The sequence below is a fragment of the Carcharodon carcharias genome, chromosome 3, assembly GCF_017639515.1.
Source record: "Carcharodon carcharias isolate sCarCar2 chromosome 3, sCarCar2.pri, whole genome shotgun sequence".
NCBI lineage: Eukaryota > Metazoa > Chordata > Chondrichthyes > Lamniformes > Lamnidae > Carcharodon > Carcharodon carcharias.
The window spans coordinates 66,826,585-66,895,629 of record NC_054469.1 but is presented as its reverse complement, the minus strand read 5'-3'; the positions used below and the strand labels follow the sequence as shown (position 1 = coordinate 66,895,629).

The following is a 69,045-nucleotide window of genomic DNA, read 5'->3' as shown; positions in this document are numbered from 1 at the left end:
CCCACCCCCTTTCTGTTTCCCCCTTCCTTTTTTTTCCAATAAATTATAAAGATTTTCCTTTTCCCACCTATTTCCATTATATATAAAAAAAAACCCACTAGAGCTATACCTTGAGTGCCCTACCATCCATTCTTAATTAGCACATTCGTTTAGATAATATCACCAACTTTAACTTTAACACCTATGTGTTCTATTGTACTATTGTCGTTGACATCTTTTGATGATCTGCTTCTATCACAGCTTGTTTGTCCCTACAACCACACCCCCCCCCCCACCTCTCTGTCTCTCTATCTCTCCGCCCCCCCACACACACACCTTAAACCAGCTTATATTTCAGCTCTTTCTTGGACTCGAACTCAAGTTCTGTCGAAGGGTCATGAGGACTCGAAACGTCAACTCTTTTCTTCTCCGCCGATGCTGCCAGACCTGCTGAGTTTTTCCAGGTAATTCTGTTTTTCTTTCTAGGAGCCATGCTGGAAGCAGAAGCCATAATAGCTTTTAAGAGGGGAAAATAAAAAAATGATATTGGAGAAAGGAAGTAGAATTGTACTAAGTAACTATCTTATCCAGACAGCTGGAGCAGATGCTGTAAAATTTTACAATCATATCGCTCAGAAATTGAAACTGCCTCACAGCTATTATAAACTTCTGAAAATATTCATAAGCATAATCCTGACGCAAAATCTATTACAGCAAAAGAGAAACATTGCAGTTGCTGGAAATCTGAAATAAAAGTAGCATCTGTGAGGAAAGAAAAACCTTTCACCATAACCAATCAACAACTAAAAATACGACATTGACCATGATACTTATCTCATAATTTGACTATTAAACTCCAGCTGCAGAGGGCCTTGGGACCAAAGGGTTCAGAGTTGCCTTTTCTTCCCTAAGCATGCTACATTTATCAGGAGCCCAATTTTCCCTTAGAAGGTGAGAATCAGGAGCTGGGACTGAACCCAAGTCAGGTTCCCACCTCCATCTCCAGGCTGCTAGGAAGGGTGATTTTTGCAGTCCCCCGGGCCATCATTCGCCTTAAAATGGGTTTGGCAATGTTTGTACAACTGCTTTCAAGTATTTATAAACAAATTTAGAAAGCTGGATTGCATCCAAGAGCCCATAAATCCCTTAAATAAACAATTTGACCATAGAAAATCTCAGCAGATGTCTAACCTGAAAACATAAAAGTAATCAGAAGTGCTTAAAATGACTTACCTTTTAAAACCCTTAACTATTTAGGCCTCCATGCAGCTAATGTAAAACCTGACAGCTGCTGAACCCCGGTTGCCTCGCACAAAATCTGAAAAATTACCAGAGTCAGGCTCCTAATAAATAGCCCCTTAATAGCAGCGGGACTGTTCAGGACCCGGGCCCTTTCCTGCTCTCTGGAAAATGGCAGAGGGCAGAAATGACTGCACTGCTCAAGGCCATTTTTTTGCCATCCCACCTCCATTCCATCCTATTTGGGACAGGAAAATTCTGGCCCACATGTCACCTCTCAATATATTCTAATACCGTATGCTAAAATGTTACTTTCTGAATGAAATCTATCTGATTTGTATTCAAATGAATCAATACTAGCTGCTTTCACCATCTTCTTAGGTAGTCTGTGCCATAGATTAACCATGCACTCACTGAAATATTGTTTCTGCAGATTAGTTTTGAATTTACTCCCCATTCAGCTGAATGCTATATCCTCTGATTCTACTGTCTGGATAAGCTGAAATAACTTCTCATGGTCTAAAATATCTAGTCCCAGTAGAATCCTAAAAATTGAAATCACCTCTAAACCTTGCTTCCAGTGAGAACATGCCCAAATTTACATAATTACTCTTCATATAATCCAATCCCTCCATCCCCGCAATCATCATTTGCTTTCTTCCATATCATTTCAATAGCAGCAATAACTTTGTTGTTCAGTACTTGACACCACTGTACATGGTATTGTAAGTGCAGTCCACCAATGATTTGATGTGAGTCTTGCTGGCAAGACCAGCATTTATTGCCCAACCCTAACTGCCCTTGAGAAGGTGGTGGTGAGCTGCCTTCTTGAATCACTGCAGTCAATGTGGTGTAGGTACTGTTGTGTATCACACTGAGTTAGACTAATACGTGCTCAGCTGCACACAGCTATTATTGAACTAATTTCATTTATATCTCCCCAACAGAGAGGGCAGCAGAGAGGGCAATATAACAAAATGCTCAGATTTTGAGCTACAGGTACACCACAATGCTGTTAGGAAGGGAGTTCCAGGTTTTTGATCCAGCGACAGTGAAGGAACGGCAATATAGTTCCAAATCAGGTGATGGTGTCCCAGTGCGTCTGCTGGCCTTGCCCTTCTAATATCCAATTTGCTTTTCTTGTTGCCAGAGAGCAATTTTATGACAGCTTCAATTTGTTGTCCATCAGGACAGATTTTTCTCATTTTCCATGCACATTATTTTCTTTCCATTTAATAACACCATTTTGGATTTTATGTCCCAATGCAAAGCACTTTGCATTTTTCGACATTGAATTTAATTCATTACTCGTCTGCTCAACTCCTAAGTATGTTCAAATTTCCTTTGTAGCTTATTCAATTCAGCTGTAGAGCCACCTTTAGTTAAGTTAAATGTGGCGGAATGTGCTTCTGGTGGACACATCAGGGTCACAGCAGTGTTATAGGAAAGAGATTGTAACAACAATTTGTTAATGGTGCAGTTTCACCCCATTTTACTTGCCGTATGACCCCTGCTAAACCAAAACATATTTTCTTAAGGTAAACATGGGTCTGTGTTAACAATAACAACTTACATTTATATAGCACTTTTAATGCAATAAAATGTGCCAAGAAATTCAACAGAGGTATTATAAAACAAATTATGACATAGAGCCACTTAAGGAAATAGTAGGGAGATGACCAAAAGCTTGGCCTAAGAGTATGTTTTAAGGAGTGTCTTAAAAGGAGGAAAGCAGAGAGGTTTAGAGAGGGAATTTGAGATCTTAGGGCCTTGGCATCAATTGTTAATTTAACATCTAAGATTCATTGATTTTTTTTTATATCATAGGTATTAAGTAAACCACTGCCATAACTTGGTGGGCATAACCATGAACCAACACATGGAAGTCCATCGTTGCCAAGCTTGGTGCTTGAAGAGAGAAAGATATGGGGCAAAGGTGGATATATGGAGTTAGCTCATGAATCAACCATGATCTCAGTGAATGGTGGAATAGGCTCAAGGGGCTAAATGACCTACTCCTGTTCCTATGTTTCCATGTTCTATGTCCTTTAGAACGGAGTATGAAAAATGAAAACAAAAATAGTGGCAACAGGAAGCAAGTACAACTGAAAGTCTTTGAATATACTGTCCTCCCAGTAATTCAATCACTTTTGGACTAAAAGAAAAGTTATTTATCATTTGAATTAAGCCATCTAAATAATAGAGGAAATTTAATACTGAAAATTTAATTAGATAGTTTGAATTATCTAACATTACATTGCGCGCATATTACGGAGGCATTTACAGATTATATCTGACCATGGCTTTCTTTTGTTCAGCCTGATGCCTATTTTTTCTAACCACTTTTTTTCAGCTTTGGCTCAGTGCTACACTCTCATCAAAGTCAGATTCCCACAGGTTCAGGCTCCACTTCAGATATTCAAGCATATTTCTCAGTTTGACACTTCATTGCCGTACTGAGAATAGTTCGTTGTTGGAAGTGCCATCTTTTGGAAGTTAAATTGAGATCTAATCTGTCTGTTCTTTCCATGGCACCATTTGAAGGAGACCAAGTGAGTTTATCTACATTACAGGTATGACCTCACTTTGACGTACTTCATTGATTGTTGAGCCATTTGGGACGTTGCAAGGAAATTATGTGGCAGTTCTTTACCTTTCCATAACGTATTGGCTCCGTCAATTCTGTTAAATTTCACCTGTCCCTTTCACCAGTCTTACTTCCTTCTGAAGTTTGTTACTAGTTTCCTCACTGTTCACTATATTTATGAGTTTTGTCATCTGCAATCTTTGAAATTATACCCTCTAAACCAAGTCCAGGTCATCAATATATATTATTCATCTAGTTAAATAGTAGGGCATGCTCGAGGAGCTAAATGGCCTTCTGCTTTTCCTAATGTTCATATGTTCCTTAGCAGTACTCCCACGTGATGGCTGAAAGGGGGAAAAATTTGCTCACACAGTGTCAGGAAGAAATAATGATTTTCATAATGTTATTGGAATTTATTGATTTGAAATGTTAAGTAGGTAAACATTGGTGTAAAGGGAACATTTGCATTTTTCAATAAACCAGATCAGTTTGAATTCAAAAGAATGGGTGAAATGTTTCACCCAGCCAGGACAAGTTAAGAAACAGTGTAATTATTTTTCCCAAAGATTACTAGTAAAATTGGTGCTATGAGAGATTTTTATTGTTGGAAAGGTAAAGTCCAAAGACATAGTGAAACAATGAGAATGTGCATTCAAGGGGAAAAGATGGATAAAGGAGAGAAGGCAGGGTGCAAGGGAAGGCATTCTAAGATCTAAAACATGTGTGAAAAGCCTCCAGCATCAATGCCTCAAGCTGCTGTCTGCAAAAAACTGAAGTTAAGAAAACTCATTTTGAATTGGATTGTTCAGGGTACCATGTTTCTTTGCCTGGGGCTTTTAAAATGTGTGTGTCCTACTGTTGCCTTAACAAAAGTGTAACTGGATGTTAGATTAACTAGGGGGTTTAGAAGTTAGTATAGTAGTAATTGGTAGATCTGTGTACTTAAAATCATTTCTTCCATTAATAAAGGCTTAATTTAGTTTTGTAAGAAACCTATAAGACTTGGTGGTCTTATTACTACTGAATTCAAGGCATGCATCTCGAAATTTATACAAATTGCAAAATTTGTGGCAGTTGTTTCAAGTTTCCTTTTGGGATTTGAGCAGCTCAGCATTTACCATTGGCTGTGCCATTACAATAGCTCAAGCAATGCTGCACAGACTCTGTCCGATTTCCCCAGGGACAGACAGTGCCACAGGTCACTCACTATCTGTGTGGTTTGCACAGCATTTCACTTTGATATTACTGATGAAATCCACGTGGGCTGTACACGTAATGGCCAGAGGCGCTGCCTACCCCATGGAAATTCAGTCTGCATTTTGCCACTTGGAGTTGCACTATTCAAACAGATTATTCTGCCTAAGTACTTGAACATGCCTTGACTTTCAGCATAAGCAACTGTACACAGGATATATGACGAGGTTGGGGTGGTCATGTGGTGCAGTGGGTACCATCCCTGCCTCTGAACCAGTGGCTCTGGATTCAAGTCCCACATTAGGACTTGATGGCTATTCATAACATGGCTAAACAGGTTGATTATCAACCTGCAAATCCTTCCAACACACCTATGGTAGGCGGTAAGAGCAGGAGGCTCCTGGTGAACAATGCTTGATGTTGAATGGTATCCCTTAAGCTATAGCCTCTGGCTTCAGGCTAGTGATCTGTTCCTGCTACAGCAAACAGACAAAACATTTGCTTAATTGTCTGCCTCATGGGTCTCTAGATGTGGATGGTCTTCTAAGTCTAGTGCAATGAAGTTTAATCACAAATTCTATTGTTCAGTCTGTTTACTTTTAAACATTCTTTTAGCTTTGCTTATTTCTGTGCTGCATTAGTTGCACAAGGTGAATGTCAAGTATATTGAGATTGCTGAGTCTCGCTTGACTTCATTGATGAAGATCAGCTAGTGAGTTTTCAAAACTCCCTGGCCTCTAAATCTCAACTAATCTCTGTGTAAACTTGATCCAAAAGGCCTGATCCAACCAGTCACTGTCAGAAATACCTGATTACATTTTTGATTAGGAGTGCTTTTGCTTTATGAAATTTAAAAGCTCTGCACCCCTCAATTTTCTTCCGATTGATTAGGACATTCAACATGCTTTAAATTGTTTTTCTCCTAATATCACTGAGTCAACTTGGAAAACCATAAGAATACCAAGAGCAAAGATATTCAATATGAAAGGTGCCATTTAGAGTAAGTACCATATTGGAAATGTTTCAAAAATTAATTCATGGGATTTGGACATCACCAGCAATGCCAGCATTTATTACCTATCCCTAATTGCTCTTGAGAAATTGGTGGTGAGCCACATTCCTGGTTGCTGCAGTCTGTATGATGAATGTACACCCACAATACTGTTATGAACAGTGTTCCAGAATTTTGACCCAGCAACAGCGACGGAACAGTCATATTTTTCAAAGGTAAGATGATTTGTAGCTTGACAGGGAACTTGTAGATGGAGGTGCTTAGAGGTTCTGAGTTTTGGAGATGCTGTTGAAGAAGTCTTGGTGAGTTGCTGCAGTGCATCTTGCAGACGGTACACACTGCAGCCACAATGTGCTATGTTGAAGGGAGTGAATTTTAAGAACATAAAAATTAGTAGCAAGAGTAGGCCAGTCACAGAGTCACACAGTGCACAAGAGGCCCTTCGGCCCATCAAGTCTGCACTGACATGTGAGAAACACCTGACCTACCTACCTAATCCCATTTACTAACACTTGGCCCATAACCTTGAATGTTATTATGTGCCAAGTGCTCATCCAGGTACTTTTTAAAGGATGTGAGGCAACCCGCCTCCTCCACCCTCCCAGGCAGCGCATTCCAAACTGTCACCACTCTCTGGGTAAAAAGGTTTTCCCTCACATCCCCCCTAAACCTCCTGCCCCTCACCTTGAACTTGTTTCCCCGCATAACTGACCCTTCAACTAAGGGGAACAATGGCTCCCTATCCATGCCCCGCATAATCTTGTACACCTTGATGAGGTCGCCCCTCAGTCCTCTCTGCCCCAATAAAAACAACCCAAGTCTATCCAACCTCTCTTCATAACTTAAATGTTTCATCCCAGGCAACATCCTGGTGAATCTCCTCTGCACCTCCTCCAGTGCAATCACATCCTTCCTATAATGTGCGACCAGAACTGCACACAGTACTCCAGCTATGGCCTCACCAAGGTTCTATAGAACTCCACCATGATCTCCCTACTTTTGTAATCTATGCCTCGATTGATAAAGGCAAGTGTCCCATATGCGTTTTTCACCCCACTAACATGCCCCTCCGCCTTCAGAGAGCTATGGACACACACGCCAAGGTCCCTTTGTTCCTCGGAACTTCCTAGTGTCATGCCGTTCATTGAATACTTCCTTGTCAAATTACTCCTTCCAAAGTGTATCACCTCTCACTTTTCAGAGTCAAATTCCATCTGCCACTTATCTGCCCATTTGACCATCTCGTCTATATCTTCCTGTCACCCAAGACACTCAGTCTCATTAGTAAACACCCGGCCAATCTTTATGTCATCCGCAAATTTACTAATCCTAATCCCCCACATAGTTATCTATGTCGTTTACATAAATGACGAATAACTGGGGACCCAGCACAGATCCCTGTGGTACGCCACTGGACACTGGCTTCCAGTCACTAAAGCAGCCTCTGTCATCACCCTCTGTCCCCTACAACTAAACCAATTTTATCAAATTTCCCTGTATCCCACATGCATTTGTCTTCTTTGTAAATCTCCCATGTGGGACCCAGTCGGCTCCTCGGGTCTGCAACACCATTCAATCAAATCATAGGTGATCTTATTGTAGCCTTAGCTCCACTTTCCTGCCACCACCGCCGCCGCCCCTGCCCCCCCGCCCCCTCCCAACCCTTGACTCTCTTGGGGAGTCATATAATGGTCGCTGCTACCTAGGAGCGCCTTCACTGTGAGATCATTAATTACTCCCATCTCATTGCACGATACCAGATCTAATTTCGCCTGCTCTCTGCATGGCTCCATGACATGCTATTCTAAGAAAATGTCCTGAAAACATTCAATGCACTCCTCATTTAGGCTATCTTTGCCCATCTGACTTTTCCAGTCTACGGCCAGAATTTTTCGTTCAGCATGTGGGTGTGCGCCCGATACGCTCAAGTGTAAAATGATGTGCGATATTTCGATCAGCGGGCACGGAGTCAGCAGCACACCCGCCAACAATTAAGCGGCCTATCAAGGGCCTTAATCAACTAATTGATTGGAATTTTTCACTGCCCATCCAACCATTTGGTTGCATGTCCCTGAGGGACATTTTTTAGTTATTTTGAAAATCTTCATTTTTATTGATAAAATATCTTCAGCTGCCTGAGGCAACACTATGCCTGAGGGAGATTTTACTGTGTGCATGCGCGAACTTCAGTGCTTGCGCTCGTCCCGCCCCCACCCCGACGGCGCTGAGTGTGTTTTTCACGCTAACTGGTCATTATTTAGCCAGCTAGCGTGAAATCACAGTCAGGGCCTGATCGCAGATGGCTGTCGGTTTCCCGGCTGCTCCCAGGCCCACCCACCAAGGTAAAAATCCTGGCCTATATGTAAATTAAAATCTCCCAGGATTATCATCGTGCCTTTCTGACAAGCTCCAATTATTTCTTCCTTACCCTACCGCATGGTTACTGTTAGGGGGCCTGTACATGACTCCTACAAGTGACTACTTGCCTTTACCATTTCTCATCTCTACCCAAACCGTTTCCACATCCTGGCTCCCCGAACTTAGGTCATCCTTCTTGTGTTAATACCATCATTAGCTAACAGAGCCACCCCTCCACCTTTGCCTCACTGCCCGTCCTGCCTAGATATCTTGTACCCTTCAATATTCAGGTCCCAATCCATGTCTTCCTGCAGCCATGTTTCCATAATGGCTATCAAGTTGAAATTATTTATTTCTATGTGCATTCTCAGTTCACCTGTTTTGTTTAGAATGCTACGTGCATTCAGGTACAGAGCTTTTGGTTTTATTTCTTTTTATAACCTCTAGTTTCATCTGTTGATTTACTGTTAGATTCGTACTTTCTACCCCTTCCTATCACAGACTGTTTTTCATTTCCCGTAATAATATTTTAATCTTTTGTCTTGTCTCTGCTCCTTGATTTACCATATTATCCCAAATTTGATCCCTTCTCTCTACCGCCCCCCCCCACCCCACCCCCATTTAGTTTAAAATGCTAATTCCCTAGTTATGTGACTCGCAAGAACATTGGTCCCATCATGGTTCGGGTGCAGACCGTCCTAACAATATAGATCCCACTTTCATCAGTACTGGTGCCAGTGCCCCACAAACTGGAACCCACTTTTCTCAAACCAGTCTTTGGGTCACACATTCATCTCCCTAATCTGATTTGTCCTATGCCAATTTGCACATGGCTCCAGAGATTATAACCTTTGAGGGTCTGCTTCTTAATTTGGTGCCTAGGTCCTCATACTGATTATGCAGAACCTCCTTCTTTGTCCTGCCTTTGTCATTGGTATCTACTTGGACCACGATGACTTGTTCTCCCCCTCAAGTTCCTCTCCAGCCCCAAGCAGATGTCCTGCACCCTGCAACTGGGCAGGTAATGCAGCCGCCTGGACTCATGCTCTTTGCTGCAAAGAACCATGTCAATCTCTCTTGACTATACTATCCCCTACTACCATTACATTCTTTTTTGCTCCCTACTTGAATGGCTTCCTGTACCACGGTGCCATAGCCAGTTAGCTCATCTGCTCTGCAGCCCCCACTCTCATTCAAAAAAGATGAAAAAAACCTCAAACCTGTTGGTCAATTTTAAAGGCCGAGGCTTCTGCCCTGAGTCCCCTTACCTGCCTCGCTCACATGCACACTGTCCAGTCCCTGACCAAATCAGAAGGCTCTGTCCTAAAAGGCGTGACTGAATCCAGGTAACTTTCCTCCTCCCTGATGCATCGCAGTGGCTATAGTTCAGCCTCCAGCTCATAAACTCTGAGCTGGAGCTGCTCCAACTTAAAACACTTACTGCAGACATGTTTGCCCTGGCTCAGACTGGCATCCAGGAAAGCCCCACATGCTGCAGCTGTGACACATCACCTGTCCTGACATTCTTCATGTGTTCTAATTAACTGTTTAATTATTTGATTCCATTATATATTTTACTTTTTTTTTTAACCTTATCACCTGTTGTTAAACTATTTTGAACCTTAGGAATAGAATAAACCTTAGTCATTTATCAGATACTCACCGAATAACTAGCTTCTTCTCCCGTAGTAGAGTACAGCCACTTCCTGAAGGCTGAGAAAGTTAGAAGGCAAAAGAGCACCTCTTTCCCTTCCTTCCTTAACTCCTTTAATTACCCAACACTCTATTCTAAGTTGCACTTCTTGCAGTAAACCTTATCTAAAGCACCTCGTTCCCACTATGCACCAAATTTCTACTTTGAACCAAATATACCCACTTGGTCTCTGTCTCACTCAGGCTGAAGTCTCCCCTCACCGATTGTGTGTCTCTTACTGATCATGAGCTTAAAAAGTCCTCCTTATGTAGAACAGTGATGAGTCATTCTCTAGCCCAGCTTCCTGCTGCAGTTATCAATACCTAATTTAGGCCCTATTCAAGCAAAGGGTTTTCAGATGATTGACAGTTAACTGCCACTAAGATCTGTTTAACTAGGCTACTTAATTTAAAGGCTGTTAATTCTGGGTTGAGTGTTCTAGGTCAGAATCTGACTCTTATTCCAAAATTGAACTTGAAAAAGATTTACCAGTTGAATTCTCACTTTGAACCAATTTCCCAAATATACTCACATGGTTTCCCCTCTCTGATCGTGCGTGCTTAAAAAGTCCCTTAAATAGATTTGTGATGAGTCACTCTTTAGCCAATCATCAACACCTAATTTAAGCCCTATTCCAGGTAATTGACTGGATTGAATTTGCTTTTTTTTTTCCCCATACACAGGACATATCTGGATAACTTTCCACTCTATCATCTAGGTGCCAATGTTGGAGCTACACTGGAACTGCTTGTCTAGAAGTGTGGCTAATTCTAGAGCACAAGGCTTCAGCACTAGAGCTGCAATGTTGTTGGGCCTATAACCTTTGCTGCATCCAATGCATTCAGCCACTTCTTGATATCAGGTGAAATGAATTGAATTGGTCGGGCATCTGTGATGGGGAACCTCAGGAGGAGGCCTTCTACTTGACACTTCTGGCTGAAGTTGGTTGTGAACATTTCACCTTTATCTTTTGGACTTATGTACTGGGTTTCCCCCTTATTGAAGATGGGGATTTTCATGGAGCCTCCTCCTCGCATTTGTTGTTCAAACATCCATCACCGTTCATTACTGGATGCGGCAGCAATGCCTATTTGATTTTACTTGATCTGTTGATTGTGGGATCACTTAGTTCTATCTTTAGCATCCTGCTTTTGCTGTTTAGTATGCATGTGTCCTGTTTTGTAACTTCACTAGATTGCACCCACATTTTTAGGTATTCCTGACATGCTCTGTTGCTGTCCTCATTGAAATATGAGTGGTTGTCTGACTTGCCAATAATGATAGAATGAGGGACATGAGGTTACAGATTGTGGCAAAATATATTTCTGCTGCTCCTGATAGACCATAGGACCTCATGGATAACCAGCTTTGAGCTGATAAGTCTGTTCTGAATCTATCCAACTTAGCACCATGGTAGTGCCACACAATACAATTGAGGTGATTTCAGTGTGAAGACAGGACTTCATCCCTACCAGGGCTGTATATGATCACTCCTACTGTCAGGAAGTATAAATCTGTGAAAGGTTGATTAGGTTAGGTATGCTATTTTCTCATGTTGGCTTTCTCAGCAGCTGCCACAATCCTAGTCTGTCAATGTTCTTCAGAACTTGGCTAGCTCAGTCAGTGGTGGTGCTGCAAAACCTCTTGGTAATGTGGACTGAACTTTCCCACCTGAAATACATAGAGTAACCCTTGCTACTCTATGCTTCTTTCAAGTAGCATTCAACATGTATCCGTCAGGTGAGGGAGGGTAACCATCCATAGGAGGTTCCCTTGTCCATGTTTGGCCTGATACCATGAAACTTCGGAGCCAATGTCGTGGAATCCCAGGGCCATTCTCTTCCAAATATATCATTGTGCTGTTCTGTCCTTGAGATAAGACATATTGAAGGGTGATGAAAGAATCTTGGACATTAGCTGACAGGTATGATTCTGAGAGTATGACTTTATCTGTGGAACAAAGCCCCAGGATCTTAGTGAAGACACTCTAAGGTTGACTGGGTTGAGTGCATCTCTTCCATCTAAATCAAAAGACACAATTAAAGCCAAATGCACTACCAATCTAATTTATTTACAGCCGTTTAATACAGTTGTGTGGCTTACTAGGGGATTTCAGAAAACAATTAAGAGTCAAACACATTGCTTTGGTCTAAAGTCAGATGTGGGCCAAATCGGGTAAATATGGCAGGTTTCTTTTCTTAAATTGGAGCTAATTCGGATAGTCCTATTAGCTTCAAAGTCACCATTACAGAAATATTTAATGAACTGAATTTATGGTGGGTTTTGAACTTGTCTCTAGATTATTAGTCCAAGAACAACCACTCATCATTTTGCATTCAATACGCTATACACCCTCATCTATTTTATATCACAAGGTAAGTAAATGCTTTACAATGCATGTAATGTACATTTATAATGCATGCAAGCAGACAGTACATTATACAAACATTTTATGTATGCAAACTAATGCTCATTTTGAAGTGAATACAAAACATGGTCAGGAGCATTTAGCAAAGAAAAAAAAAGTACAGCACAGGAATAGGCCCTTCAGCCCTCCAAGCCTACGCCGATCATATTGCCCGTCAACTAAAACACTTTGCACTTCCGGAGTCCGTATCCCTCTATTCCCATCCTATTCATGTACTTGACAAGCTGCCTCTTAAACACCACTATTGTACCTGCTTCCACCACCTCCTCTGGCAGCGAATTCCAGACACTCACTACCCTCTGTGTAAAAACCTTGCCCTGCACATCTCCTCTATAGTTTTCTCCTCTCACCTTAAATCTTTGTCTCCTAGTAATTGACTGCTCCACCCTGGGAAAAAGCTTCTGACTAACTACTCTGTTCATGCCACTCATAATTTTGTAAACTTCTATCAAGTCGCCCCTCAATCTCCGTCGCTCTAGTGAGAACAATGAGTTTCTCCAACCTCTCCTCATAGCTAATAACCTCCAGACCAGGCAGCATCCTGGTAAACCTTTTCTGCACCCTCTCCAACACGTCCATATCCTTCTGGTAATGTGGCGACCAGAATTGCACACAATATTCCAAGTGTGGCCTAACCAAGGTTCTATACAGCTGCAGCATGACTTCCCAGCTTTTATACTCAAAACCCCTGCCAATGAAGGCAAGCATGCCATATGCCTTCCTGACTACATTATCCACCTGCGTTGCCACTTTCAGTGACCTGTGGACCTGTACACCCAGATCCTTCTGCTCGTCGATGCACTTAAGGGTTCTGCCGTTTACTGTATAATTCCTGCCTGTATTAGACCTTCCAAAATGCATTACCTCGCATTTGTCCGGATTAAACTCCATCTGCCATTTCTCCACCCAAGTCTCCAACTGATCTATATCCTGTTGTATCCTTTGACAATCCTCTTCACTATCTGCAACTCTTCCAAACTTAGTGTCATCTGCAAACTTACTAATTAGCCCAGTTACATTTTCCTCCAAATCATTATGTATAGCACAAACAGCAAAGGTCCCAGCACTGATCCTTGCAGAACTCGACTTTCAGAAGCTCTCCATTCAGAAAAGCACCCTTCCACTGCTACCCTCTGTCTTCTATGACCAAGCCAATTCTGTATCCATTCTGTCAGCTCACCTCTGATCCTGTGCGACTTTATCTTCTGTACCAGTCTGCCATGAGGGACCTTGTCAAAGGCCTTACTGAAATCCATGTATATAATATCCACTGCCCTTCCATCGCCAATTATCTTTGTCACTTCCTCAAAAAACTCAATCAAGTAAGAGACACTACCTCCCCTTCACAAAACCATGCTGCCTCTCACTAATACACCCATTTGCTTCCAAATTTAATATAGAATACGCAGAGTCAGTAGAAAGATTTAAATACTAAAACCTTTTTTTTGCTTGTTACAGCCTGAAAAACACATGTTGAAATGTTTTCATGTCTTATCTAAGATTGTTTTATTTGGGGGTGAGGTTACTTCCTTTGATTTTAATTGTTAAGTCAATAAATGCAGGTATAAGTAGTGCAGGTAAAAGTAATTAAATCTAACAAAAAGGTTTATATCTTATTATTGAACTAATTTGTATTATACTTGCCCTATATTAAATCACATTTTACATGTTCAATATGACAGTGAAAATACTCCAATACAAAATACACAAAAGTGATTTGTAAAATATTGCAAGTTTATAGCTGCAGTACCTGCCATTTAAAAAGTTGCAGTGCAGCTTTACCACATTAAAAAGGCACTGTATAAATGCAAGTTATTTTCACAGTACAGCAGCGTCTTAGATAAACTGGTTCATAAAACCATTTCTATATTGGCACAGCAATTCACTTCATTTAAATCCATTTTACATTGTTCAGACACTATCCACCTATAAATGCTTAATCTATGAAAAAATTTAAGCAACATTATGAAAAAATACAAGACACTATGGAAAAACTTTTTAAAGAGTGGAAAATAGAATTATATACGTAAATATTAACTTTCTTTCAGTGGTAGTTTAAAGTTCTATTATATTAATAACTACCACTAAGTTGGGATTCCGCACCAAGGTACAGATATCAGCACAAGAGAATTTAAGGCTGTGTACTACTGCAGAATGTCATTCATTGGTCTGGTTAAACTTCTGCTGCAAAATTTAAAAAAAAATATATTCTATTGATTGACAAAATGTCTTTTGAATAGTCACTTAAAATCCAATTGCAGAATTTTCCCTTTAATGTTGCAAAAAGTATAAAAGACAATGGGAATCCCATATATTGATTGATAATGTCAGAAAAAAGTACAGAGATTAAAGTTCAAGATAAAAATCTTTTTCCCTAAAGATAGTATAAGACATGAGAAAATTAAAATATCAATATTTCACAACACAACCACTGAAAGAAAGAGCAGAACTGCCCCAATTCCCCAAAATAGCTAATTCTGGTAATGGGGAGCATAAGTGGAATGACTAAAATCTCTTAAGAAATAATTTATTTTCTGATCTTCCCACTCAGGTTATTACATTATTTTATGATCAAACATGTGTTAAACTTCAACACTGACTAGTAAAAAAACATTTACTTATTATTTGAATATACAGAGGATGATGCAGTCTGCTAAAATTTGCAACATTTCAATGACCAGCATGTATGCTGACCAAGAAATATTTTAAAAACAAACATTTGGTTACCTCAATGGTTGTGTGGAAAGGAAGGCAAGTTTTCTTTTGTAGTACTGTTCTCTCACAATACTAGTATCAAGTTTTCTATATTTAACAAATCCAATAAGAAATATTTAACAAAAAAAACAGGACAGAAATTGGGGCTTTTTTAAAAAAAGTGCACCAAAGGCATCACAATATGCAATTGCAAGATTTGCTCATTTGCACCATGGGGTCATTAGTGATCTTCTGCGGCACAGTCTAATCTTTTAGCAGTAGCCTCATCTTCCACTGTATCAGTATTAAGAGTGGAATCGGTTTTATATTTTGACTTCCATTCCCATCCACGTCGAATTCTACCCAATCTTTTTGCAAGACATGGGAACAGAAATACTACTTTGCATAGCAAAACTATAATGGGCAGAAGAACTGCGATTATAAATGTTGGAGGTGTGTACCAGATGAAGTATTTGAGCTCCACCCACTTTCTCCAGGCATACACCAGAGCATGAAGAGTGCAGAGGAATAATGCACAATATCCCATCTTTGACTGTAACAGAGGATACAAGAGCATTAATGTGCTACTTAAAAGAAAAGCCTTTTGACACGAGTATCAAATATGTCACACTAGGGTATATAGAAAGTAAGAACTGCTCCAAAGAGAATCATGGTAGGAGAAAAAAGCTCCAAAAATCCAATTAGATTTTATTTATTACATCAATTTGCATCATTAAACCCATGAAAGTGCCCAAACAATTTAGAAACCAAAAATGTGTGCATAATACTTTATGAGTAAGCAACTTTAGCAGTTTTAAGGATGGTTATCTAAAAAAAACAGTCCATGTGATATAATCCAACACGGCTTTTGATTGCATGTTGCCACGATAAGCCTCCAGCTACACTCGATTGGCAAGCATTATGTTTGCCCTCACATCCTGTCTGATCCTGAACATCCATCATTTCTGCTCCAAGTCTGCTGTTTGGATATTCACAAGTGGCTTAAAGACAGATTTTCCTATGAATCTCCTCTATCCTGTATGGGAGGATACTCTGATCCCTCATCTCTCAGGAGCTATATTTGTAATTGGAAATCCAGAAGAATGATGTACAATCCAATCCATGCACCCCACTAAAAGGCTGTGGTGATACATATGGATCATTTTGTATTTATTAAAAACGTACCTGTATATACTGGAATTCTCTCCAATTCAATGAATTGCCAACAGAAGGAACAGAAGTCACAGCCAATATGGCGAGAATTGCAAGACCCAAAATTCCTAGTGAAACATAAATTTCCATTCTCCAGACATCGTCCTCAATCCAGGCATTTTCTTTGTTTTGTTTCACCTGTTAGGCCAAGATGAAAAACATCAATATGCCATAGTTACAAAATGCTGGAAGTACTCAGCAGGTCCAGCAGCATCTGTGGTGAGAAACAGAGTTTGAGCTTTCTTCAGGACATCCACCTGAAATTCTGTCTCTCTCCACAGATGCTGCCTGACCTTCTGAGTATTTACAGCATGCTTGCTTTTATCCCAGGATTTTCAGCATTTTGCTTATTGCCACAGAGTTAAAAGCTTTATTCAGATTTAAATTCCCTGTTCCACATAACTGCAGGCTAGATGTGAAGTTCTATCAAAGCAGTACAGTTAATCAATTCAAGTACTGTTAAAAAGGCCAACTCCTGTCATAAATTCAGGTAGTGCCAATTCTTAACCACAAACCAGGAACGAACGCTGCATGACTAAGGGCAGCCTAACCGTTTAAAGACAAGATTAAAATAAAATGACTAACTAAAGTAGGGAGCAAAAGCTGAAATAGCTTCAAAAACAAACTAAATGTTGACTTCATGCATTGTTCCTCAAATCTGCCATTCTGCTCATCACATGGAGAATTTGCTCGTTGAAATGATTTAACATGGATAGTATTCCTCCTAGAATTTGAGTTTGTTGGTTTGAGTTCATAAGTATGCAGCGGCTACTTGGATTAGTCTTTCCTAAAAAAAATCACTTAAAAAGAACTTTTAACTCTTAGATTAAACAGACAAATATGAAACCCGACAGTTGTCGCATACAGAATGAGGACTATTCTAACCTTCAAACCCTGAAATAATTTATATAGTATATATTAGTACTATGGAGATTGGAAATCTAGCTCCGAGTCTTTTCCAATGACCCGTGGAGGGTTTGAAGATAACACACTCGGATAGCGCTCCAGCTGCAAACTTCCGGGGGTGGGGGGGGAGTGGGGGGTGGTGGAAGAAAGAAAAGAGAAAGAGGTGGTGGTGGTGGTGGTGTGAGGGACTGGGGGGGGGGGGGGGGGTGGGGGAAGGTGGTGGTGGTGGTGGGGTGAGGGAGTAGGGGGAGAAGGTGGTGGTGATGGTGGGGTGAGGGAGTACGGGGAGAAGGTGGTGGTGGTGGTGGGGTGAGGAAGTAGGGGAGAAGGTGGTGGTGGTGGGGTGAGGGAGTAGGGGGGAGAAGCTGGTGGTGGTGGGGTGAGGGAGTAGGGGGAGAAGCTGGTGGTGGTGGGGTGAGGGAGTAGGGGGAGAAGCTGGTGGTGGTGGGGTGAGGGAGTAGGAGGAGAAGCTGGTGGTGGTGGGGTGAGGGAGGAGAAGCACGGCTGCTGACTTTCACTGGTGGAGTGGGGGGGTGGGGGGGGGGGGGGGGGGGGGGGGGGAGATGTGATGTGTCAAGAAATAGCCTCGCAGGGTCCCTCTTCAGACTGCACCATCTCAGCCTGTGCAACTGCAGTCTGGGCTGGTTGGCTGAGAAGCAATAACACCGCCAAGAAGCAGTGGTAGAGCACAAAAACTGCCATCCTGAGAAGACACCAAACTTCATGTTCCACAGTGCCACTGCCACTCCCATAGGGCAGCATGTCCACAATCCTAGTAATCTGTTGGACGATAGATTGCTGGACTGCTGTGAAAGCCTGCAAGAGATCCGCAGCCATGCGGGAACAGCCTGAATCTGCATAGCAACAAGCATGGATCTCATGACCTCCATCAGAGTTTCCACTGCAGTACAGAGGTTGGGTGGCTTCTGCCTATGGTGCAGTGGAAGCTGAGACAACAGCCATCAGATGCTGCACCACAGTTGGATCTGCTAGTACTGTCATGGAGTTGGCCACCACTCCACTCTGTGCAAAGCTTGGAGACTATCCTTTCCAACGTCTTCTGCCATATTGGAGCTCTACACCTCGATACTTCTTGACAGTATTAGGAAGCAGTCCGGAGTACCTGCCAATGCATTAGGTGTCTCAGTTTGCATGTGCATCAGTGTCCTCCTGCTGGTCAATCCATCAAAGTACTCATCTGAAAGTCATCCATAATTGCTCTCAGACTCACCCTACTAATCAGCTCAAGAGTAGAATGAACAGATCACCTGCTAACAATTGATATATTTTTTTAAAAAGGTAGGAGAGAGAAAATACTTGCATTTCTTTAGCACCTTATCACATCATCGTACTCCCCAGAGCATTTCAAATTCTATTAATTCATTACTTTTTTGATGTAGTAAAGATATACATGCAATATTGGCTTGAATATGCGATAGGTTGTGTAGAACTAATAACATAATCGTTCACTTTACAATTCAGTGTCCTGAGCCAAATTCAAATTAGTCAAGAACAAAGGCTAAGGTTGCTGACAGGTCATTTGGCTCCAGTAGGCCTGATGTTTTACAGAAGAGGAGAAAACAATATCTGGACAGATTTAAAACTGTGTGAGTGAATTCTCCAAACTAACGTACTATTTGAAAAACAGATAAGGGACTGGTACAGATTAACTTGAAGTTAAACAACAAATTACAGTACGGCAGTGTACACAAGGAATTTTCCGGATACATCAGATATAACAGTTTGTTAATGATTTATTTGATGGTGGTAGTAGATGGAACAATTTTAATTTTAGCAATAACACTTTGTAACCATACTCAAGTATGTCCAAAATATTTGAAAACTTGCAAGACCAGTACTGGAGTTGAAGATGCAGTGATGGTTTGCAAGGCCAAAAGGGTCGAAGCTGACTTTTCTGAAGTCAGGGTGATGGTATTTCTGAAAGGGATGGGCACTGTTGCCCAGGAGCAGGATTCAAAGATGAGACTAGAATTAGGGAAGATAAACTGGGCAAAAAGATGACAAAGATAGGAAAGCAGTGGAAAATGTTTAAAACAAAGATCCAGAAAAATCAGAAGAAATGTTTTTCTTTAAAACAACAAAATAACCTAGCCAATAGTGAAATTCCATGGATGAATAAAGAAATAAGAGCAAAAATGGTCACTGAAGAAAAAAAATCATATCTTAAATATATAGACAATAAAGAAGATGACAAAGCAGGTAGCGATTAAGAACAGAGTTAAAAAAATCAATTAGGAAAACACAGGAGCTATAAAATTAAATTATCAAGGAATATATAATAAAGATAATAACAGACACAGGAAAAACAGGTTAGGGACAGGACCAGTAAACTAAATTCTCATAATAGCAGAAATATTAAATAGTTACTTTTACTCAGTATTTATCAGGGAGATGAACAAGGTAGCAATGACATTAGAAGGGATCAGAAAGAGATATAACGATATTTAAGATCGAATATCTCGAGATTTTCAATAAACCAAATCAAACTTAGGATAAAACCTTGGTCTGGATGGGGTGCTTCTACACATATTTAAAGTTAGGGGAGAGATAGCAGAAGCACTATTACACGTATGGAAAAATTCTTTGGTACTATTTCCTCTTCTAAAGGACTAACAGGCAGCTAATGGAATTTGTAAATTTAAAAAGGGAATGGTTAGCTTAATGGTGCAGTCCATGTGTTTACTTAAAAAGGTCAGAGTTGGAAGTGGGAAAACAATAAACAACAGGTGGTCCTCTCTTAGCTTCCAAATGAAGTCAGTAAGTCTGGTAAGATTGGAATTGTCCCCACTAGAGATATAAATTATCCAAGAATCAAAGAACTGTTATGAAGGTAAAGTTAATTAATTTAAATCTCTATCTGGGATATCCAACGTATACCATGTTGTCATGGGTGTGGTGGGGTGGTTGGGGGGGGAGTAGATTGCCAGGAAGTTTCTTGGTTTATCTATTTCTGACAAAAAGGTAGTTAAGTCAGCTTGGAAGTAGCTTATAGATAGGCAGTTGAAGACTGGATCAGGAGCTGTAGACTAGTAGCATAGAGCTATCAGAAATCAAGCGTGTTTTCAGATGTGGAGTCACTAATCAAGAATACAGTGAGGCCATTGCTTGAGCTGGGTGTTCACAATTATGGAGGTGCTTAAGAAGAATTGGAGGGTCATCTAGCTGGTTGCTAGTGGAATGACCCCAAGAAATCTCATACCTTGGAAAATAACAGGAACACTGAAGAGAATCAAAGTAAATTCCTGAAAGCTGTGACATTTTTTATGGTCCCAGAAATGAAGGATCAAGATCCTGTAAAGTATAGGGGAGCACTTGGATGGAAGTAGAAGAAGTGTTCTGTTTAGATTTTCAGGCTTAAAAGAATAAGCATTTACAGAATAGTATTAAGTTATTAGTAGTTTACTTGAAAAAATGTTTACTGTAGAAGAGTTAACATTGTTTTAATAATGTGAAATCTTTCAGTTAATAACTGGGAGATCAAACTTCTATTTATAAGTTACTAGTCTCCACTGAGATCATAACAGTGACCAAGATTGGGAAATAAATATTCCACGGTATACAACATTTCAATAAGAGGCAGACAAAATGAAAGAGGAGGAGGAGTAGCCCTGATAATAAAGGACATCAGTGAGAAAAGATCTTGGTTCAGAAAATCAGGAAGTAGAATCAGTATAGGAGGAGATTAAAATAGCAAAGGTCAGAACACGCTTGGGGGAGGAGTTTATATGCCCCTTAATTGTAGTTATACTGCTGTACGGTGCATTAAACAATGCATTATTGGAGCTTGTAACAAAAGCAAGTAATAGTTGTTGGGGGTGGGGTGGGGGGGTCTTTAATCTTCATATAGACTAATCAAATTGGCAAAAGGTGGTCTGGACGATGTGTTTGTAGAATGCTTTTGAGAGTTCCCTGAAGCAATATGAACTAACTAGGGATAACGCTATTTAAGATCTAATATTGTGCAATGAGGTAGGATTAATTAATAATGTCATAGTCAAACATCCATTGGGAAACAGTGATCATAATACAATTGAATTTCACATTAAGTTTTAAAATAACATACTCCAATCGCAGACAAGAATCTCAAACTTAAAGCCAATTACATAGGTATGTGGGGACAGCTAGCTAAGGTTGATTTAGTCTATTTACCCAAAGATATAGCAGAAGAAACAGTTCAAAATATTTAACAAAAATATTTCATTGAGAAAAAAACACTTGGCAAGAAAGATCCATCTGCAGCTTAATGAGATGGTTAAGGATAGTATTAGATTAAAAGTGACGGTTTATAAGGTTGCGAAGAATAATACAAATCCTGGTTTCTAAAACACTCCCAATCCTCAAAGGGCCACCAAAAAGTTAGTTTAGAACTTAGAAAGTTAGTATGCAAGTACAGCAAGCAATTAGGAAGGCAAAAGGCAGGTTGGTCTTTATTGCAAGGGGATTGGAGTAAAATAAAGAAGTCTTGCTACAATTGAGCAGGGCTTTGGTGGGACCACACCTGGAATACAGTGTGAAATTTTGGTCCCCATATTTAAAGAAGGATATACTTTCATTGGAACAAGAACTTCTTAGGCTGTCCCTTGGAGTTGAAAATGACTTGCTTCCGCACTAAAAATTAGTTCTTAGGTGACTGAAGAGTCCAATGCGCGACCTACAGTCCCTGTCACAGGTGGTGCAGATGGTGGTAGGGGGAATGGGTGGGTGAGGTTGTCACACGCTCTTTTCACTGTCAATGTTTGGCTTCAACTGGCCCTTAGCAAGGAGACATGAGATTCTCAACTCCTTCCTGGATGCTTATACAGTGAAGATTCAGTAGAGTGGTCCCTGGGATGAGAGGACTGTCCTATGATCAGAGGTTTCGTATATTGGGCCTATACTTTCTCAAACTTAGAATAATGAGAGGTGATCTTATTGAAGCAGTCAACATTCTGAAGGGGCTCAACAGGGTAGATTCAGAGATATGTTTCCTCTGGCTAGGGTATCTAGAAAAGGGTGGCACAGCTTCATGATAAGGGGCTAATCATTTAGGACTGAAATGGAGGAGAAATTTCTTCATTCAAAAGAGAGTTGTAAATCTTTGGAATTCTCCATCCCAAAGGGTTGTGGATGCTCCATCATTGAAGTTATTTAACGCTAAGATAGACATATTTTTGTTCTCCCAGGGAATCAGGGGATATGGGGAGCAGGGGAACATGGAGTTGAAGCCCAAGGACATCCATGGTCATATTGAACGGCGGAGCGGGCTTGACAGGCCAAATGGTCTTCTCCTACTCCAATTCTTACATTCTTATGTACAAGCTGAGAGCCAGTGATAGGATGAAGTTGACTAGCAGGAAGTGTGCAGTTAGCTTGGAGCATTGATGAACCAGGTTCAGAGTCAGGAAAAGGGAAGCCGAAAATCACGTAATTTAGTAAGTATTCACAACATTAAGTTCTACCACAAAACATTGATTCATTAATGTGTATCCTATACGAGGCAAATATGCACCACTGTTGGAATCGTGACAGTATGATTTGAAAATAAGAGACTCAACAGAATAAGAGCTTGAGAAATTATATTATAATCAAAAGTGGAAAGACTAGCTTGTTGAAAAGCTTAAAGGAATGCCCAACTCCTTCATTGCTTCCATCTCTTTTCATCTTTTCCTTTCACACTTTTTGTTTCCATTGTTCCTTGGCAGTACAACTCCAACACTCAAGAAGCTCAACACCAGCCAAGATAAAGCAATGTGCTTGATTGGCACCCCATCCACCTTAAACATTCACACCCTTCACCACTGTAGCAGCAGTGAATACTATTTACAAGATGTACTGCAGCAACTTGCCAAGGCTCTTTCAACAACGCCTTCTAAACAGGTGACCTCTACCACCCAGACGGACATGAGTAGCTGATGGATGGGAACAACATGAATCTTCAAGTTCCCCTCCAAGACACATACCATCCTGACTTGGAACACTGTTCCTTTACTGTCACTGGGTTAAAATCCTGGAACTCACTCCCAACAGCACTGTGGGTGTACCTACACCACATGGTAGTTCAAAAAGGTGGCTCACCACCAGCTTTTCAAGGGGAATTAGACAGTAAACTTGCCTGTGACATTCACACCTCAAGATCAAATAGTACTTTTTTATTATCAGCAGATTTGAATACTGTCAACACCTATAAATCTATTTGATACCATCACTGATGCCAGAGGTAGTACAATAATTGAGTGTCTACGAAGTACTTTACTAAAAAGGTCCATTTTATGTCTTGAAGTGGATAGGATGTTACAATGCAACATTACCTCCTACAAAATCCTAAAGTGACTCCTGAGCAGAGACTTATTTGGACCAAGTATCAGTCAATCCACTCAGGTGGATATAGAAGATCCAATTTGAAGATGGTCCCCTGATAGCCTGGCCAATATTTATCGCTCAATAAACTTCACTAAATAACATAACATGGTAATTTATCTCATTGAAACCTTGCTGTGCTCAAATTAGCTGCCATGTTTGCCTACATTAGTGGTTTTAAAAAACTTCACTGTTTATTAAATTCTTTGGCACATCCTGAGGTCATGAAAGGAGCTTTTTAATGCAAGTTCTTTTCTTTTGATCATCTTGGGTTGGGAGGCAACATAATCCAGCCTAAAATATTGTCATGATGGCTGAACGATTCACTCCACAGATTATCTTGATGGGAATGCTAAACATCAGTCAAGAATGGAAGTGAAGCCCAGTCTCAAAGCAGTTGTTTAGCGTCTTAGCTCCAAATGATCTGTGAGATATGAAAATTTTTCTTGATTTAAGAAGTGGATAACAGCAAATATTTATATATTGCTGTTCACATAAAGCAGGGCTTTAAAAGTGCTTTATACAGGAAAGGGAGGCGATTGCTAAGCAAGAAGGAACGTGTGTGGGAGGCAGACTGAGACACCAAAGTTTTTTTTGGCGAAGAGCACAAAAGAGAGTAAGATAAAATTATTTTGGGAGAGTATCTAGGCTGCAGATCCGTAGGAATAAATAACTGGCCAAGAAAGAGGGGAAGGAGGCAGTAATAAGAACAATAGTGCCTGAGTGAAGATGATTTCCCAAATGCTCTGAGACAATACCATGAATGAATTTGAAAACAGATAGGATTATAAAATTTGAGAGGTGAGAAGAGTGCCAAGAAAGAATGAGAAACCATTCCTTGAGGTGATGAATGCACTGAAGAGGTTTTAGCAGTACAAGAGTTTAAACAAAATAATCCAGAAGCAAAAATGAGGAAAAAGGCATAGCAACAAATGAGATGCAGAATATAAATTTTGGATCAGAGAGCAACTTATGCACTACCAGCTTCAGCTAGGGAGATGATAGAGTCAAGAGTCAGGTTAGTTAGCAAAAACCAAAAAATGATGGTTTCAGTTTTGTCAAAGTTGCAGCAACTTTCAAGACTTAGTCAGACAGGCAGATAGATTATACAGTACCAGCTCTGAATCATTGGACAGAATTTTACATTGAGTCGGGTGTGCACCCGCCGATGCAATCAGGTGTAAAATTGTGCGACATGACATCGGGCAAGCATCCCATCATCATTGTGCATTCACGCAATATTATGCTTGGTGGGCGCACGCAGCAGTTGACAGTGCGCCCACTGACAATTAAGTAGCAATTAAGCCCATTAGTGGCGCAATCAAATGCAATTCTTTGTGGCCCATTCAATCTTATGGTTGGCAGATGGGCCAACCGGCCAGGTGGCCTTTACATTTTTCATGAAACCTCATCCAAGGATGGGATGAAATCTCCATTAGGAAATAAAATTAAAATCTGGGCATTTTAATGCCATATGCTTTCAGGTGCTTGATTGTGCTGCATGGACATTTTTTGCAGCTTTTTTTTAATGCTTTATTATTTGCAGGTCTGCAGCACCCCAAGGCAGTTCTCTGCCTTCAGGGAGTTCTCTCCCAGCACTCACTCACACTGCAGTGACGTAGTCGCCTGCCCTCTTCCCGCCCCCAGTGTTGGGCTTTCCAGTGCATGTTTCACACTGGCTGGCTGTTAATTGGCCAGCCAGTGTGAAATTGCGGTTGGGGACACATTTCCCAACAGCTCCTGGGCCCGCCGATCGTGCGGGCCCAAGAGAAAGATTCAGATCATGGTGACAAGAATTATACAGTTTGGTGTAATTGGCATCCACGGAAGCAGAATTTGTCCTTGTGGCTGATGTAATCATGGTAGTATGTGTATGAGCATACAAAGGAAACCTAACTCCAAAATCTCTTTAAAAATTAATCCAAGCCAAGTACTGAGGGATCTATAAAATTAGAGAACAATTCACAGAATAAACTATAAATATAGATTTTGTTAACCAATGCTATAAATTCACAAACTGATTTATAGCCTGGGAACAAGATCCACTTGTGACTAATTTATATTATTAGTAAAACAATGAGCAACATCATCAGGCTTTTGGGGTAATCAGCTCCGATATTAACCTACCTACAAAAATTGAAAGTGGGAAGTAACTAGTCTATTGATGACCAAGATGTTTCCTTCTGTAGAATGCAGACCAATTATTTTGGAAGAATGAGGAAACACAGCAAGGCCAAAAACAGTTGTGTTTCAAATCCAGCTCTCTAAAAACCAGAGCTGTCTGAAAATGAACATTTTTAGAATGTACCATGCATCAATTTTAGTGGACTAAAATAAAATTTTAAAAAAACCTTACCTGGACAATTTGGCTAGGTGCTGCATTGGCACGGTGTGGCGCCTGACTAGTTATCCTCTTCGCCACTTGCTCTACTCCTGTGCTCCGAGTGACTCTTGACCCTACCCGGTTTGACCCGAATTGCCCGACCAAAACCCTGGCAAGATCTGAAATCCGGTACAGCCTTGGCCCCAAGGTTGCAGTTTTGAGACACTGTACCTGTACTGTTCTTTCACATCTGGGACTTGGGTTGAAATCCACTCTGCCTTGATTTGAATGAAATCCATTACTGACCAATATTGCTGTGTGAAATGACTGAATAGTTGTAATCTTTAATAGGTACAAGTTTATGATGCAAACAAAAGCCAATAAGTAGGCATAGGGCACTTCGTTCATTCAGGTGGTTTGGTAAAAAGTTATGTTGGTGCAGTTTTGTGTGACTGAGTGGTCTTTTTAATCCATTTTTGACGTTACTGGCTACTAAAAACAGGAGAGTGTATTCTACTTCCCAGGCATGCCTTTACCTTTATAAGCATGCAAATTCAAAGAAATAGCATATAACAAAGAATTATGCCAACAGTTTCACTTATTCTTACCTGTTGATATGCCCAGTTGAGTAATTTGTATCTGTAGGATCTTCTCATAGGATAGCACAGACTGAAGAATGCATGCAGCACAGCATAAAAGAAGCTGAGGAGTCCTAGTTGTTTCCGTACCAACATCCAGCGAGCTAGCCACTGAGGAAAACGTCTATATTTGGTACCAAAATGGAGCTGGAAAGTGGCTGCCAAAATTCCTGGTAAATACACTAAAGCCAAAAGTGTAATGGCAACCACTGGAAGAACTTTGTTCATGACCAAAATGGGAATTTTATAAAATACATTTTTGTTTTCAGTTATATAGGGATGAACGATATCTCTTAATAAAGTATATGTGAAAACAGCAATGGACAGCCCCCCAGCTAGTTTGACAGGAAAGTGCCAGAGTGGGAAAAGTTCCAGTTGTCTATCTAGTTGTGAGGGATATTCAAAGTCATCAAAAGGTGGATGATTCGGCAATGTCACGTTTCCTGTTGATATCCTGGAATTCTACAATACAAATTATTTAGAGTCAGTGAACAAATAGAAGTACTTGGTTTTCAAACAAATAGAATCTTCCTTTTCCGCATTCTACATAGACTGAACCACACAGCTACCCATCTTTTAAAATAACTATCCTCTGCTGTAAGTAGAAATTGACATTCCAAATATCACAGATTTTCTTCTAACTAATGCAACCTACAATTGGGATTGGGAGCAGTGTTTGGGGGGGGGGGGGGGGTGGCATAGGCATTGTAATCTTGGAGATAAATAGTCAATTAGAATGTCCAATTAATGCTCACATTCAGAATTAAATATTGTAAAGTACTTTAGATAATTAATGACATCAAATGGATATTATAACTGATGGAAGTTTTGAAAGGAAATCTCAGCTCAGCACACTAAAATATTGAATTGTACAAATCAAGTAAGACTAAACAATCTCTTTACCCTCCTCCATAAATCACAAACAGCATTGCAAATATGAAATAAAAAACAGAAAATGCTGGAGATACTTAGCAGGTCAGGCAGTATCTGTGTGGAGAAACGAGTTAACATTTCAGGTCAATAATGTTTTATTGAAACTGGGACATTTAAACATTTAATAGTTTTTAAGCAACTGGGGTGGCGGGGGTGGGGGGGTGGAAGAAGAAAAGGGAATGTCTGTGATAAGGTGGAAGGCAGAAAGATTAAATGACGAGGTTGGTGGCATAAGGCCAAAGAGCGATAATGGGACAAAGAAATGAAAGTTGTGTCCAGAGGAATTTGATGGCAGAATGAACAACTACCATCCAAAAGCAAACAGTATCGCCAATACCAACAGAGAAAGAAAACAAAATGGGGCCAGAGTCTAAAATTGTTGAACTCAGTGTTGAGCCCAGAAGGCTGTAAAGGCCATAAATCAAAAGATGAGGTGCTGTTCTTCAGGCATGTGTTGAGCTTTATTGGAACACTGCAGAAGGCTGAGGTTAGAGAGAGGTCAGAGTGGGAGCAAGGTGGAGAATTAAAATGACAGGTGACCAGAAGCTCAGGATCACACTTATGGACTGAAGAGAGGTGTTCCACAAAGCGGTCATGTAATCTGCATTTGGTCTCCCCAATGCAGAGGCGACTGTATTGTTAGCAGCAAACACAGCATACCAAATTGAAAGATGTACAGGTAAATCTCCGTTTCACCTGGAGTGAGTGTTTGGGGCCTTGGAAAGTAAGAAGGGAGGAGTAAAAGGAGAGGTTGCATTTCCTGCTTGTGCTAGAAAGCTGTCATGAGAAGAGGAGGAGGTGATTGAGGAGTAGGTCAGGGTGTCAGCAGACAATCCCTTCAGAATGCTGAAAGGGAAGGCGATTGATTGGTGGTGGCCTCACATCGGAGGTAGAGGATGATCAATTGCTTATGGAGGCTAGTGGGGTGCAAGGGGAACCCTTGATTGACCCAAAATATTAACTATTTCTCTCTCCAGAAATGTTGCCTGACCTGTTGTGAACTGTCAGCATTTTTCTGTCTGCATTTCAAATTTCAAGCATCTGCAGTAATTTGTATTGAAAATATGCAACTTGTTTAAACAGAATTCCCGATGAAGCATCAGGTTGTTTTTATTGTGGTGCTGTAGCTAACTAAAGTCCTCGGGTTAGTTTTTTCCTGTTTCTCAGGGATTCACACTTGAACACTACATCGAATCTCTTTCAGTGTATTGTCAATTCCCAGATCATGAACACATTGGAGCCAATCCTCCAACACCTCAAATTTAAAATTCTTACTCCCAGCTGTAAAATCAGTTCATGGTTTAATTCAACCCATTTTTAACCTCCTTCAGCCCTACAACCAGCACCCCAACCTATATTTCACCCCCTCACCCCAACTTTCTGTTCCTGTCACTTGCCTCTTGTACGTGGCCCCACCATTGACAACCATGTCTTCAGCTGTCTGGGCTAGTCACTCTGAAATTCCTTCCCGAACCCTCTTCGCCTCCTTTAAAGAATCCCCTTTTCAACCAAGTGTTTTGTCACCTTTCCCAATATTTGTTTGGCTCAATGTTCACTTTTTCTTTATAAACTCAAGCATACAAGTTCAGCAGGTAATAGGGAAGGCAAATGGAATGTTGACCTTTATTTCAAAGGGAATGGAGTATAAAAATAGGGAAGTCTTGCTAAAACTACACAAGGGACTAGTTAGACCAAAGCTAGAATACTGTGAACAGTTTTGGTCCCCTTATATAAGGAAAGATATACTGGCATTCAAGGCAGTCCAGAGAAGGGTCACTAGGTTGATTCTAGGGGTGAAGGGATTTTCTTAGGAGGAGAGGTTGAGTAGATTGTGCCTGTACTCACTCATTGGAGTTTAGAAGAACGAGAGGCAACCTTATTGAAACATAAGATCCTTAGGGGGCTTGACAGGGTAGATCCTGAGATGTTGATTCCCCTTGTAGGAGAGGCTAGGACCAGAAGGCATAACCTCAGAGTAAGGGGTCACGCATTTAAAACAGAGATGAGGAGGAATTTCTTCTCAGAGGGTAGTGAATCTGTGGAATTCTTTACCACAGAGGGCTGTAAAGGTTGGGTTGTTAAGTATATTCAAAGCTGAGATAGATTTTTAATCAGTAAGGGAATCACGCGTTTTGGGGGAAAAGGCAGGAAAGTGGAGTTGAGGATTATCAGATCAGCCATGATCTCATTGAATTGTGGAACACTCAATGGGCTGAATAGCTTACTTCTGCTTCTACATCTTATGGTCCTTTGGACTTCTTTTTGTATATGACCTTTTTTTTTAAAGACGCAAACAGTTATATGTCCCATGAGAAATTTTAGCCTTTCCATTTGTGCAATTAAACCTCATCTACCTTATTTCATTATTAGATTTAAGCTCGTCATGCTGCCAACATGCCCCAAAATTGGAGCCTTTTTTCGAATTTTATCTTTGGTCATGCCCAGATGGCAACACATGCAGCAAATAATTAATTCTAAGAAAGTGTCTTAAATTTCATGTGGCTTTCCTATTATCCTCAATCAAAAAGCCATTTGAAACTAATTACCCAGTGATAAAAAGCAAAACAATGCAGAGAGAGACAGTGGCATGGTGATATTGTAACTGGACTGGTTTTCTGGGTTCGAATTCCATACAGCAGATTTTTTAAAAAATCTAGAACTAAAAGAAATGATTGTTGTATAGAAGGAAATCTGCCATCCTTACCTGGTCTGGACATGTGACTCCAGAATGCCCCGTGAACAAGATCAATTAGGGATGGGCAATAAATGCTGGCCTTGTGATGCCCAGATTTTCCCACATCCCATGAACAAATAAATAAAAAAACAGAAACCACTGGAAGATTTCAGCAAGTCAGATAGCAGTGGAGAGAGAAATAGAATTAATATTTCGTGTTGTTGTCCTTTCATCTTTTCCATTACACAGCAGCAGTCAAGATCAGAAATTTAACTGTGTTTGAGAATAGAAATGATTGGAACCAGAGTTTTGCTAATCTATAGTATTATGCAGTGGTTCTCAAACATACTATGCCAGTTGATCAAGTAATTTTTCCACAATCTTTCACTAAAAACATTCTTTATGCAAACATTGTTACTGTGTAGCACTAATACCATATTTGTTAAGTACTTTTAATGAAATGAAATGTCCTGAACAATATAAAATATGACACCAAGCCTTAAAGGAGATATTAGATCAGAGGTCCAAAAGTTTGACCAAAGAGGTAGGTTCTATGGAGCATCTTAAACAGAGAAAAGTGATGTAGCATGGCAGAAAAGTGTAGGGAGGAAATTTCAGAGCTTAAGGCTGAGATGACTGAAGGCATGGACATCAATAGTGGAGTGTTAAAATCAAGGGTGGACAAGAGGCCAGAATTAGATGAGTGTAAATATCTTGGGAGAATTATGGAACTGGAAGAGATTACATGGAAGGGCAAGATCATCAAGGAATTTGAAAATAAGGATGAGAATTTTCAAATTAAAGTGAAATTAAAGTGTTGCTTGATCTGGAGCCAATGTAAGTCAGCAAGCATAGGGGTGATAGTGGAACAGGATTTGATGCAAGCTAAGACATGGACAGCAGAGTTTTGGATGACCTCAAGTTTAGAGGGCAGAATGTGAGACACCTGCTAGGACAGTATTGTAATACAGGAACAGAAATCTACCAAGAAGGATTGAAGCATGGAACTCCGAGATAGATGAGCATATATGTGTAGACGACAAGGTCTCGAGAGGAAAGGGAAGTTGGAGGTGAAGTGATAGTTTGTAAGGACTGTGGGGTAAATGATTTTCTTTTTGGAGGAGAGGGATGATGATGGCAAATCTAAAAGGAGATAGAGAACCACCAACTATAGCGGTATTGCACTGGGAATAGGTTTGAGGGAGTAGGAGGTGGGTCCCATAAGATGAGCTCAGAGGGCATGAGGGGAGATAAGAGAGAGACCAGAAGTTTGCAACTTCAGGACCAGGGCAGGGAGGAGATGTTTGGCCAGGTTGGCTAGTGAAAGGGAGGGTCGTGGTAAAGACAGCTGATTGGATGTCTTGATCTTAGTGACAAAAAAGTCCATGAACTCCATGTGGGTATTGTTGAAGGTGAGGATGGAGGAGACAGGAAAGAGCTTTAAAAAGTAGAAAAAAGCAGCTAGAGGCTATCTTAGCAGTTCAGGATGATCCTGGAATAGTGAGCAATATCAGCAGACAAAAGCAGAACCCGATAATGCTTTATGTGGTCCAGTCAGATGGCAGAGGATGGATGAACCAGTTGTCTACCATATCATAAACTAGTTGATTTGGCCAGAAATCATCAAGATTTTTGTAGTGTTGAGGGGACGCCAGCTAAAGATAAAAAATTATTCTCTTCCCTTTTACTCTTTTCTTCCCTTCCCCAAGCTCCACACTTGCTTAAAAACTGTTACATTGCTAACATTTTCCAATTTTGATGCAAGGTCACTGACCTATGTCCATTTCTCTTTCACCACAGATGTTGCCTTACTTGCTGAGTGTTACCAGCATTTTTTGTTTCTTTCCAGATTTCCATCTTCTGTAGTATTTCCTTTTTAAAATTATTCCCAAAGCTTACTCCAATGTTTCCCTATCACACCCCCAAGCTTTGTGTTTGGCACATTTTACAAGATAGCAAAAGATTGTTTGAATGCAGGTCAGGTTGTGCTCAAAAATATCAACTACCTTCAAATGAATCAGAGGGGTTGGGCAACTATATAACTTGACATTATTTATAGTTTGAGTAAATAATTCAGGATTAAAACATTGGCAACAGAACGCCATACTCTTCTTCTTCCCTCCTTTGAGGATCAAAACCAACTCTTCTTCTTCCCGCCTTTCAAAATCAAAACCGTATTGACTAGAATTAGATATTTTAGGCGGAAACAGAATTAGCAAATGGTGGTCAAAGGTCAGTTAGTAAATAGACCCACATCTTATTGTGAAGTACTTGTCTCCAAATTAGTTTAAAAAAGATTGGTTCTAATCATGCTAATACAATTTGAAAAGTAATGTGCCATAAAATAATTAAGGACTGTTTGTTGCCTCAGCAGAGATCAGATTAGGCAGGTTAAAGGGTTTTGGACCTCTTTCATAATAATTGGCTGGGTTTTCAGAGGGGGAAGATTCAGCGGACCTTCAAAAGTGATTGCCAGGACATGTGCCTGCACTCTGTATTCCTGAACTGGCTGGCTCCATTGTGGGGATAGGCATCTCCTAGCCCACCCCCATTCCCCCACAATTTTCGTGGAGTCAGGCCAGCTTTCCAAGTAGCTCATGGCCCCTCACAGTTGTCATGAGCCATAGTCTGGATGAGGGAACCTTTTGAAAGGCAAGTCCAAAAGGTCTTACCCATGCATCCCATGCCCCTCCACCCACCCCCATGGCCCTCATACCCTTCATGCTAACCTATACACTTGCTGCCCATTCACCTACTATACACTCTACAGAGCCAATGAACCCTAGAATAATAGTATGTGTGGAAAAGTTTTTTTTTTAAATCATTCATTACTTTCTATTTCCTTTAAAAAATGCATTTACAACATCCCTATAGGAGTGTCAATTAATCAGGCCCTTTAAAGTATCAATAGCAGAAACTGCAAGCAGTTGAACCATTTTATCTTGTGTAAATAAACATTGTGCAATTGACGAAATAGACCACAGAGAAAGTACTGTAAATCAAGCAACGTTTTCCTTGGGGTACAGCTGTTTCAGTCAAATGGATGTCTGGGCTCTCAGCCAAGACTTATTTTGGGGTTGGTGGAGGGGCATAGCTTACCATGGAGGGTATGAGGTGGCATGAGTTGGCATAAATGGGACAAGGGCTGCTTTTTGTCCCAGTTACAATGAAACAAAACAAAGTCCCACAGCACTGCAGCTGGCCTTTTAAACAGCCCGCCTCAGCACCCAGCAGGCCTTGTAGTTGCCACTGAACTCTTTTCAGTTGGGTCAGACACCCATCAACACCCACCCCCTCCAGAACGAATATTCTGTCTTTGCAGGAAATTTTTCCCAAGCCAGGAAATTTCCCAACTCCCACTACCTGCCTTTCAAGAAATTGGAATATTGGTTGTTCCCTGTACATTTTCCATTGCATCAATATGGGGACCATAATTAGGTATAGCATTCTACACATGTTCTAAATAGAAACTTAAGTTTTTATAATTTTAGACTTATGAGAGCAATGAGTTTCCAGAATAGTTATCCCTCCAGATGTAAAGGAATTGGCTTTACCCTTCAATATTGGACAAAAGAGTGGAATGAGAAGGAGGCATGTGGACATGTCATTCTTACATATAAAAAGAAAGTATCAAGAAAAACATTCAGCCGTTTTAACTCAAAAAAGGTAGCAGGACTCGTTGATAAAGCCATTAAAATATATATGGAACCCTCAAATCATTGATTGGGCCTCAGCTAGAGTATTGGCCCAGATTTGCAGTCAGCAGTAAAGGAATGGCACTCACATTCACTATGCTGAAAGCTACCCACAGAATTTAAGGGCATTTGAGCCGAGACTTGCATCAGATCCAGCACAGTGCCCCATCCAAGGGCATCTGTGGTGTGCATGAGCAAAGAAAACAATACAGCATGGCTCTTCAACTAATGCAGCCCAGAGCCTAGAACAGGAAGTATAAATTACATTTAGAACATGTAGAGAAATGGAAAGAAAGATAGGTTCAAACAAGAGCAGTAAAGTAAAAAAATTTTTTAGGTCTCCAAAAACTAGGATGGAACACATTGCCAAAGAGGTTGTTTGGCAGCAATTATGACTTATTAAAAATTCAGGGGGTCAAGAAGGCAGTCACCACCTTCTCAAGGCAATTAGCAATGGGCAATAAATGCTGGCCTAGCCAGCTACGCCTGCATCCTGTAAAGGAATTTAAAAAAATTCACATACAACAGCCCTAGATTTTTGATGTGTTTAGTGCTGGTGGTGGGGGTTTGGATGAGGAGGGCAGTGGTAGTGGTGTGGTTGCAGTGGCCTGACAAGAAATATTTTTACACAGCAAGTTATTGACTAGGGTTTATTGTTTGAAAGCGGATTCAATAATAAACTTTTAAAAGTTAATTGGAAGGGGAAAACATTTTTCATATTTTAAGGGAAAAAAGTGGAGGGTGGATTAATAATTAGTTCAAATAGAGCAGCCATGGGCATAATGGCTTCCTAATGTGCTGTGAGAATTTATAATTTTATTAAATAAGGTTATAACATGGCATTAAACTCTCTCTTTTTCTGCCAATGATTTTTTTAATTAAATACATCGACCAATTACACATTTGGTTCAATCTGTGGTAATTAATTAATATTCTAGTTTTCCTCTGCACTTACAAATTCTTTTTGAAAAGCACTGCTTCTTTTAGTGGTTTGAAATCTGTGTTACTTCATTCTTTAGAGAAAGAGTGACAGCTTTTTATTCAATTAAGAAACAGCAGTTCAGCAGGAACTTAGGTGCAAAAATGCTTAGCCAGTTGCCACCTCTCTCTCTCTCTGGATAATCCCATCATAAGTTAAAAATATTAATATTTTTAACAGTTTTAAACAGGTAGATTACTACAGTCCTTAGAAGAAAAAGCAGTACCTACCACATTGGCCTAATGTATACAGAGAGAATAATTATACAAAGCTAAACATATGAATAGAATTTTAAAAAGTTAGTGCACATCCATTTTAAAGCCGCCACAAAACATTTTGCTGGCTGGCGTGCACATTTCATGAGGTTTAAAACCACTGCATGATGTCTGTATTGAAAATATGCAGCATCTGGACTTAAATGAGATCTTTTTACAGGGAACATATGAACATGCAGTTTAAACAAGAGAGAGTGTCTTGAACAAATTATCTACATAAATACAGATGAGGGAGACCCATCTCAGCCTAAGTGCCACCTTGCCCAACTTCCATCACCCAATTTTACTGCCAAACTGGACCTTAAATAAATCCAAGATCTCCTTTACTGAAAATCCTAATTCAAGTGTTGAGCACTCCAGCACTGACATTTATTTGGAGACTGGTTCAAAATCTATGCTTTAGCTCATGCTCACTGTTCTACATGTCTTGGATTAATCAGAAGTGGTGGGTGGCCTGTACAGATGGTAAGGGCACTGATTTTGAGAACTAAGGCTACACAAGCACCCAAAATCTACACTTGTTTGAGCACATGGCTCTTATACATCATTTTAAAATTGTGAATTGCATTCATCATTCTAGTTTAATAACTGAAAATTAATTCCTTCTAGTGTATTAAACTGCAAAGTAAAAAAAGTGACCCCATTGCTGACACATCTTTTCATGTGATACTTCCCTCCCAATTTTATATTGCCTATATGTTATATTAAGATAAAAAACCCTCTAACATACTTAAAAAGCTGTTCTTACAAAGATTTGTTCATAATGTAATTTCTTACATAAACATGATTGCATCAGAAGCACGAGGGTTTAACCTGCTAAATTAGGGTACAAAGGACCAGCAGGACTTAATGCAGAACTACAAGGGTAATGACTGTTCTACACCAGTGCGAGCATTATTGACCAGTCTGCAGTCATTTGGATGTGCAGTTTAAATGCATACTCCTTTTGCCTCTAAGACTTAGAACCCCTAAAATTACTGAAGCAACACAAAAAAAAACACCTACATTAGATCATTAGGGGACTTAGAGGTTTTAAACAAAGAGTGATAATCATTGCCATGGGAGAAGGATAAATCCTCCCTTGTCAGTATTTTTTCATAATGACCTGTTCAAATCATCATCGCACAAAAGATCTATGCATAGAAATGTATGCCAATTCAGTAAACAGTATTTCTTTAAAAAGACAATATACTAATTTTTACCATTTTCACGTTATTTACTCCACTTGTTGACAACTCCATTGCACATTTTTCATCTCCATTGTTACGTGTAGGATAGGCACTCTCAATATCCATTAGGAGTCACTGTTAATACCTGGAACAAACAGCAAAAAAATATACAGTACCGGAGATTCCAGCACAAATTTTAACCTAGAAAAAAACTTTTTAAAGGTAACGACCTTGACCAAAAAGGAGAAACAACACAAGTATAACATTAAAACAAATCAAGGTTAAATATTTTTATACAGTTTGATATCCAATAAAATTGGAGTGCCGCTGAAATCAACAGTAACACCAGCCGGACCTTCCGCGCCTAGTTTCCCATTCATGGATCTACCCTGATTTGTTCCCCTTCAGCAGCAGCTATTTAAACTAACGTAAACCTACGCTGCCGAAGGCAATTTCACGTAGCAATTTCCAAGCACTAACTCGAGTCTCTGTGCGGCGAAAAGTTGGCACAATGGACCAGGAAAGCATTCAAAGGGTGTCGCCTCGCTGTGAAGCTGCTATCCCACACCTTCTAAATTGTTGTCAGCCCGAATCAATGAGACACTAAAATAGTGGATATAACCCAGGTGTAATATATACCGTGCCAGTCCTGCTACTAGTTCATCCGCTGGCCCGCCACTCATATTCTGCAAACACCGCCCTTCAGCATCTTGATTGGTCCAGAGATCCTGTCAATAACACCCACCCTCCTAGGTTACGTCGTTCATTCAGGGTGACAGTGCAAATTACCACACCCCTGTGTCTACTTCTTTTATGCAAGCCAATGGTAATAGTTTTAAATCAAATATTTAAAAGAGGTAATAAGTGGCCCCTTCTGAAAGAACAGCAACTGTAACAAAAAAAACACCAAAACGTTAAAGGAAACTTAAATCAAATAAATTAACATTCCCAGATGTGACGATGCACACCAGTCCCTTCAGTGCCCAGCAGAGTGAAACATATTGCCACATTGCAGATAGGAGATAACAAGAAGTTGCCTTTAATGGAGTAAAATAATAGTGACTACACTTCAAAAGTACTTTGTTAGTTGTACAAGCACACCTGGCAGGGGAGAGACCATGATCATGGTTCTCCCAGGGCAAGGTCGTGAAGCAATGGCTATAACCAATCGAGCCCCATACCATGGGGTACCTAACACTGTCTGGGTCATGGTGAAGGACAGCGAAGGAGGAGCACTCATGGATCGGGCCTTCTTCATCAAGCGGATCCTGTTGAAGGCGTTTGGATTTGAAGTTGCGGAGATCTAATCCCTGCAGGACTTCCCCAGCGCTGGATATTTCGACGTGACCTTCAGTAATGTTGCTGCCTGCGTCAAGTTCCTGAAGGTGTTCGAGGAGAAGAGAGACCTGCCGGAGATAAAGATCCTGACGGTGGAGCCGCTCTTTGCTCTGCCGTCGCAACAGGACCGTGTGGTGATGGTGCATCTCCACAACCCCTACATCCCTGTCGCCAATGTGCTCACCTTCCTCACCAAGTACGTCGACAAGGTTGGGAACTGCACCAAGGTTAGAGACACTTATGGGATTTGGACATGCAAACGCCAGGTTAAGGTCATGCTCAAGACCGACAGTAAGGGAGCCATCTTCCACCCTCCTTCCAGCTTTGCTATCGGGGGAAGCCGTGGCTACCTTGTCTATGCTGGGCAACCCAAACTTTGTCGCTCATGCGGCAAATCTGGTCATGTGGCGGCCAACTGCAGCGCCGTCCTCTGCAAGAACTGCAAACAGGAAGGGCACCAGACAAAAGACTGCAGACAGAGTAAGTGCTGCAACCTGTGTGGCGAGGCAGGTCACATCTACAGGACCAGACCCAAATGCTGCCTCACTTATGCACAGGCAGCCAAAGCCAACAAGGGGGAAGCAGAGGAAATGCTTCATGTCACTACAACCAAGGACATTTGCAACATGGCCCCTAGTGAGAACAACGGGACAAAGGAGGACACAGAGAGAGACAAAGTAGAGGAAAAGATTGAGGCAGCAGAGAGCCAATCAACAGCACTGCCCCCTGAACTTCTCCCTCTCAGGAGAGCGAATCAATGGAGGAGGAGGCAGCAGCAGAAAATCAGCAGGGGGAGTGGCAGCTGGTGAAGAGAGCCAAAAGGAAGAGGGGGCTAAGAAGGGACCAAGCCACTTCCCAGACAAGTGGCAAGAGGCGTCTCCCATCCGAGACAGATGACAAGGGCAGCTGCTCTTTGGACGAAGAAGTGCCAGGGCGGCACCCACAGAAGAAGTGGCAAAGCTCTAGGGAGTTGGAGGATGAGACACTCGAGCTCCAGAACATTGGGGACAATGAGGAGACCAGCGCACTCCAACTTTGCCCACAACCCAAAGAGGCCAGCGCACCCCAGCCCCAGGAATCTGGGAGCAGTGAGGCGCTCAGCGTACCCCAGATCCAGGAAGCCGGGAGCAGCAATGCCCCAGAGGGGGAGAGGATTGGAGAAGCTTCTCCAACAAAGGACATTTCAAATCCCGTTCTCTGCATGAACCTCCAGATGCCACCTGAGCGGAACATCTCCAATGGGGTGGTTCAGGATAGTTTCCTCAGCCCATCCAAAGTGAGGCAATTCCTGCACACTGTGGGTCTGGGACTCTCAGAGACAACAGTTTTGGTAAGAGAATAAATGCTTTAAAATGGGGGGTTCTCCCAGGACCGAGGGACTGGGAACTGTTTAGAGCCTCCGGGCTGTACAGCTTAAAATGAATGTCTGCAAATGATTGGAATATTCATTGATTGTATTGATGCACCTCGTGATACATGTTGTAAAGGTTGGACCTGATTATACTTTTGTGATGGTGATTTTGAAATGGTTTGGAATGTTCTTGAAAATATTTTATGAATAAGGTATATTTTTGCAAAAAAAAACAACTTTTGGACCTCCTGACATCATGAAAGGTGCTAGATAAATGCAAGTTAATATATGCAACCCTATGTAAAAATTTGACATTGAGCCACACAGGGAGCTGAATCTTCTGGCTGACGTGCGGGGGTGGAGCCCGCACATCAGCGCTTAAAATGTCACGAGCTGATGTTGCGTGAGCGTCCCGACGTCAGCGCGCGGCATCGCGGTGTTTAGGTGGGCGGGCGCGCTCAGCAGTGCGATTTGTGCCTGCCAGCAATTGAAGGCCTTGTTAAGGCCATTAAGTCACCAATTGTCAATGATTTTGAGGGGCCTGTGCGACCTTCCGCTGGGCGCACGGGCCCAACGGGCAGCCGGATAAGTGATTTTTTTAAAAAACTCATCCAGTGGTGGGATGAGGTTTGTTTTCGGATTTTAAAAAGTTTAATAAATGTTTTGTGTACTTCATTAACATGCCCCATCTCGTCTGACATTTTCACATGAGGGGGCCATGTTAATGAGTTTTTTATTTTTCTATTTTTACTGTTTCACAGCCTTTCAGCGATCTCCCTGAGGCAGCACTTGCAGTTGGGGAATCCCCCCTGCCCGCAAAGGGAGCGCGTAGTGCTTCCTGTCGGGCGGCACGCTGGGCGGGCCTTTATTGGCTCGCCCACCTAAAATGGCGGCGGGGCCGGTTTTAGTGGCGGCGATCGGCTGCCCGCCTGCTGCCGAATCGGTCGGGCCCACCCGCCCATCAAGGACAAAATCCTGCCCAAGGAGTTAAAACAGTGTGGTGACCTATTCATGTTTGCAGTTCTGATGACCATTATATATAAAGGATATTATGATCATAGAATCACAGAATCACACAGTGCAGAAGAGGCCCTTCGGTCCATCGAGTCTGCACCGACATGTGAGAAACGCCTGACCTAACTACCTAATCCCATTTACCAGCACTTGGCCCAGAGCCTTGAATGTTATGACGTGACAAATGCTCATCCAGGTACTTCTTAAAGGATGTGAGACAACCCGCCTCCACCACCCTCCCAGGCAGTGCATTCCAGACCGTCACCACCCTCTGGTTAAAAAAGTTTTTCCTCACATCCCCCCTAAACATCCTGCCCCTCACCTTGAACTTGTGTCCCCTCGTGACTGACCCTTCAACTAAGGGGAACAGTTGCTCCCTATCCACCCTGTCCATGCCCCTCATAATCTTGTACACCTTGATCAGGTCGCCCCTCAGTCTTCTCTGCTCCATCGAAAACAACCCAAGTCTATCCAAAACAAAAACAGAATTACCTGGAAAAACTCAGCAGGTCTGGCAGCATCGGCGGAGAAGAAAAGAGTTGACGTTTCGAGTCCTCATGACCCTTCAACAGAACTGATTTTTCTTTACAAGGAGAGGGGTGAAATATAAGCTGGTTTAAGGTGAGGGGGGTGGGGAGAGAGAAGTGGAGGGGTGGGGTGTTGTTGTAGGGACAAGCAATCAGTGATAGGAGCAGATCATCAAAAGATGTCATAGACAAAAGAACAAAAGAACACAGAGGTGTTGAAGTTGGTGATATTATCTAAACGAATGTGCTAATTAAGAATGGATGGTAGGGCATTCAAGATAGAGCTCTATTTTTAGATCTTTTATGCCCCCCCACCCCCAGTAGAGCTATAAATCTCTGTGAATGTACCTGCACTGCATGGCTGCAGTGGTTCAAATTCAAGGGCAGTTGGGGTTTGGCAATAAATTACATCCCAAATGCAAATAAAAAAATTGAGTTATTTGAGAATTTATATTCAGCTAATTAAATAAATCTGGACCAAAAGCTTGTATCAGTAAGAGTAACCAGGAATCTGCCAAATTGTTGTAAAACCTCAGTTGGTTCACTAATGCCCCTTAGGACTGGCTGCACTTGTATATGATCATGCAGGGACCATGCTAATGTTTCATAGCAGACCCTGATCTGCAATCATCTTGAAACTCCTTTGTAATTAGTCCAACTCTGCTGAGACCCTGTGCTCGCTTTGGCAGCACATATACTAAAATTGGAACGATACAGAGAAGATTAGCGTGGCCCCTGAGCAAGGATGACACGCAAATTCGTGAAGCGTTCCATATTTTTAGACTTTCAAAACATTTCTGCTGAGACCGTGTGGTAATCGGGATGTGCAACTCATCCCTCGTGAAAAGAAATTCATGCACAGGCATCTTCCACTCATCAAAATGAAGTTCTGGACCTGGAACATCAAGACCTTCACGGACAACCCTAACAGTGACAAATCTGAGCTCTGCACTGTCATCATAGCTCGGGAACTCAGGCACCTCGGCATTGACATTACTGCCTTAAGTGAGACAGTTAGTGCAGAAGAAGGCCAGCTGAAGGAACAAGATAGTGGGTACAACTTTTTCTGGAAGGGTATTCCAGAAGAGGAACAACACCTCCATGGGGTGAGCTTTGCGATCAAAAATTAGCTTTTCTGGTCCCTCAACGAGTCTCCCTGTGGAATAAGCAAGTGCCTCATGACTGTACCTCACAAGTAGCAAATTACCCATAGCCATGGACATAATCTACAGAACAGATGGGAAACTGCTCAAATTTTAAATCTTTTTGGAGAGTTTTTTTTTTCCTCCTGGTGGTAGCTATTTAGTTCCACAAATCATTAATTTAGATCAGGGCTGATCTGTAACTCAGCTCCATTTACCTGCTGTTGATTTATACCCTCAATATCCTTATCAAATTAAAACTATTGATCTCAGTCTTGAAAATTTAAGTTGATCCACCACCCAGAGTCCTTGGGGAAGAGAATTCAAGATGTCCATTACTCTTTGTGTAAAAAAATGCTTCCTGATTTCACTCCTGGATGGCCTCACTCTTATTTTGCAATTGTGCCCCCTTGTTCTGGATTTCCCCATCAGAGGAAATAGCCTCTCCATGTCTACTCTATCAAATCCTTTTATCCTTTTAAATACCTCAATTAAATCATCCCGCAACCATCTAAACTTAAGGGAATGAAAACCAGGTTTATGCATCCTGTCTTCATAACATAATCCTCTAAGCCAGTGTATCATTCTGGTCAATCTGCACTGCAGCGCCACCAAGGCCGATGTATCCTGCCTGAGGCGCGGCACCCAAAATTGAATACAGCGTTCCAGTGAGGTAGCCATTTAAAGTGGATTTTGCCATCCCACTTGATTGATGACTTTGCCAAATCAACTTGAGACATAACTACATTTTTCCAATTACTCCTAACTTCAAGTGTGATGCCTATTGAATCATTGAATCAAAGAAATTTAAAGCATGGAAGGAGGCCATTTGGCACATTATGTCCATGCCAGCTGACAAATAGCCATCCAGCATACTCCCACTTTCCAGTTTTTGGTCCGTAGCCTTATGTGTTACGGCACTTCAAGCACTTATCCAAGCACTTTTTAAATATTATGAGGGTTCCTGCCTCTACCACCCTTTCAGACAATGACTTAGATGAAGGGACTGAATGTATGGTTGTTACATTTTCTAGTGACACAAAGATAGCTAGGAAAGTAAGTTGTGAAGAGGGCATAAGGAGTCTACATAGAACGGTTAAGTGAGCGGTCAAAAATTTGGGAGATGGGAGTATAATGTGGGAAAATATGAACTTCTCCACCTTGGCTGGAAGGATAGAAATTCAGCATATTATTTAAATGGAGAGAGATTGCAGAACTCTGAGGTACAGAGGGATCTGGGTGTCCTGGTACATGAATCAGGAAAAGTTAGTATGTAGGTGCAGCAAGTGATTAGGAAGGCAAATAGAATGTTGTTGTTTATTGCAAGGGAAATGAAATATAAAAATAGGGAAGTTTTGCAACAGTTGTACAGGGCGTTAATGAGACCACCTTTGGAGCACCTTGTGCAGTTTTGGTCTCCATTTTAGAGAATGGATACAAATGTGTTAGAAGTTGTTCAGACAAGGTTCACTTGATTGATACCTGGGATTGGGGGGGTGTTATTTTATGAGGAAAGGTTGGATAGATTGGGCCTATATCCATTAGAGTTTAGAAGATTGGGAGGTGATCTTATTGAAACATTTAAGATCCTGAGGAAGACTTGACAGGGAAATGCTGTAAGGATCTTTCCCCTCGAGGGAGCAAATAGAACTAGGGGACACAGTTTAAAAATAAGGGGTCTCCCATTTAAGACAAGGGTGAGAAGAATTTTTTTCTCTCAGTGTGTCGTAAATCTTTGGAACTCTCTTCCCCAGAGAGTGGTGGAGGCAGGGTCAATATTTTTAAAGCAGTCATAGATAAGATTCTTGACTAACTAAGGAGTCAAAGGTTTTTTTTTATTAATTCTTGGGATGTGGGCATCACTGGCTAGGCCAGCATTTATTGCCCATCCATAATTGCTCTTGCAAAGATGGTGGTGAGCTGCCTTCTTGAACTGCTGAAGTCCATATGGTGTAGGTACACCCTCAGTGTTGTTAGGGAGGGTGTTCCGGGATCTTGACCCAGCGACAGTGAAGAAACAGCGATATATTTCTAAGTCAGGATGGTGAGTGGCTTAGAGGGGAACTTGTAGGTGGTGGTGTTCCCATGTTTTTGCTGTCCTTATCCTTCTAGATGGTAGTGGTCGTGGATTTGGAAGCGGCTGCCTAAGGAGGCTTGTTGAGTTCCTGCAGTGCGTCTTGTAGATGGTGCGCACTGCTGCCATTGTGTCAGTGGTGGAGGGAGTGAATGTTTTTAGAAGGGGTGCCAATCAACGGGCTGCTTTGTCCATGATGATGTCAAGCTTTATGAGTGTTGTTGGAGCCACTTATCTAGGAAAGGGGAGAATATTCCATCACACTCCTGAACTGTGCCTTATAGATGGTGGACAGATTTTGGGGAGTCAGGAGGTGAGTTACTCACCACAGGATTCCTAGCCTCTAACCTGACCTATTGTAGCCTCAGTATTTACATAGGTAGTCAAGTTTAGTTTCTGGTCAATGGTAACCTCTAGGATGTGGATAGTGGGGGATTCAGCAATGGTAATGCCATTGAAATGTCAAGGGGCGATGGTTAGATTCTCTCTAGTTGGGGATTGTCATTGCCTGGCACTTGTGTGGCGGGAATATTACTTGCCACTTGTCAGCCCAAGCTTGAATATTGTGCAGCTCTTGCTTTATTTGGACATGGACTGTTTCAGTATCTGAGGAGCCATGGACAGGGCTGAACATTGTGCAATCATCAGCAAACATCCCCACTTCTGACCTTATGATGGAAGGAAGGTCATTGATGAAGCAGCTGAAGATGGTTGGGCCTAGGACACTACCCTGAGGAACTCCTGCAGTGATGTCCTGGAACAGAGATGACTGATCTCCAACAACCACAACCATTTTCCTTTGTGCTAGGTTTGATGCCAACCAGGGGAGAGTTTTCCCCCTGATTCCCATTAAGTCCAGTTTTGCTAGGACTCCTTGATGCCACACTCAGTCAAATGTGGCATTGATGTCAATGTCACTCTCACCTCACCTCTGGAGTGCAGCTCTTATGTCCATGTTTGAATTAAGGCTGTAATGAAGTCAGGAGCTGAATGGCCCTGGTGGAATCAAAACTGAGCGTTAGTGAGCAGGTTATTACTAAGCAAATGTCGCTTGATAGCACTGTTGATGACCCCTTCCATTACTTTACTGATAATCAATAGTAGACTGATGGGGTGGTAATTGGCCAGGTTGGATATGTCCGCTGTCTGTGTACAGGACATATCTGGGCAATTTTCCACATTGCTGGGTAGATGCCTGTGTTGTAGTTGTACTGGAACAGCTTGACTAAGGGTGCGGCAAGTCTTCAGTGCTATTGTCGGAATATTGTCACAGTCCATAGCCTTTGCAGTATCTAGTGCCTTCAGTCATTTTGTGATATTATGTAGGGTGAATTGAATTGGCTGAAGACTGGCATCCATGATGCTGGGGATCTCTGGAGGAAGCTGAGATGGATCATCCACTCAGCACTTCTGGCTGAAAATTTTTGCAAATGCCTCATCCATATCTTTTACCCTGATGTGCTGGGCTCCTGAATCATTGAGGATGGGGATATTTGTGGAGCCTCCTCCTCCAGTGAGTTGTTTAATTGCCACCACCATTCATGACTAGATGTGGCTGGAATGCAGAGCTTGGATCTAATCTGTTGGATGTCGAAACACTTAGTTCTGTCTAACGCTTGCTGCTTATGATGTTTGGCATGCAACAGGCTCTGTATTGTAGCTCCACCAGGTGGACACGTCACTTTTAGGTATACTGGTGCTGCTCCTGACATGCCCTCCTGCTCTCTTCAGGTTATTGGGGGTAGACGGAATGTAGAGTTTAGGCCACACTCAGATCAGCCATGATCTTACTGAATGGAGGAGCAGGCTCGAGGGGCCAAATGGTTTATTCCTGCTTCTAATTCATATGTTTGTATATATGTTTGTCTGTTCTTTGCACTCCTGCCTAGTCATTCACGATTACTCAGTTGACTTGCTTTCCAGCCAGTTCCATCACTTCCAACTCTGCAGCTGTGAATGTCTTCAAGTCGGAAACTTCTCCAGCAATCTTTGCCCGCTCCTTGGCATATATGCCATTTTCTCCTGCACACAAAATGGAGAATTAGTTTCCACTCAAAGGACATCTAACTCCCTTACCTGTATGCATCCCTCTGATAGATAATGGGGCCTTCCAGGTAAGTGGCCCACACACCAACTCTCATGCCATTTGTACAACTTTGTCTGAAGATCCTAGCTTATGTACATTCAGGCCTCATGATACACCTGCTGTTAAGACTTGCCATGCTTTCTACAGCCTGCCAATGGCCCCCCTTGCTGAGACCCCACATTGTTTGATGCTCACGTGAGAATGTAATTGATGCAACACTACCAGTGTACTCACCCTGGCAGAGTGCAGTAGGTCATTGGCCCTTTTCCTGCACTGGATCCATGTGTGTCTGTGGACCCCAAAGCCCCTAACCTCTATTGCAATATCCATGTAGGCTTCCTTGGTCAGGTGGGAGGATCTCCTGATGCTGTAGGTGGCGAAGAACACCTCATGTCATTCCCCGACAGCCAGGAGGAGAACCTGCAGGGAGATGTTGTTTAACTGTGGGGTCATGCATTGTCTGCATTGAGCCATTTTCCACATTACTCTGGAGGGCAAATGGACGTAAATGTGGCTTAGTATCTGAGGTGAAAGCGGGTGCTGAAGGCTAAGTAGAAGATCCTGTGATTGTAGCAGAATCTGCAGAACAGATGCTGCTGGCTTGTCGACAATGCATACATGTATGAATACCACTTAAATATAGCACCCAGACCTCTGATGACTTCAGCTGATGGTGGGATTGCTGTCTCCCTGATCACTCCCACTGTGTAATTGGCCAGGCCCCATGCTGCTGCATATCTAATTGGCTAGCCGCCATATAACTGGATGTGGCCAGCCTTTCCCAACATTTAGGGATGCCCCAGTGGGACATGCATCTGGTGCATTAAATTCTACCCATTACCTTTTATTGACTCTCTCAATCACTGATTCACACTCACTGTCACTCATTCACATTTTCATTCACTCAAATCCTCTCATTTTCCCTCATTCACTAATTCAGTAACTCATGTTCACCTCATTTTGGACAATTATGATCAAAACTGTACTGCTTTTTTTATTCATTCAGGGATGTGGGCATCGCTGGCCATGCCAGCATTTATTGCCATCCCTAATTGCCCCTGAGAAGGTTAGAGTGAGCTGCCTTCTTGAACCACTGAAGTCCATGTGGTGTGGATATACTCACAATGCTGTTAGGGAGGGAGTTCCAGAATCTTGACCCAGTGACAGTGAAGGAATGGCGATATATTTCTAAGTCAGGATGGTGAGTGGTTTGGAGGGGAACTTGCAGGTGGTGGTGTTCCCATGTTTTTGCTGTCCTTGTCCTTCTAGATAGTAGTGGTTGAGGTTTCGAAGGTGCTGTCTAAGGAGGCATGGTGAATTCCTGCAGTGCATTTTGTAGATGCTATACACTGCTGTCTCTGTGCATTGGTGGTTGAGGGAGTGAATGTTTTTGGATGGGGTGCCAATCAAGCGGGCTGCTTTGTCCTGGATAGTGTCAAACTTCTCAAGTGTTGTTGGAGCTGCACTCATCCAGGCAAGCGGAGAGTATTCCATCACACTCCTGATGTGTGCCTTATAGATGGTGGACAGGCTTTGGGGAGTCAGGAAGTGAGTTACTTGCTGCAGGACTCCTAGCCTCTGACGTGCTTTTGTGGCCATAGTATTTATATGGCCAGTCCAGTTCAGTTTTTTCATTGGTAACCCCAGCATGTGGATAGTAGGGGATTCAGTGATGGTAATGCCATCGAATGTCAAGGGGCGATAGTATCAGCAGCCATAAAGTGAAACTCTATCTCCAGAATCAATGCCTAATGTTTGGCATATACTAGAAGCCCTGAGCTCCTCTCTGGAACAGAGTTCCAATAGTTTCTGCCTTTGGAATTTATCTATGATTTTCTTTCTTTATCAGAGAGAAGGAGTTTTTTCCTCAGCAGTCCTGCTAGGGCCACTTGGCTCCAGACCTTATTACAACCTTGGTCCAAATATGGACAAAAGAACTGAATTCAAGAGGTGACTTGAGAATGATTGCCTTTGACATTTGATGAGTGTGGCATCAAGGAGCTGCAGCAAAATTGAAATTAATGAGAATTGGGGGCAAAGTTCTCCACTGGTTGATTGGCACACAGGAAAATGGTTGTGGTCATCTCAGCCCAAGGATATTGCTACAGGATTTCCTCAGGACGATGTCCCAAACCCAACCATCTTCACCTATTTTGTCAATGACCTTCCCTCCAACATAAGGTCGGAAGTGGGAATGTTTGATGTTGATTGCACAGTATTCAGGACTATTTGCAACACTAAATACTGAAGCAGTCTGTTTCAATATGCTTTAAAACCTGGACAACATTCAGGCTTAAGCAAATAGCTGGCAAGTAACATTTTCACTACACAGGCACCGGGCGATGATCATCTCCAATTAGAGAAAATCTCCCCTTGATGTTCAACAACATTACCATCACTGAATCTCCCACCATAAACATCCTGGGGGTTACTATTGATCAGAAGTTTAACAGGTCTAGCCGAATAAATATTGTGGTTACAAATGTAGGCCAGAGGCTGGGAATTATGAGGCAAGTAACTCACTTCCTAACTCCCTACACCCTGTCCATCATTTACAAGGCACAAGTCAGGAATGTCATGTAATACTCCCCATTTGCCTGAATGAGTGCTTCTCCAAAAGCACTTAAGCTCAACAACATCCAGGACAAAACAGATGCTTGATCAGTACCCCATCCACCATCGTCAACATTCACTCCCTTCACCACCAGCAGCAGTATGTACCATATACAAAATGCACTGCAACTTGACAAAGCTCATGCTTCGACAGTACCTTCCAAACCCATGACCTCTAGCACCTAGAGGAAGAAGGGCTGCAGACACATGGGAACACCACCACCAGAAAGTTTCCATCCAAGAGGTACACCACCCTGCCTTGGAACTATATTGTTGTTCCTTCATTGTTGCTGGGTTAAAAACATGGAACTCCCTTCCTAACAGCGCTGTGGCTGTACCTATTCCACATGGACTGCATCAGTTCAAGAATGAGTGTAGGTGTCATTTCGCATGAGCTGTTCAAAGTCCCTGCCTGGTTTGGCATTCTATACAATTAGGTGGGTTCCACGGTCCTAATGTTGCTTTGGATGAAGGAGCATAAAATGTTATAGAATGCCTGTAAAACTTGTTGTTTTGGCCCTCATTTTATATCTGAAGAATAGGTGCAACAGAGCCTAATTCCCACTCTAATATCTCCAGTTACAGCAGCTGCTCCATTGTGAAGTTGATGTAAAGGCAGAGTTTGCCAACTCTGTGACGGTGGCTCTTCTGGGGACTGAATCAACTGAATAGCTTTTCATCATGTTCCTTTTTCAACTATGGAGTTAAAATCGACAAGGGTTCCTGTCCGTGAATGTTATTCAGCAGACTATTTTCAAGATGCAAGTATGTGGGAAGAATCAAGCCATGTGGTTAAAGAGCAGGGTTTTTGTGGCTCACACATTAATAATCAACATTGGGCAAGTATCACTGGACAACTAGTGCCATGTCATATGGCAGGGAGTCAATGAGAGTGTGAGAGGAAAATTGGGAGAGAAAATTGCTAAGAGTAAAGGTCAGTCTTACATGATCAAATTCCACATTAAAGAAAAACACCTGTAAACTGTAATTTTTCTCCATGGTTACTTAAGATCAGATTCCATTTTTTCTTTCCTGAAACGTGATAATTTGCAATTGTATGACTGAGTGAATAGAATCTCCATGATTGCAGAGCAAGTCCACTTATTAAATAAAGGAGAATAAGCAAACTAAGAAACTTGTTTTCTAACTTGCTGAGAGAGCATCATGAGAGGATTGAGGAATATGAATACAGTGCAGGCGCTGAGAGAGTAACAGGGAACATCACAAAACAACGAGAGTGGAAAAATAAACATGTGGTGTCACAGCCAGGCATGGGTAGGGGTACGGTGGAGGAAGATTGGAAATGAAGTAGTGATAGGTGAACAGGCATCTCTGGCTTCAGATGTGATTCTAAGATGGTATGTTTCCCCCCTGGTCCCAGGGTCCAGGATGTTACTGGAGCCATACAGACTCGAAATGTTAACTCTGCTTCTCTCTCCACAGATGCTGCCAGGCCTGCTGAGCTTTCCAGCATTTTCTGTTTTCATTCCAGGATTTTACTGAGTGGCTACAAAACATTCTGAAGGGGGAGGATGAACAGCCAGATGTTGTGGCCCATATCAGTACCAATGACATGTGTAAGAAGAGGGAATTGGTCTTCCTGGCAGATTTTAGGAAACCAGATAAGCAGAAACTCAAAGGTAGTAATCTCCAATTGTAGCTGGTGCCACATACTAATGAGTACACAAATAAAAGGTTGGAGCAGTTGAGTGCATGGCTGGAGAAATGGGCTTTAGATTCCTGGGACATTGGGATCAGTTCTGGGAGAAGTGGGATCTGCACAAGCCAGATGGGTTGCACCTAAAGAGGCTGAGACTAATGTCGTTGTGGGTGGTTTTCTAATGCTGTGGAGAGATTTTAAACTTATTTGGCAGGAACTGGGCACCAGGATGTAGCATTAGAAAGGAGAAATGAGGTGCACAAAGAATTAGTAAAACAGGATCGGCAGCACGCCCACCGACAATTGAAAGGCTGTTAAGGCCATTAAAAAGGTAATTAAAAACATTTTTTGCCAAGCAGCCTTTGCACTTTTTTGGAAACCTCATCCACGGGCAGGATGGGGTTTCCAATACCAAATAAAATTTTTAAAATTTATTTGATAATAAGTCAATGCTCTTGTGGCAGAGTCAAAGGAGGGGACATATTTTATAACATTTTTAAGATCTTTATTTTTTATTTTGAAAACTGTTCATCTCTCTGAGGCAGCTCTGTACCTCAGGGAGATTTTTCAAGTGTGCACCCACGCGCATGCGTGAAGTTCACGCTCGCCCTCCTCCCCACCGCCCCCACATACAGGCAAGCCACTCGTGTTTCACGCTGGGTGGGACTTAATTGGCCCACCAAGATGAAATTGTGGTGTGCAGTCTCGATTGTAGGCGGCAAGCAGCTTCCCAACTATCCCTGCCTGTCCCCGCAGAGCCTGCCCAACAAGGGCAAGATTCTGCCCCAAGTGTAGGGCAAGGTAAGGAGGCAGACCTCTATGAACTAACACAATTGAATAAGTGGTTACAAAAGCATGCAGTACCTTGGGCTTTATAGAGGCATAGTGTACAAACGCAAGGAAATTTATGACAAATCTTCATGAAATGCTGCTTAAAGCATAACCTGAATATTGTGCCCAATTCTGGGCACCACGCTTTGGGAAGGATATGAAGGTCTCAGAGAAGGTGCAGAGAAGATACGCTAGAATGGATCCAGAGTTGAGGGACTTTAGTTATGTGGATAGATTGGAGAAGCTAGGGTTATTTTCCTTAGAGCAGGGATGTTTGAGACAGATTTGATAGAGGTGTTCAAAATCATGAGGATTCCATATAAAATAGATAGAGCAAAACTATTCCCATTGTGGAAGGGTCTAGTACCCGGGGACACAGATTAAAGGTGATTGGCAAAATAACCAAAGGGAACTTGAGGAAAAATGTTTTTATGCAGTGAGTAGTTATAATCTGGAATGCACTGCATGGTTCAATTATGGCTTTTGAAAGGGAATTAGACAAGTACTTGCAGAGAATATAGGGCAACTAGGAAAGTGTGGGAAGTGGGACTAGATGGATTGCTCTGAAGAAGGGTCGTATGGACTCGAAACTTTAACTCTGTTTCTCTCTCCACAGATGCTGCTAGACCTGCTGAGTTTTTCCAGGTTTTTCTGTTTTTAGCTCAGACTCAACTGGTCAAATGGTCTCCTCCTGTCCAGTAACCACTGAAACATAGAAAAATAGAAGCAGGAGTAGGTCATTCTCCCCTTCAAGCCTGCTCCGCCATTCGATATGATCATGGCTGATCCTCTATCTCAAAGCCATACTCCCGCTCTCTCTCCATACCCGTTGGTGCCAGCTCATTCTATGATAATGTATCACCATGCTGGCTTTATATCTTGATTTTTATCAAGATATAGAGAGATTTAGGATACAAATGCACCATGCTACGTAATATAAAATTGTTTACATGGTTTATCTGGGATTTTGCTGATCGTCTTCTAATCTTCTGTTGAAGTTTTAGAGGCTGAGCATGAGAACTCTGGAGGAAATTTCTGCTGAATGCATCATAGCTGATTTGTCTTGTCAGCCTTGATTCAGCGATTCAGTTTCCGGTTGAAGGGTTGTGAATTCCAGCCCTACTTGAGATCTGAGGGAATAATCTTGGCTGATATTTCAATGAAATACTGAGGGAGTGCCACACTCTGGGAGGTGCTATCTTTCAGATGAAAGATCCAACCGAGGCCCATCTGCCTTTTCAGGTAGATGTACAAGATCCCATGATTCTATTCAATGATGAACAATGGAGTTCTCTCAGTGTTCTGGCCAATATTTATGCCTCAACCACATCGTCATACTAGATTATTTGGTAAACTTTCTCATTGTTATCTGTGGCACCCTGCTGTGCATAATTTTGTTGTTGAGCTTGGCTGCATTAAAAGAGGGACTACACTTCAAAAGAACTTAATTAACCACAAAGTATATTGGAAGGGTTTGAGGTCATAAAAGACACTATATAATGAAATTTATTTTTTGTATGCCTTTGCTTACAGACCCAAATTATTATTTCTGTCACCCTTTTATATCATTCACCCTTTTTCTCTCAATGTGATTTTCACATTCTTTCCTGAACGGTGTCTGATGTATTCTGTTCTTTCTGTTTTGTCCCACCTTTTCTTTAGATTTCTCTGTCCCTTCGGGAGTGATTTTCATATACAGTGTTAATTAGGCAGGTGGTAGGTCGGATGTGCCATTTTCATGACCAGATCTGATTTAAAATAAATCAGCAAATCACATATCCTGCTCATATGCGGTCTCCCAAATTTGCTTTAAGTTTCAGTGGAGCAATGATGGCGGATGCTGACAGTGCCATCTCAAAATCATGGCCTATAATGATCTGCCCAGATAAGACTCCCTTTCGCATCTCTCTTATTCTCTGCAAAGTCCTGCATGAGCCTAAAGTATTTCAGAGTTCTAAATTCTTATTTTCTCCCCTTTGCCTGCCTCTTCTCAAGTCAACAGTTGTTTCCACCTACACTCATAACATCAAAACTTACTTTCTCCTCTTATTGCCTCACAGTTCTTAGAAATCCTTCAACAGGGTACATATTAATCAACTTTCATTCTTCTTGCAGGCAAGGCTGGCACACAACAGAAGGCAGAGTAAAAAAAACGGAAGATGTCTTGCCAGTTTACATACACTGATACCAACAGAAGAAGCCTCCATAAATAGCACCATCTTCGGAGAGGAAACAGAACAATAGCTGCTTTCTGGAGAGGCTCACGATTGTGGGATGGTTGGCATTCTTGGGGTCTTCCAAGTGCTTTTGGAAAAACAGCAGCCAGGAGACCTATACGTCTCATGGGAGCCTAAAAATAAAAGATGAAATAAATAAAGTAAAAGGCTCTTGCTGCCTTCTTGCCTTGCAACTTGATTGCCTGAAACTTCCAATCTGAGAGACTCCCAGGCAACTGGAGTTTCCGTGAACAAAGCCGCAGGTAATTGAGGAAAGGCGGGTAGGAATGGCCCCATCTGCCCCATTACCATGGCCGTTCATGGCCCTGCAGCTGTTTCAAGTGTAAGGCTAAGACTATTTGGGGTGTTAATTCGAAATGGCCTGCTGTCCATTCTGGCGGTGAAGAGGCAGCAGTGAATAGAGGCTCCAGGCTCATTTAAATTTGGCAGGTGAGCGCCACACGACATGTAGGCGCTTTGATGCAGCTCACTGGACTTCAGCCTCTGGAATGATGGCAGAAGTCAGAAGTATGCGACTGACGGGAGGAATGGGGAACACGATGCTGAGGTGGGGAAAGGCTAGGTTGGGGATGGTCCACAGAACTTTTGTAAAGCCAGGAGAACACTCCTGCTTCTTTTCACAGAATCACAGAATCACATTACAGAAGAGGCCCATTGAGTCTGCACCGACACGTGAGAAACACCTGACCTACCTACCTAATCCGTTTACCAGCATTTGGCCCACAGCCTTGAATGTTATGATGTGCCAAGTGATCATCCATTTACTTTTTAAAGGATGTGAGGTAACCTTCCTCCACCACCCTTCCAGGCAGTGCATTCCAGACCGTCACCACCCGCTGAGTAAAAAAGTTTTTCCTCACATCCCCTTAAACCTCTTGCCCCTCACCTTGAACTTATGCCCCCTTGTGACTGACCCTTCAACTAAGGGGAACAGCTGCTCCCTTTTGCCTCCACATAATTTAAAAAAATGATTTGACTATGGGCAAAGTGTCACTTTGCAAGCTCCACCAATGTATCCTTTAAAATTACAATCGGTATCCTAACCACGTCAGCAGGATATCAATTTGTGTGGGGAAAAAGGGCTTTTGCTTTATTTGGGCAGGTGCTTTGGCCACCTAGTGATAGGCCTCTGTGAAAGTTACAGTGGGCCGTTTATCAGTGTTAAAGGGATAGTAAGGTCCGGGATCCCATTTTTGCACCCTTACCCCTGATTAACAATGATCTTCCCAAATGAAAATGTCCTACTCTACGAAGGGAAACCAGGAAATCCCAAGACAACATAAAGAGGTTTGAGTTCCAACATTACAGATTTCCTGACATTGTGTCATTTCCCAGTTGCTATTAAGAGCAACATTGTGATAATCCCTTTTAAAGGATTTATAACGTATGATTGCATGCAATCTAATATGCAATGAAATATTGAAAAAAATTTGCACAAAGGATAAGAAGTGATTTCACAAAGTAATAAAGAGCATCCAAGTCAACAGTCAGATAATATCTAAAAAAGTAGTGCTTTGTCTCATAAATTATTTACCTTCTCCATGCCTACAGCACCACCATCTGTCCCTGAGCAGTATAGAAGTGATTGGATTCAAATTATTGCCAGTGTCAGATAGCAGGATGTTCCAACAGGATGTGTTCTAATGGTAGAGAAAGGTGAGAAAATGGAAAATACAGAGCAGAATATAATACAAAAACTCCTTCCATGCAGAATGGAGTGGCACAGAAAAAGATTTCACGAGACAACTCAAGATGTGAAGTTGAGGTATTGGAGAGGTACGTTTAAGGTCTTAGCTAATTAACAGCTGCCACTCGTATTGGTCAAACAAGAATTGTACTCAGCCTCAATCTGTAACCTCATGGCCCGGCATGTCCCCCACTGAACCGTTACCACCAAGCCAGGGGATCAGCCCTAGTTCAATGAAGAATGCAGGAGGGCATGCCAGGAGCAGTACCAGGCATACCTAAAAATGAGGTGTCAACATGGTAAAGCTACAGCACAGGACTACTTGCATGCCAAACAACGTAAGCAACATGCGATAGAGCTAAGCGATTCCACAACCAATGGATCAGATCCAAGCTCTGCAGTCCTGCCACAGCCAGTTGTGAATGGTGGTGGACAATTAAATAACTCACTGGAGGAGGTGGCTCCACAAATATCCCCATCGTCAATGATGCGGGAGCTCAGCACATCAGTGCAAAAGTTAAGGTTGAAGCATTTGTATCAATCTTCAGCCAGAAGTGATGAGTGGATGATCCATCTTAGCCTCCACCAGAGGTCATCAGCATCAGATGTCAGTCTTCAGCAAATTCGATTCATTCCACATGATATTGTTATGATCCCAGTTGAGGTTACCTCTGGACAAGCCTGATCCCAGAGTGGAACCCGGCTTGATAGATCCTAACTTTTATTTGTTTGTTTAGATATGTGGAATCTATATTTAAGGTGTACAAAATTATGAGGGGAATAGATAGAGTGGATAAAATTGTTTCCCTTTGTGGAGAATTTTAGAACCGGGGACATAGATTCAAGATAAGTGGCAGAAGGTGTAGGGGGGACATGAGGAAGAACTTTTTTACGCAGAGGGTAGTGGGTGTCTGGAATTCGCTGCCCAAGTTGGTGGTGGAGGCAGAAACTCTAAACTCTTTTAAAAAGTACCTGGATCTGCACCTTAAGTGCTGTAAGCTGCAGGGCTATGGGCCAGATGCAGGAGTGTGGGATTAGAAAGGGCACCTGAGTGTCCTCGGGCAGGCATGGACAAGATGGGCTGAATGGCCTCCTTCTGTGCTGTAACTTTTCCATGGTTCGATGGTGGAGAGTGGCTACTGAACAGAGTCACAGGAGTCAGCTAATGAAATTTTAACAAAAGAATAAAACATTTATTCAATAAGAAAAGATGAACTATATTACAATACTCCTTCACTCACAACTATACCTTTATAGATATATACAGATTTGTAAGGATAGCACAAGTTACAAAAACTATCTTATACTCTAATGTTCACAATAAGTACACAGTCCATGTCAACCAATTGGCGATCTATAGTCAGGCACAGCGCACTCTGAAACCAGGTGACAGATGCCACCTCAACCATGTGCAATGGATCTCTCCTCAACTCCCCCTGGCCGCTTGTCACACTGTGAGACAACCGATCTCAGCACACATCGTCTTTCACACGAGGGTTTTCAATCTCTACTCTCTAAGGACTCTCGTTCCAAACCAATGCTTTCTTTCAGATGCCTTCCTCAAGGGTCCACCTCCAGGGTTTTGAACTTTCCTTCCAATGTTCCTCTCCCCTGGGTCACTGCATGCATTCAAGCTTTCCTCCACGCACTCCCTCTCACTGACTCAGCTGTCAACAGTACACCACTGCTTCACATGCCCATAGCAAAGAGTTACAGACCTTCAGTTGTATCTTTGGACCTTCTGACTTTTCCCAAGCCTTTATCTCTTTAAGCTTGAAGCTTGGAGCCTTTCTCTGCTCCTCACTTTTAATTTCACTTAACGAGACCTTTTCCAGGTTCCTGTCCTTCCAATGACTAGAAGGTCTTCTTAGGACTTTCTCCTGTTCCACTCCCCTGGATTTGGGGACTTTTTTCTTTAGCTTGGGGCTTGCTATGTGTCCCTTTTGCTCCAGTCTCTCTCTGGCAGCTACTCTCAACCAACTTTAACTTGGGATTGGCTATCTGCCCCTTCTAGGTCACTTCTGCTTGACAGCTGTTTTCAAAAATGAACTCAAAACTGCTGTTTCTAGTTTCTACTGTGTGAATGTCTGTGGAAGGGGGCCTGCCTTTCTCGATGCCTGTTGTAAGGCAGTGGCTCAGTTTTTCTACTCTTGTGTTTGCTTAATTACTCTTACAGTTGTAAACTCTCATTAGAAATGTAGGCACCTTTTAAAGTGAAACTAAAACTCAACTTGACATTTTCTTAACACAGATACAGAAATACAAATCAAACTTAAACCTTAAATCTGAAACTCATTCCTAACACCCATAATTACCAATATAACTTACTTAAACTATCTCTATTTCCTAACAATATCAAGAAATGGCTGAAGGCATGGATACTGCAAAGGCTACAGACCCTGACAATATTCCGGCAATAGTGCTGAAGAGTTGTGCTCCAGAACTTACCACAATCTTTGCTAAGCTGTTCCAGTAAAGCTATAACACTGGCATCTACCTGGTAATGTGGAAAATTGCCCAGTTATGTCCTATACACAAAAAGCAGGACAAACCCTACCTGGCCAATTATCGCCCCATCAGTCTATTCTCCATCATCAGTAAAGTGATGGAAGGGGTCATCAACAGTGACAAAACAGTGCTATCAAGCAGCAATTGCTCAACAATAACCTGCACACCGATGCTCAGATTGGGTTCTGCCAGGGCTGCTCAGCTCCTGACCTCATTATAAATTTGGTTCAAACATGGACAAAAGAGCTGAACTCCAGAGATGAGGTGAAAGTGACTGCCCTTGACATCAAGGCAGCATTTGATGGACTGTGGCATCAAGGAGCCCTAGCAAAACTGGAAAGCTCTCCACTGGTTGGAATCATGCCTAACACAAAGGAAGATGGTTGTGGCTTTTGGAGGTCAATCATCTCAGTTCCAGGATATCACTGCAGGAGTTCCTCAGGGTGGTGTCCTAGGCCCAACCATCTTCAGCTGCTTCATCTTCCTCCCATAATAAGGTCAGAAGTAGGGATTCTCACAGATGATTACACAATTTTCAGCACTATTCACGATTCCTCAGATACTGAAGAAATCCATGTCCAAATGTAGCAAAACCTGGACAATATCCAGGCTTGGGCTGACAAGTGGCAAGTAACATTTGCACCACACAAGTGCCAGCCAATGACCATCTCCAACAAGAGAGAATCTAACCATCATTCCTTGACATTCAATGGCATTACCATAGCTGAATCCCCCACTATTAACATCCTGGTGGTTACCATTGACCAGAAATTAAACTGGACTAGCCATATAAATGCCATGGCTACAACAGCAGATCAGAGGCTAGGAATCCTCCAGTGAGTAACTTACCTTCTGACTCCCCAAAGTCTGTCAAACATCTACAAGGCACAAGTCAGGAGTGTGATGGAATACTCTCCACTTGCCTGGATGAGTGCAGCTCCAACAACACTCAAGAAGCTTGACACCATCCAGGACAAAGCAGCGCACTGACAAACAGTGGCAGCAGTATGTACCATCTACAAGATGCACTGCAAAAACTCACCAAGGCTCCTTAGACAGCATCTTCCAAACCCACAACCACTACCATCTAGAAGAACAAGGACAGCAGATACATGGGAACACCCTACCACCTGCAAATTCCCCTCCAACCTACTCAACAGCCTGACTTGGATATATATCACAGTTCCTTCATTGTCGCTGGGTCAAAATCTTGGAACACCCTCCCTAACAACACTGTGGGTGTACACCACATGAACTGCAGCAGTTCAAGAAGGCAGCTCACCACCACCTTCTCAAGCGCAAATCAGGATTCGCAATAAATGCTGGCCTAGCCAGCGACACACATCCCGTAAATTCATTTAAAAAAAACAAATCTGCTCCATGCTCCTCAGCTACCTTGAGTAAGGTCTCAATACTGTTTTAATTATGTTAGGCCAATGGCAACTTGATACGCATATTTCCAAGGCATCCAGGTTAGTGAATGCCTCTAGAGTCATCAAAATGGTAGCCCTGCTTTCAACTGTGTCTCTAACCCAGTGCATTTAAAGTAAGGTTTGCCTTTCTCAAGGCTGGTGAAGAGTCAGTGTGGACAGGATTTGCAGAAGAGTGCCTCTGTGGGTATTGTTGCTTCGGTGGTTGGGAGAGAGCACATTATTGATATAAAGCAAGAGAATAAACTCTGTTCAACCAACACAGAACTATTCCTGCCTGCTCTTATATATGTGACATACAGTTAGCTGGACATGGGGCATCTTCATTGCACTAACTCCAGTGGAAGTAGTTCTAAAATATCAATGGAGTTTCAGTGTTTCACAATAATTGGATTAAGTCCAGGCAAATAAGATTACTTATGTGAGACAGTATCATTTGAAAAAATGATCAAATTGGGCGGTACAAGCTCATGGCCGAGGACTGTGGGGTTGTAGATGATGACTAAAAACTGCTAGTACAGCAGCTTAAAATAGCCACTTCAGCCATTTTCTCAAGTACATTCATCTAAAAAAAGTCAATGAAAGGTGGCTTAAAGTAAAATAATGGTGTAATTTGGGCAAATAAATTGAACAAAGAACAAAGAAAAGCACAGCACAGGAACAGGCCCTTCGGCACTCCAAGCTTGCGCCGATCATATTGCCCGTCAACTAAAACATTTTGCACTTCCGGGGTGCCTTACAGTGACACCAGTTAGCTCAGGAGGTGAACAGATTGGAAAACCTCCTTGTGGATCTTCTGTTGGACCTAGATAAAGAAAGCATTCAGTGGCCCAGGATGTGCAGGACTCACAGCGTGTTGCCATGGTGTCAACGGACAAGGTTCGTTGGGTGGCCATTAGTATGCTTGAAGCCTTCCATGACCAGTGGACTCTGCAGAATGTCCACTGTATTACGAATGATAAAAAAAAATTATGATTCAGTTTAGTTTTTATTTTGCATACATCTTAGTTTGAAAGAGCATTTGTACTAATGGTTCATCATTTGAGGCCTTCATGTGAGGGGGCTACTCATAGTGATATTTTTAGCCTGGTGAACTGGTTAAGTCCCACCAGTTGACTTCCAGTGAACCATGGGTTGAATTTTGTCAACATTGAAGATATCCTGCCACCAGTGTCAAAAATGAAAGCTGACCCTGAACTGGCAGAAGCTGGACCATTGCGTTGGTGGGAGTACACCATGGATCGGAAATAGAGGGCTCCCCGATCTCCCGGGTACCTGTCAGGTCTTATCTGGCATTCTCCCCAAGCAGCGCTAGACAGTCCCGATGAGGACAAAATGCTGGTGGGGGCAGGATGTGGCTGTAAATTGGGCACTTCAGTGCCTCAATTGGCTTCCCAATGAATGGTCATGCTGCTGATGTTCCGTAACTGACAATATGCCATGGTGGTGGGAAGACCTTGGACACTCATTTTTCTTTATTCATTCATGGGACATGGGCGTCGCTGGCTAGGCCAACATTTATTGCCCATCCCTAATTGCCCTTGAGAAGGCAGTGGTAAACTGCCTTCATGAGCTGTTGCAGTCCATGTTTTTGAGGTACACACATAGTGCTGTTCGGGATGGAGTTCCAGGATTTTGACCCAGCGACAATGAAGGAATGGCGATATAATTCTAGTCAGGCTTGGAGGGGAACTTGCAGGTGGTGGTGTTACCATGTGTTTTCTGCCCTTGTCCTTTTAATTGGTAGTGATCGTGGGTTTGGAAGGTGCTGTCTAAGGAGGCTTGTTGAGTTCCTGCAGTGCATCTTGTAGATGGTGCGCACTGCTGCTACTGTGCATCATTGGTGGGGAGAGTGAATGTTTGTGGATGGGGTGCCAATCAAGCAGGCTCCTTTATCCTGGATGATGTCAAACATTTTTGAGTGTTTTTTGAGGCTGCAGTCATCTAGGCAAGTGGAGAGTATTCCATCACACTCCTGACTTGTGCCTTCTAGATGGTGGACAGGCTTTGGGGAGTCAGGAGGTGAACTACTCAGTGCAGGATTCCTACCTTCTGACCTGCTCTTGTAGCCACAGTATTTATATGGATTGTCCATTTCAGCTTCTGGTCAATGATAACCTTCAGAATGTTGATAGTGGGGGATACTTGCCACTTGTCAATCAAAGCCTGGATATTGTCTTGGTCTTGCTGCATTTGGACATGGACTGCTTCAGTCTCAGAAGAGCCGCAGATGGTGCTGAACATTGTGCATTCATCAACGAACATCCCCTCATCTGAGCTTATGGTGGAAGAAAGGTCATTGATGAAGCAATTGAAGATGTTGGGCCTAGGACACTACCCTGAGGGACACCTGCAGTGGTGACCTGGAACTGATATGATTAACCTCCAACAACCACAACCATCTTCCTTTATGCTAGGTATGACTCCAACCAGCGGAGAGTTTTCCCCCTGATTCCCATTGGCTCCAGTTTTGCTGAGGCCCTTTGATGCCACACTCAGTCAAATGTGGCTTTGACGTCAAGGGCAGTCACTCTCACCTCACGTCTGGAATTCAGCTCTTATGTCCATGTTTGAACCAAGGCTCTAATGAGGTCAGGAGCTGCGTGGCCTTGGTGGAACCCCAAACTGAGAGTCAGTGAGCAGGTTATTGCTAAGCAAGTGCTGCTTGATTGCACTTTTGATGACCCTTTCCAACACTTTACTGATGACGAAGAGTAGACTGATGGGGCAGTAATTGGCTGGGTTGGATTTGTTCTGCTTTTTGTGTACACAACATACCTGGGTAATTTTTCACATTGCTGGGTAGATGCCAGTCTTAAGGCTGTACATTGCCTTCAGCCATTTTTTGATATCACGTGGAATAAATTGAATTGCCTGAAGATTCGCATCTGTGATGCTGGGGACCTCCAGAAGAGGGTGAGGTGGATCATCCATGCGACACTTCTGGCTGAAGATTATTGCGGATGCTTCAACCTTATCTTTTGCACTGATGTGCCGGGCTCCCCCATCGTTGAGAATGGGGATATTTGTGGAGCTTTCTCCTCCAGTGAGTTGTTTAATTGTCCACCACGATTCGCAGCTGGATGTGGCAGAACTGCATAGCTTAGATCTGATCTGTTGGCTGTGGAATTGCTTAGCTCTGTTTATCATTTGCTGCTTAGGCTGTTTGGCATGCGAGCAATCCGGTTGTAGCTTCACCAGGTTGGCACCTCATTTTTAGGTATGCCTAGTGATGCTCCTAGTATGCTGTCCTGCACTCTTCATGAACCAGGATTGATCCCCTGGCTTGGTGGTAGTGGTAGAACATGCTGGGCCATGAGATTACAGATTGTGGTGGAGTACAATTTTCTGCTGCTGCGGATGACCCACAGCACCTCATGGTTGCCCAATCTTGACCTGTTCGAAATCTATCCCATTTAGCACGGTGGTAAAGCCACACAACACAATGGAGGGTATCCTCAATGTGATGCCGGGACTTCATCTCCACAAGGACTGTATGGTGATCACTCCTATCGATACTGTCCTGGACAGATACATCTGCAACAGGCAGGTTTGTGAGGATGAGGTCAAGTATATTTTTTCCTCCTGTTGGTTCACTCATCTTCTATTGCAGACCCAGTCCAGCAGCTATATCCTTTAGGAATCGGACAGCTCAGTCACCAGTGGTGGTAGTGAACATTGAAGTCCCCCACCCAGAGTACATTCTGCACCCTTGTCACCAAGTGGTATTTAATACTGATTTGTCAGCTGAGGGGGATGGGTGGGGCGGGGGATGTGGGGGGTGCATGGTACATGGTAATCAGTAGGAGCTTTCCTTGCCCATGTTTGGGCTGATGCTATGTAGGGTCCAGAGTCAATGTTGAGAACTCCCAGGGCAACTCCCTCCCAACTGTATACCACTGTGCTGCCACCTCTTACCTGCTGGTGGGACAGGTCATACCCAGTGATGTCTAGTATATTGTAAGGTATGTTTCCTTGAGTATGACTATGTCAGGCTGTTGCTTGGCTAGCTAGTGAGATTTTGGCACTAGCCCCCAATGTTAGTAACGAGAACTTTGCAGGATTGACAGAGCTTTGTTGCTTCTGGTGCCGGGTGGTCCAACCGGTCCCATTCCTTTTGGACTTTTTAGTGGATTGATAGGCCATTTCAGAGGGCATTTAAGAGTCAACCACATTCCTGTAGGTCTTATGTAGGCCAGACCAGGTAAGACCAGCAGATTTCCCAAAGGGCATAAGTGAACCAGATGGGTTTTTATGACAATGGTTTCATGGTTATCATTAGAATTTTAATTCCAGATTTTTGTTGAATTCAAATTTTACTATTTTCTATGGTGGGATTTGAACCCAGGTCCCCAGAGGTTTACCCTGGATCTCTGGATTAGTAGTCCAGCAACAATACCACTCCCATCACCTCTCCCATCTGATGCCTTCCCCCTGCCATATTGCCAGTGCCAGCTCGTCACAATAGAGCTGGGAAAATTCAGCCCCTTGTCTTTTTACTGATCTAGGGAACAGAGCATGGCTAGTAGTTTGGTAGATAATGTCTTGTAAAGCACAGAAATTGCTGGAAAAATAATGTTGACTTCATTGTGTCATCATTATTATGATTTATGGAAAAGAGGTATGCCATGACTTCTGATTCTCCACAAATTGCTGATTGATTTGTATGACTCCAATGTTAGCCCCACCAAAACCAAAAAAATTATCATCTCACTGTGTATCTCTCCACTTTGTGTCATGAAAGTCTGGATTTGAGCTCTTATTATCAAGTAATCTTGCTGCAGTGGTAATTCATGTCACAAGGATCCTGACAATGACATTATTTATGATACTGACATGACACTTAGGAAACTAGAAAGGGAACAATAAAACTATGGAGTTTCACTTCTAAGGTAGTAAATTGTTCCTAGAAGTTTTTAAAATTTAAATATTTTCGAACCTTTCCTTTCTGTATTTTAAAAAACTTTTTTGCTTCTGTTTCATTCTCTCGAATTCACTCTATTTCTTTTTTACTGCTGGCGGTCTCTTTCTCTGTTCTTTTGTTTCATTGGTTAAAAACATATACCATTGGCCAAAACCTTCTTGAGGCCACAAATGTGTGTTGACGTTGTTGCGTTATTGGCCCAGAAAATTAATGGGGTGTACATGGCAGCTGCCATTAAAAAAAATCCAGCAATTTGTGATGTGTAAGATGTAAACGAATTGCAAGTTGCACCAATTGCTGGACAATTTGTGCCTTGCAAAAATTGGAACTGATAAACAACAGCCTCATGACTTTCAGTGAATTGCTGGATTTGTACTATAAATATGAATGAATCACATTGCAGACATATAGTGTTGCTAATTAATATCATAAGACCCCTACTAGTAATATGGTTTAAGATTCTGACATGAAACTCAAACTTGGAGTGCCAGAAATGGAATAGTTGAAACTGTGGAGTCTCACTCAGTTGGCACTAAATTATACTCAAGAGCTATAAAAATGATGAATTTATATTTTTTAAATCTTACTTTTCCTTTCTGTTTCTTTCTTTTTCACAAATTTGACTCTAATTCACCTTTGTCCTGGGTCCTATTCAAGTGTAACATAAACTTATTTCAGTGTTTTTTTAATTGCTGTGCTGACCAGAAATGCTGCTTATAATGATTTGCTTATCAGTACCCCTAAATCCCTCTGCTCTTCTACTCCAATCAGTTTCTTGTTTTCTAAGATGTAGGTAACATTTGTATTTTCCCTACCAAAGTGCATCGCCTCATATTTCTCTACTTTGAAGTTAGTTTGCCAATTAAATACCTAGTCTGCAAGTTTTCTAATACCGTCTAGTGTTATATTACGTTCTTCCTCAGCTATAGCCTTCAATTTGGTATCATATGCAAATTTCAATATTAAGTTACATGTTTCTAAGTCCAAATCTTTAATGTAAATTATAAGCATTGATCCTTGTAAAACACTACTTTCATTATTTCTATTCATTCATGGGATGTGGGTATAGCTGGCTAGGCCATCCCTAATTGCCCTTGAGAAGGTGGTGGTGAGCTGCCGTCTTGAACCGCTGCAGTCCAAGTGGTGTATGTACACTCACAGTGCTGATAGGGAGGGTGTTCCAGGATTTTGACTCAGTGACAGTGAAGGAATGGTGATATATTTCCAAGTCAGGATGGGATGTGGCTTGGAGGGAACTTCCAGGCTGTGGTGTTCCCATATGTCTGCCACCCTTGTCGTTCTAGATGGTAACAGGATGGAAGGTGCTGTCTAAGGAGCCTTGATGAGTTCCTGCAGTGTATCTTGTGGATGGTAGACACTGCTGCCATTGTGCGTCGGTGGTGGAGAGAGTGAATGCTGGTGGATGGGGTGCCAATGAAGTGGGCTGCTTTTCCCTGGATGGTGTCAAGCTTCTTGAGTGTGGCTGGAGCTACACTCAACCAGGCAAGTGGAAAGTCTTCCATCACACTCCTGATTTGAGCCTTGTCGATAGTGGACAGGCTTTGGGGAGTCAGGAGGTGAGTTAATTGCCGCAGGATTCTGAATCTCTGGCTTGCTTTTGTAGCCACGGTATTTATATGGCAAGTCCAGTTCAGTTTCTAGTCAACGGTAATCCCCAGGATGTTGATAGTGGGATATATAGCAATGGTAATGCCATTGAATGTTAAGGGTAATGATTAGAGTCTCTCTTGTTGGAGATGGTCATTGCCTGGCAATTGTGTGGCATGAATGTTACTTGCCACTTGTCAGCCCAGGCCTGGTTATTGTCCAGGTCTTGCTGCATTTGGACATGAGCTGCTTCAGTATCTGAGGAATTGCGAATGGTGCTGAACATTGTGCAATCATCAATGAACATCCCCGCTTCTGATCTTATGATGAAAGGATGGCCATTAATGAAGCAGCTGAAGGGTAGGATACTACCCTGAGGAGCTCCTGCAGTGATGTCCTGGAACTGAGATGATTAACCTCCAACCATCTTCTTTTGTGCTAGGTGTGACTGCAACCAGTGCAGAGTTTCCCCCTAATTCCCGTTGACTCCAGTTTTGCTAGGGGCCTTTATACCACACTCAGTCAAAAACTGCCTTGATGTCAAGGGCAGTCACTCTCACCTTACCTCTGGGGTTCAGCGCTTTTGTCCATGTTTGAATCAAGGTTGTAATGAGGTCAGGATCTGAGTGGCCCTGGCAGAACCCAAACTGAGCATCAGTGAGCAGGTTATTGCTAAGTGAGTGCCGCTTGATAGCACTGTTGACGTCCCTTCCATCTCCTTCCTAATGATCAAGAGTATATTGATGGGGCAGTAATTGGCCAGGTTGGATTTGTCCTGCTTTTTGTGGACATGACATACCTGGGCAATTTCAACATTGCTGGGTAGATACCTACTATGTTGTAGCTATACTGGAACAGCTTGGCTAAGGGCTCGGTAAGTTCTAGAGCACAAGTCTTCAGTACTATTATTGGAATATTGTTAGTGCCCATAGCCATTGTAGTATCCAGTGCCTTTGGTTGTTTCTTGATATCGCATGGAGTGAATCAAATTGGCTGATGACTGGCATCTGTGACGCTAGGAACATCCGGAGGAGGCCAAGAAGAGTTATCCACTTGGCACTTCTGGCTGCAGATTGTTGCAAATGCTCCAGCCTTATATTTTGCACTGATGTGCTGTGCTCCCCCATCATTGAGAGTGGGGATATTTGTGGAGCCTTCTCCTCCAGTGAGTTATTTAATTGTCCACCACCATTCACAGCTGGATGTGGCAGGACTGCGGAGCTTGGATCTGATCTGTTGGCTGTGGAATCACTTAGCTCAGTCTATCGCTTGCTGCTTATGCTGTTTGTTATGCAAATAGTCCCGTGTTGTAGCTTCACCAGGTTGATACCTTATTTTTAGGTATGCCTGGTGCTGCGCCTGGCCTGGCATGCCCTCTTGCACTCTTAATTAAACCACATATGATCCCCTGGCTTGGTGGTAATGGTAGAGTGGGGTATATGCCAGGCCATGAGGTTACAGATTGATGTTGAGTACAATTCAGCTGCTGCTGCAGATGGTCCACAGTGCCTCATGGATGCCCAATCTATATCCTCATGGATACCCACTGTATCCTCAGTGTGAAGATGGGGTTTCATCTCCACAAGGACTCTGGTGTGGTCACTCCTATGATATTGTCATGGACACATGCATCTGCAGCAGGCAGGTTAGTGAGGATGAGTTCAAGTATGTTCTTCCCTCACCACCTGCTGCTGCTCGTCGAGTCTAGCAGCTATGTTCTTTAGGACTTGCCCAGTTCAGTCTGCTGTGGTGCTTCTGAGCCACTCTTGGTAATGGTCAATGTTAATCACCAAGACTACCCCACCCTGAGTACCTTCCATGTCCTTACCACCCTCAGTGCTTTCCCCAAGTGGTGTTCAACATTGAGGAGCACTGATTCATCAGCTAAGAGTGGGGAGGGTGGGGGGACCGGTGGTGTTGGGGTGAAGATTGTGGTAATTGGCAAGAGGTTTCCTTGTCCATGTTTGACCTGATGCTATAAGACTTCATGGTGTCCAGGGTCGATGTTGAGGACTCCCAGGGCAACTCCCTCCCGACTGTATACCACTGTGCTGCCACCTCTACTGTGTCTGTCATGCCGGTGGTATAGAACATACCCAGGGATGGTGATGATGGTGTCTGGTACGTTGTCTATAAGGTATGTTTCTGTGAATATGACTACATCAGGCTGTCTGTGAGACAGCTCTCCCACCTTTGGCACAAGCCCCCAGATATTAGTAAGGGGCACTTTGCCGGGTTAACAGATGAAGATGAAAGCAAAATACAACGGATTCTGGAAAACTGAAACAAAACAAAAAAATACAGACTTGTAATGTTTACTCTGTTTCCCTCTCAAGAGCATTACCTTTGTTCAGAGAACATTTAAGAGTCAACCACATTGCTGTGGAGTCACATGTAAGCCAGGCCAGCTAAGAATGACAGATTTCTTTCCCTAAAGGACATTAGTGAACCAGATGGGTTTTTATAACAATTGGCAATGGTTTCAGTTCCATGACATCATTGCAGGAGTTCCTCAGGGTAGTGTCCTACACTTCAGCTGCTTCATTAATGGCCATCCTTCCATCATCATCATCATGGTCATCCTCAGACTTTTAATTCCAATTGAACTCAAATTGCACCATCTGCCGCGGTGGGTCCTTTAAACTTTGTCCTTGGTTTTACAGCTGACCTGAATTAGGGGCTGTGCCTGATTTATCCCAATTTTGTTGATTTGGTTTTCATTTAAAAGATTATCTGCCGCGGTGGGCTTCGAAGCCAGAGCATTACCCTGGGTCTCTAAATTTCTAGTCAGTGACAATACCACTCTACACCCTTTCTTCAGAAACAAGCGAACACTATCCTACATCTACACCTAGATCTTTTTTTTTGCATCTTGGCCCCCTTGATGAGAGATTCAGTTTTTAACACTGGCGGAAATTTTCCTCCTGAGCGGCTCCAAAGTCCCCGTGATCCGCGCGCGGCTTCGGGAGGGGGCGGTGTTTCCATGGAGACAAGTAAGGCGTCACCTGTGATTGGGCGATGGGGGAAGTGCATGACTGTCAGCGCTGAGTCGGGCAGGTTTGCGTGTGTTTTCGGGGCGATGTTGCATTGCTTCAGAGTTGGGCTGTTGGTGCTCGGTGCATTGACATGTACCGCGGCTGGACCTTTGCATGCTCAGTGTTCGGTGGAATGGTAGGTTTGCCGCGATTGAGTGTCGCCAGTGGATGTACCATTTGTGTGTAGTCAGGCCGCTGCGAGTTGTGCCGTCATTTGATCTGTGTGATAGGGAAGTGAAACTCTCCGTGGCAGCGCACTCGCAGTCTTAGGACCCACTTTCCAGCCGACCCTAACGTTATACTTCACTTGTTGAGTTACAGTCCACGGCCCTTATACCCCATGTTTAGGGGAAGGTGGGCCGTGTTTATCGGCATGCTGCAAGGTCATAGTTTGGACTGTACCCTTTCTCCTGTGTTTGTTCATCTAATAGTTACGACTCTCAACGGTTTCTTAATTGTGTAAAATGTGTTCATGCGTTTATATAAGTTCTAGGCTTGTGCATCACTTCCGACAACTTAAAGCATTGATTACTTATTTTCATCCGATATGTTTATTCTGTAGGACATTTGGAATTCCTTGTAATAGTGTGTATCTCGAATTAGTGACCCAAATTAAAGAATGGAAGACTGCTGAT

General features: G+C 42.4%; 2 protein-coding genes and 1 non-coding gene across 5 annotated transcripts in view; 2 read left to right on the top strand and 1 right to left on the bottom strand.

Moving 5' to 3' along the window:
* Positions 1–13,832: 13,832 nt before the first annotated feature.
* Positions 13,833–37,015, bottom strand: LOC121276317 (metalloreductase STEAP1-like). 2 transcript variants are annotated; one of them, XM_041184584.1, is made up of 5 exons: positions 36,985–37,015; positions 36,379–36,490; positions 26,591–27,082; positions 16,370–16,534; positions 13,833–15,737 (listed from the first exon to the last, which is right to left on the bottom strand). In XM_041184584.1, the coding sequence occupies exons 2-5, from the start codon at positions 36,469–36,471 to the stop codon at positions 15,426–15,428; spliced, it is 1,062 nt and encodes a 353-aa protein (XP_041040518.1). In that variant the 5' UTR covers positions 36,472–36,490; positions 36,985–37,015; the 3' UTR covers positions 13,833–15,425. The 2 variants fall into 2 exon arrangements, with proteins under 2 accessions (XP_041040518.1, XP_041040519.1); XM_041184585.1 differs by lacking the exon at positions 36,985–37,015 and adding an exon at positions 36,914–36,975.
* A 4,233-nt stretch (positions 37,016–41,248) lies between these two features.
* LOC121276668 lies at positions 41,249–41,355 on the top strand. Its single transcript, XR_005942730.1, has one exon. It is a non-coding gene; the product is annotated as a U6 spliceosomal RNA (small nuclear RNA).
* Positions 41,356–68,425: 27,070 nt separating this feature from the next.
* Positions 68,426–69,045, top strand: part of LOC121276454 — a 13,368-nt gene continuing 12,748 nt past the window's right edge. For both annotated transcript variants that reach the window (XM_041184878.1, XM_041184877.1), the window contains exons 1-2: positions 68,426–68,546; positions 68,973–69,045. The exon at positions 68,973–69,045 is cut by the window's right edge and continues 36 nt beyond it. In XM_041184878.1, coding sequence (XP_041040812.1) covers positions 68,455–68,546; positions 68,973–69,045 — 165 coding nt within the window. In that variant the 5' untranslated portion in view covers positions 68,426–68,454. The remainder of the gene's footprint in view (positions 68,547–68,972) is intronic.

What these genes read in the sequence shown, in the direction of transcription:
- LOC121276317 (XM_041184584.1), bottom strand. Translation starts at nt 36,471, where the DNA reads ATGGATATTGAGAGTGCCTATCCTACACGTAACAATGGAGATGAAAAA. An exon ending in GAGTAAATAACGTGAAAATG is followed by an intron (nt 27,083 to 36,378) that starts GTAAAAATTAGT and finishes TTTGTATTGTAG; the next exon opens with AATTCCAGGATATCAACAGG. An exon ending in GAGAATTCCAGTATATACAG is followed by an intron (nt 15,738 to 16,369) that starts GTACGTTTTTAA and finishes CCTCTGTTACAG; the next exon opens with TCAAAGATGGGATATTGTGC.